At 40.3% G+C, this 60,948-nt stretch overlaps 2 protein-coding genes, 1 long non-coding RNA gene and 1 other non-coding gene across 4 annotated transcripts in view; 1 reads left to right on the top strand and 3 right to left on the bottom strand.

Moving 5' to 3' along the window:
• Window positions 1–2,952: 2,952 nt before the first annotated feature.
• On the top strand, window positions 2,953–29,179 carry LOC121570611. Its single transcript, XR_006001491.1, has 6 exons — window positions 2,953–3,142; window positions 3,903–3,989; window positions 8,297–8,370; window positions 20,749–20,870; window positions 23,159–23,340; window positions 28,452–29,179. It is a non-coding gene; the product is annotated as an uncharacterized LOC121570611 (long non-coding RNA).
• Window positions 18,574–18,733, bottom strand: LOC121570783. The gene has a single exon (XR_006001526.1). It is a non-coding gene; the product is annotated as a U1 spliceosomal RNA (small nuclear RNA).
• A 961-nt stretch (window positions 29,180–30,140) lies between the features above and the next one.
• On the bottom strand, window positions 30,141–34,988 carry en2a (engrailed homeobox 2a). Its single transcript, XM_041881097.1, has 2 exons — window positions 34,126–34,988; window positions 30,141–32,129 (listed from the first exon to the last, which is right to left on the bottom strand). The coding sequence occupies exons 1-2, from the start codon at window positions 34,607–34,609 to the stop codon at window positions 31,813–31,815; spliced, it is 801 nt and encodes a 266-aa protein (XP_041737031.1). The 5' UTR covers window positions 34,610–34,988; the 3' UTR covers window positions 30,141–31,812.
• A 23,984-nt stretch (window positions 34,989–58,972) lies between these two features.
• Window positions 58,973–60,948, bottom strand: part of insig1 (insulin induced gene 1) — a 7,821-nt gene continuing 5,845 nt past the window's right edge. Inside the window, exon 6 of the mRNA XM_041881099.2 lies at window positions 58,973–60,428. Within this exon, the coding sequence (XP_041737033.1) occupies window positions 60,399–60,428 (30 nt within the window). The 3' untranslated portion in view covers window positions 58,973–60,398. The remainder of the gene's footprint in view (window positions 60,429–60,948) is intronic.

The raw sequence follows: 60,948 nt of genomic DNA, 5'->3' as shown, positions 1-60,948 counted from the left end.
GGGGATCAGCCGTGAGATTTTTAATTTGAGAAGGCGTAAAGGGACTTTCCTGGTGAAAGACAGTCTGTGAATTATAATGGACTGTGGGGATTGGGAGGATAAGATGTTGAGCTGGTGAATGTTTTTCTGCTTTCGTGTGGAGTGGTGTATTGATAAAACATACAGCCTTTTCCCTATTTCTCCATAACTGTCTGTTGCTTTCCTTAGCATGGCATGCCATTTATTTTGGTGTTTGGCAGGTAGGCTTACCTCCTGACACACATTTTTTAACAAAATGTTGCCAATAGTGTCTGTAAATAAAGACTTTATGCATGCAAATACAAAAGGAAATCCTCAAGCAGTGAATAATTAAACCCTTGAGGGTTGTCAAGGATACTCCAAATGTCAGGGTGTCCAATGAACACAGAACAACATTAGCTATCAGTACTAACATGAAACCAATTATGGTAAAGTTACAACTGTAAAAACATGAATTGAAAAGATTATAGATGATCTATACGTTTCAGAAAATAAGACAATTATTTTGACTACATGCATTTTACACATACAAAACAACCATGTCATCATAACTAATAAGTACCTTCATCATGATCAACATTATTGCTATGCATATAATATATAATGGAGATACCATCTTATGAAATATTAACAACTGAACACAGCTGCTTTTAAGATGCTGTTGGATGTTTTTTCCACCAACTAAATGCTGAGAGGTTGTATAAACTCATCTCTCGATCCTGATTGTCTTTCCCAAGAATGTTGGGTTATGTCCAATAGCAAGTGCCGAAGGGAGCTGTCACATTCTATTACGGTGCCCTGAATGATTCTGTGCCCTTTTCCAAATCCAGCGGTTTTCCATAACAATGTGAGGGTGCAAAGCCAAAGGCGACAATAATTTATCATCTTCAGATAAAGGAGAAAAGTTATTCCCACAACAAATCTGTCCATTTGCCTTGTGTAGATTCACTTGACAAAGCCTCAACCTCATCTTGTTGTTTTTTTGTATGTAAGCCATTTGTATGTGCAAATAATTAATATTTATTACAACAATGCAAACTATCCTGAGAAAGCCCAATAGCATTGCAACAAAAGATGTACATGAAATGATCTATGTAACAGAACATTCTACTTGTGCAGGTTGTGATATTATCAGAAACACTTTGGAGTGGGGGGAGAAAATGTCTAAGTGCAGGTCTGCCTGACACTCTCCCATAGGCACCAATGTAATAACAGCTGGATCTGGTCTGCTTAGTTCATTTTTTATTTGTATTGTTCCAGAAAAAATGAATGAGTGGGATATCTCGCTTCCTCTTCTGTCTCTGTCACCCCCTTCTGTCTCTGGCACCCTTTAAAGTTTTGGCACTGCAATAATCTATTTTGTTTTCAGTTGGTTTCATGTGTTTGGAGTGTCAGATGGGGGTACAATGAATCTGACCTACCTTGTCATTGTTTTTGGTCAATTGTGAACTCGGTAAGCAGCTTCTAAAGTCTGTGAAAACACTGCTGTATTGTAGGAAGTGATTGAGCCATCCAGTGAAAGTAACAGAGATCTAAGAAGCCATTTGTCTTTTGCTATGAACCTGTTTCAAACAAGCAAACCTAAGCATTTATACTTAATACATAAACGTTGGTTGTTTCCCTTACAGAAAAACCACATCAACTTCACGTGATCACATGTGATCTTATGTGAAGAGAATGTGATAACGTGACAACATGTAAAAGCAACATGTGATAACGTGAAACTACACAGGGGAAAACATCATCTCGTGAAATAAATGTGACGACATGGAAATGCAAAATCTCTGTGATACCATTAAACTACAAATTTGAACACGTGAAAACATGATCTCATGTGAAATAAATGTGACAGCATGGGGATGCAGAATTTCTGAAAAAGCAATTCCACATGTGAGTTAGATTTTCATGTGAAGGTCTTTCAGCAAAAACATGTGATTCTCATTATCTCATTTCTTTATCTACCCTATGTATCTATCCAGTCATAACTTTCTTTTAACAGCTTTATCATTTGATTAAGAAATGAATGTATGGTTGAAGTAAGGGATAAACACTTGGGATAAAATAAAGTTGTTTAATTTATTTAAAACTTCAACAATGCCTCCTTGTCTTTTGTACTCTATTATTACAGTTGGCACATACTGTGGTATTCTAGTAGGAGAGTGGATAAAAGTGTAGTAGGCTAGTCTGAGTGTAGTTAGATCGCATATTTCATCACAAATATCTGCCCCACAATCCAAAGTAATAAGGTTGCTAAACTACACTAAGTAATCAGACCAATTATTTTACTAAATTTAACTTTGACTATATTTAACTGCTTGGCTTAAGTAAAACATATTAAACGTATTCCACTACCACAAATATACTTGTAAAGAGTTAAAGCAAGTCCCATCAATTTTTCTTCATGGAAAATTATCATCTAGGGTCAGGATATCCTGGGACACACTCTATTGGGATTGTCAAGAATAAAAATGTTACCTTTCATGATAAACGGTAGCCTCTGTGAAAATATGTTACAGAACTGATAACTGTCTGTCTGCTGGCATATTGCTGAATTATTGCATATAAAATGTGCACTACATACATTAAAATAATCAGTTCAATTGTGCATTAATTCAGTGGATTCAACCAAAATAGGTGCACTACACTGACATATCCACAATAGATGGGCTAGTCATGTGACACTTTTCCCATGCTATTTTTATGTTCAAACTTGACACAGTTAACTGTAGCCCAGACTATTGATTCATTTCAACCCCCAGCATGCGAGCACGAGGGTTATCATTATGGCCTTTGTCATTGGATGCCAGGTTCAGATTCACAATGTCATTGGCTCTTTGGCTGTCAGTCTGAAGTGTTGCTGATTTTCGCGCGGGTCGTGCACGCGCAACACCGACAGGCACGTAACTGCTCTGAGACTGTCTGGAGTCTGTCTGAAACTGAACAAATTGGAGATGGGAGTTTTAAGTCTCCATCTAAATTGATAAGAAATCATGAATTCAATATGGGAATTTACAATCACTCAACAGCGCTAGCGATTGAATTACCACGCAATATAAATCAATATTTAGGCTCACGCTTTGAAAGTTGTTTCAATGTTTATCATCAGACAATTCATTATTTACAGGTAAGACAACCAACCGTCTGTAGAGCGCAATAGACTACTATTTTATACAAGCTTACTAAATAAATGCTATCATTCATTGCTGTTAAAATTAATATGTTATGATAAAGAATCGGAAATGTGTTTTTATAACAAAAAAAGAATCAACAGACATCACATGATGTTAAATTTACTTCATTGCTGTATATAACGAATGCCTTATGTGAAATGAATTATGCTCTGCCAAACAGACAACAGCATTGTTGCTTTTGAGGAAATATGCAGCCCTCATTCTTCGTCCTGTAGCCTACTTTGTGAAGATGCGCAGGTGACGCACCTTTGCTCACGTGAATACGTGAATACCGATGAACACTTTGAGCACCTCACAAGAGAAGGGCGCTTACCTGTTGAGCATCTTCAGAGCCAGAGGATGATGGCCTTTTTGAAATATGATCAGTGTGTTATGCCGCGTTCATGTGCTAGTCGGAACCAAGAAACTCGGAAATGTCCGACTTGCTAACTGGGTGAACGTGGCACGTGTATAACTACAACCAGTTAGCAAGTCGGAAATGTCCAAGTTCCGACAAGCACTTGAACGCAGCATACATGTTACCCCCAAATATTAGTCCGTTGTTGATGGATGACGAAACATTTTTACAACAACATTGTAGGCTAAAGGGGCAATCTGAACTGATGTAGTGTAGCTGTACTGCGCGTGTGTTAAAGACCACACCATTGTTGGCATGTGGAACAATTCGTTTTCTAGTGTGCCCTTAACCCGCAGGTATTCATCTTCTTCGGTCCTGAAAAAAAGCCTATGTGCCGAAGTTTAAGCCTAATGGAGCGTTTCAATGGAGCAGTTATTTGAAAGGTTGGTTCTGTTTTAAAAAGTAAATTACAAGTAAGTGATGATAAGTAAATGACTGAGGTATTGTAAAAATGTCGTCTACCTGTTAAAACCTCTACGGGATCGGTGTCCCATATACGGGAGGGTTGAGCTAAAGTGCTCAAAAGTGATTAGCATGACTGTTGTAAGCAGTGGCGGCTCCTGAAAAAATTCTCAGGGGGGGCAATTTTTCTGATGATTTAGGTGACCTACACACATTTAAAAAAAGATATGTCCAGCAACAACATGAAGACAGGGGCAGCATATAAGTCAATACCAGAAGCATTTATTGACTGATCTCAAAAGTGTTGGCTTACCAGGGTTGGTGGAGCCCTCAGTTTCATCTTTGCCTCGCAAAGCTAACTCAAACACTCCGCAAAACTTCACACACTGGATTAGCCGGCTGAGGATGTGGCGGTTCTTGCTAATGTCGTAGTAAATATATTTGTTATAGTGAATATGGAATATGATATGTTGAGTAAAATGTTGTGCTAAGATCTATTTAGGTCAGGAGCTGGTTATAAGTTCTGTTCCTATCCAATAACAATGGACAAAAGGGTCCTATCTTGTCAGCCTTGTCAGTTTCAGTTCTCCAGTAAACTTCTGATTATCAACACTAACCTCATCGTTGTGGCGGCGGACAGCTAGCCTGTATCCCTCATCCAGTTGAGTGGGAATGTTCACTCTCCCCAAAGCAGACAATCTCAAACAGCTATCCATGTGGGTCTTTGACAGCTCATGTTTCTTAATCTTTCCTGAAAGATGGTGCATGTCCGTTACACACCAGTCGCTGTCCAAGCGGTGCTGTCTGCCGTGCCGCCTTCAGGGTGAAAGAGTAAGCAGGGGGTAGCAGAAGACTGCATTAGCTACATCGCAGCCTGCTAGCCAGGTTTTTCGTTCGTACCAATTTTTGGAAAATCCTCGGGTGTAGGACTTTCCCCCTTTAGTAGAAACCTGTTGAATTATTAAATTTGGTCTGGGAGGTCCTAATTGTTTCGTTGCCAATTTATCTTCATTTGTTCGCCGACAAAAAGGAACTTCTTTCAAAGACACAATCGAGTTGCACTGAAGCCTAGCCATTTTGATAGAAGTAGTGAATTGATTGACGCTGCTACCCGCTCTTTTCTTAGTTACGTTCATGGTTATATGTTACGTATGACGAAAGCGCGTAAGTGCAAGCCCTCAGAAACCCATAGAGATTGTATTGAAAGCTCTGATATTTGAAAAAAATAGATTTTACATGGGAGTCTATGACAGACTTCTGGGCGATTTTCAACCTGACTGAAATCGCCCCCAAAGAGGGGGGCATTTGAAGCACGACTTTAGCCTGATTGGACATTTAGTGGCACTGTGGCAGATCAGACGTCTAGATTACAACACTGATAACTACTGTTGCCGTGATATAATTGATTAGAAAAAAAATCCCTTCCTTTTCCCGTTTGGCAGTGCGTCGCCCATATCGCCCTATTGAACACACCGCCCCTGGTTGTAAGTAACAGCAAACCTTCCAGGACATAGACATGTCTTGTATGGGCAGAAAGCTTAAATTCTTGTTAGTCTAACTGCACTGTCCAATTTACAGTAACTATTACAGTGAAAAAATACCATGCTATTGTTTGAGGAGAGTGCACAACAACAACAAAAACATATCACATCAACTGGTTTGATACGTTCACCTCTGAAGGTAAATAATGTACTTACATTCAGTAATCTTGCTCTGATTTGTCATCCTAAGGGTCCCAGAGATAAAATGTAGCATAGTTTTGTTTGATAAAATCAATTCTTATATTCAAATGTATGAACTGGGTTCTACAGTTTGAACCCCTGCTGTCTCTGGCTCCACACCCACCCCGCCCAGCAATCTAGATGTGTGAAAGTTAGTGTATAAGCTAATGATCCATCATGTATGACATTCCTGGGAGTGTGTAAACTTACATTTTGTATTACCATATTATTTTTGTATGTTCTCTATTGTTATGTACTTGAAAATGTATCAGTTGACCAATTCGGCACATTTGGGCAGACTTGATACAAAATAGTCCAGTATTGCAATGCCTCACTGGATCAATCTGAAACTTCGCAAACACACTGCTGCCATCTAGTGGCCAGAATCGAAATTGCACATAAACTGCAATATTATATTGTGACCTTTCTCTTATGTTTCAAATATAATGGATAAAAGAACAACAAAAAAAACAAACATGTTTTTTTGGTTGTATTATCTTTTACCAGATCTAATGTGTTATTCTTCTACATTAATTTCACATTTCCACAAACTTCAAAGTGTTTCCTTTCAAATGGTATCAATAATATGAATATCCTTGCTTCAGGTCCTGAGCTACAGGCAGTTAGATATGGGTATGTCATTTTAGGCGAAAATTGAAAAAAAGGGTCCGATCCTTAAGAGGATTTAAGGCAGGATAGCACATGAGATGGCCCATAACCCCAAAAGTCAATTATAAGCTGCCCATTGCCAAAATATGTCTTTGTCATGAATTGGAGGTTGGAACCATGTCAAAACATGAGTAACAGGTAACAGTTTTCTTTATTCACAAAGTCAAAGTAATAGCCTATAGCCCACAAATTGTTACTTCAGGTAGGGCAATATAGCCCTGAAGATTAACCAAAACGTGATTTGTGTCAGCCAGTAGGTTTATTAGCCGTTTAGTCGACTGCACATGTCTAAGGTGTCATCACTTGTCATTCACTGAATTTGGTATAGGACACTAGAATTACCAGGAGTTTTTGTTGAAGAAGCCATTCGAATTGACTGTAAAAAAAATTATAATTGTGTAGCCTGAAACATTTACATGGTTCATCGATTTTTCCATTGCACGTACAATAAGCTTCTACGAATTTGACTTTTTAGATTAAAAGGTACTCTTCAGCGGGTATATCCTCATTTTTGTTGCCTCGGTCAGAGATTCTACTTTGCATGTGAAATAGACACCTTTGCTTTGTCATTGTAGCTGTCTAAAGAAACAGTAGTCACATGACTTGGAAGCTACCCTCCCACCCGCCTCTGGTTTGACAGGACAAGATGGCGGCTGCTGAAATCTCAAAGCATTGTTATTTTCCATCGCCTATTGATTCTTTGGCTATTTGATGAATGTAATGAGACAAACCTTGGACAGAATACTAGAACACAGTGTGGTTATCCGTGATAAATCAGAGAAAGCATAGATTTATTTGTTACTGCTGAATGTAAAGTGAGCATTCATTGCACCAAAAGCCCTTTTTGTTTCTTTGATAATACAAAACAAATCTGGGCACTGTTAGTCTCTTTTTCCCACATCACCCCTGCTGTTCATATGCACACATGATATGGACTATCCCAGTGTCTGGTTTTTGTCTGGTCACTGAGTCTTAAAGTAACTGTCTCGAGTTTCCAGATTTCTATGAAATATGACCTATAATTAATTACAGTATGAGTGAAAAAGTTTTCCAAGAAATGGTCATTAAAAAGCAGCTTTTCTGTGATTGAATGGTGTGGGCGTGCCCCAACGACAGAATAGTGTGGGTGTATACCGGTCATAAAAAATATTAACGCTAGTAGACCGCTGATTGGCCATCTCTCCTATGTGAGGAAATAGCAAGCATTTTTGAAACTGTCTGTTTTAGATACAAGTTTGAGGTGGGGTTTTTTAAGTGTTTTTTCACCCTCCAATTTATGCTTTGGCCATATATGAGTATAAGATGAGTCAATAACATTATTTGGGTATGAGTTAACAGAATATGAACGTTTAAAAGTGAGATTTTCACAGGACAGTTACTTAAATGGTTTTTGAGTGGTTTCAGATTATGTTTTCAATGTAGCCTAACTTGGGCAGTTTTATCTTTGCAGTTTTGTCCCCCAACCTGACCTGAAATGGTTGACATGTACAATATTCCAATTGCAATTAGAGAGGGAGGAAAACATTGCAAGCCATGCTCATGGTGATGGTCTGTCTGTAAGCATGTTAATGGCAGTCCAATGGACCTGGTTTAAATTCAAAACCACACAATTTGTGTACGATGACAATGTAACAAAATATGCTTCCTTTGGGAAATCTCTGCTCGTCAAAATATATTTCACATTATTACTCAGTTTATTTATTTTTTGCTAACACTTCACTGAAAGCAGACAGTTACAATGGATTATTATGCTATTATAATGCTTAAGAACATTTCAGTGACACTTAAAATGGTCTCTGTCCTTAATTTCATGTTTTTAATCCTATATCAAGCATGGATTATTCTTTAGTTTTCCCATGTTAGCAGCATATTAAGATGTTTGTTGTCTTTGTTTACAGAAGGCCCTTATGACACCTTGAACCCTGTACATAAACCCCATGTCTGTGGTGATGACACAGTTCCATGGCTGATGGTAAGATTATTGTTGACCTGTTCGCTAAAGCACATTTGGGCATGTTGCAAGGAGAAAATAGCAATGCTAGGAATGCTATAAGGTTTTGGGTAAAGAGAGCAAGTGTTATCGCCTTGGGGGAACATGACTCTGCTGCACAGGCTAATATTAACAGAAAATGAGTAGCAGCTTGCATCGTCAAATCTGATATGTTGCTGAGAAATGGCACATTGCATTCAGCTCTGCAGTCCAATCATTTTCAGCAATCACTTCTAATAAACTCAGATTCTTGATATCTTCACAAGATAATTACTAAATGTGGATCTGAAATCGGATAACTTTTCACCAGAGGCTTTTAGCTGGAAAAAAATACTGACGTATATCTCAGAATCGTTTTACTACTCTGCTATTGGTTCCCTTTTGCTTGCCTCACTCTAGTGGCCGCAGTCACGATTTACATTCTAGCATCATGGAAATGCCCAGAGAGAATGTGGTTCATCTTAAAGCCCTTTGATATTTTATTTTAACACTTTTTGGAGTATCTCTGTGCTCATACAATATATTACTGTAGGTTAAGTTTGGTCATTTAATCTTTTATCAGTTCACCGCACAACAGCGACACCAGCCAATGCTGCTTTCTAAATGGCTGGTTGTTTTTCCTATCCTGACTACGTAATGACGCTGTACTCTGGAAACAGGGCGTTTCCTTTGATATTGGTGTGGCATATTTTTGAATCAAAGCCTTCACTGTATTTGAAGGGGTCTCCTGGCAGTCTGCCAGAATATGGGCCCACTTGCCTCTTCCCCCATGGCTGCACAAGATCATGACTATTTGCACAGCTGTACTCTTTGCTGGTCTTAGCTGTCGAAAACTCAAGGCCAGCAGCCTCCATTTTATGGTGCAGTCGAAGGGGAAAGAGTTTGCACTGTAATGTAGCTACAGGAACAGGGCATATGATTAGGAATCAGGACAATTTCTACAAAAAAACGATATGCAACTGAACAATGTTAAATCGTCAGTGAGTGAACTAATACGAGAGGGATCCCTGAACATGGATTGATGTTTTTATCTTTATTTATTCATTTTTTTTTTCGTACAAGGTTGTTTGATTTTAGATGATGCATTGAGACGGGTAACCATTTACTTTTTATTGGGTATCCCCAAAAGTTTATTGTCAAAATCTGCATCAAATGTTATCATATGAATTTGTCCGTTTGTAGTTGACTGTCCTCGACAGTTACATTATATAGTTTTACATTTGATCGCGATCCAACATATCCTATGATTCACAATTAAGTGAAACATATAAAATATAAAACAATTAAATTAAAAGATTTCACAATATTAAAAAAATAAAATGTTTTCAGTTTTCAGGTTATTTACAACAGGTTATCCGTTGTTTTGTAATGTCCTAAATTAAACATTTAACCGCAATAAATACAGATAGTGTGACATATGCAGGCCTATATATTCCCTAATTTCAAAAATTTACCAAATCGTGTTATCTTTAGTATGAAATATTATCAGATTTTGCTTCTATAATACATATTAAGAACAAATGTGTTTAGTAGATTTTCAAACCAAATGATTATATATCGTGAACTTGAAGAATTGCAATCAAATTAGATTTACACATACGTATACAGACCACAATGTATAATATTGACTGATTCAATTATTGTAAATTACGATAGAATGATTCTTTGATAGTGGAAGTGTACGTTACTTGGCATATAATTTAATATCTTTATTTTATTTTTTTGCAATTTCACATCGTTATTTGACTGCTTTTCAAACGAAGGTTACAAAACTATTTTTGTACTGTAATATTGTATCTTTTAGCAGTCATTTGGTGTAACACAGTTAAATATGTATTGCGACTCATCATTACTGCAAAACTCAAATGGTATATATGGGGATATTATAAATACACTTTTGCAATAAAGGTAACTTTAATGTTTCAATCAATTATAACACTATAACTGACTGGATGTTGCATGAGGAATGAATTAACAAATAAACTTAACCCCTGAAGTGGACATTTGCAACTAAACCTTTAACCCTATAATACTAAATGGTGTTTGTCTTTGAGTTCATACAGTTTTGGAATAATATTTGCAGTTTTATAGTTGCCCACATAATTTTTTTATGACTTCTAATTACCTTTCTATATATTATTTGCCAACATGCTTTTGAACAAGCAAATAATTATCAGATCTTTTAAAAGTAAAAAACTATAAGTGAGAAAAAATGCTGTAAATCTCCTTACATTTAAATGTCTCTCTCTGTCCATTGTATAGTCTGGTTGAAAGTATTTCAGAATGTAAACTAAACATGTTCCCATATAGTAAAAACTGTAGCTACAAACTATTTTCTAATTGTGGGACGTAGGTTTCTGGTACCTCTGACTTTCACTCTCTGAATGCTGGCCTTGGTCTACTGTAAAAAAGTTTTATGAAGGCCAACCTGTGTTTCTATACCACCTAATACAAGAATGGCTGTCAGTGACACGTTAAGCTGGCCTGCTACTCCCTCGCCACAAAGGTATAAAGAGGACTGTTGGTTTGTGTGTGTGTTGGGGTGTGGAGGGTGGTGGTGGGGGGGCTTTGAGGGTTAGTGGTGGTGTAGGATAATCAAGCTTCGGCTTAATCAGGTTGTCTGCACTATAGTCCTCGTTTTTCACTGTTCTCTCAAACTTCTTGACCTTTAGGGTGAGACAAGGCAATGCCCAATACAGTTGAGTTTTGTGCACTGAGTTTTGTGCACTGAGATTTCTGGGGTACATTGGGGTTTGGAAAACGGGCTGATATAACAGGCATTAGATATCATTTGACATTGGGGGTTGTGGCTGAAGTATTTCCTCAACAACCCAAATCCTAAAGTTTGAACCAAGGCACTGCATGACTGAGCTTTAGTAAAATATTGTACTGTACAAACAGTACAACAATAACGATAATTCTGCTGAAGAATAATATTACTTTATTTGGTGTTAAACTGTGTTATTATTATGAATACTCTGAGGTTTGAAGTAAGTTACGACAGGGTTGGCTGTGTTAAAAAATACATGAGTATTCATTTGTAGGCTGATGTGATAGTTGAAAGTGTGTGTTTCGATATACACTACCGGTCAAAAGTTTTAGAAAACCTACTCATTCAAGGGTTTTTCTTTATTTTTACTATTTTCTACATTGTAGAATAATAGTGAAGACATCAAAACTATGAAATAACACATATGGAATCATGTAGTAATCAAAAAAGTGTTAAACAAATCAAACTATATTTTATATTTGCAGCACTCCATCACTCTCCTTCTTGGTAAAATAGACCTTACACAGCCTGGAGATGTGTTGGGTCATAGTCCTGTTGAAAAACAAATGATAGTCCCACTAAGCCCAAACCAGATGGGATGGCGTATTGCTACAGAATGCTGTGGTAGCCATGCTGGTTAAGTGTGCCTTGAATTCTAAATAAATCACAGACAGTGTCACCAGCAAAGCACCCCAACATCATAACACCTCCTCCTCCATGCTTTACGGTGGGAAATAGACATGCGTAGATCATCCGTTCACCCACACCGCGTCTCACAAAGACACAGCGGTTGGAACCAAAAATCTCCAATTTGGACTTCAGACCAAAGGACACATTTCCACCGGTCTAATGTCCATTGCTCGTGTTTCTTGGCCTAAGCAAGTCTCTTCTTGTTATTGGTGTCCTTTAGTAGTGGTTTCTTTGCAGCAATTTGACCATGAAGGCCTGATTCACACAGTCTCCTCTGAACAGTTGATGTTGAGATGTGTCTGTTACTTGAACTCTGTAAAGCTATTTATTTGGGCTGCAATTTTTTGAGGCTGGTAACTCTAATGAACTTATCCTCTGCAGCAGAGGTAACTCTGGGTCTTCCATTCCTGTGGTGGTCCTCATGAGAGCCAGTTTCATCATAGCACTTGATGGTTTTTGCAAATTCACTTGAAGAAACTTTCAAAGTTCTTGAAGTTTTCCGTATTGACTGACCTTCATGTCTTAAAGTAATGATGGACTGTCGTTTCTCTTTGCTTATTTAAGCTGGTCTTGCCATAATATGGACTTGGTCTTAAACCAAATAGGGCTATCTTCTGTATACCCCCCCTACCTTGTCACAACACAACTGATTGGCTCAAATAAATTCCACAAATTAACTTTTAAGAAGGCACAATAATTTAGAAAAGACACGTCCCCTGACCTTATATTAGTATTTTCTGTGTTTCATGTCCAAGTCATCACAACGTCACTAAAATTGACTGTGTAGCTTAATAGATTTACTTTAAAGCTAGAATCCTTAGTTTCTACATCAATGTTTGCACTTATACATTAAGGATATATATATACCCATTGATTCTTAAAGAATATAATTTGTAAATGCCTCATGAGCTTAGTTCAGATGTCTTACCCCATCAGAACCCCAAATATAAGCTTGTTTTACTCCAATGTTTGTAAACAAAGTAAATGTAAACAAACTGTGTATATCCTCAAAACATGGTTTAAACTATAATGTTGCTATCATGGTTGGTCAGGCCTTGCATCCATAGCTCTGTCTATGAATTTGAGTGGTTACATTTCTCCAGGCCCATCCCCCAGTTTTTTACCAAAACAGAGGTGGGGTGTCCGCTTTGTTATTTTTTCAATTAAAGATTCTAGCTTTAAGATGACATGAAACGCCAAAAATACTCATATCAGGGATATTGTCAAAATTGCTAAAAAGTAAGCATTTGGAGACACTGGTCAGGTAAACAAAACCAAAGCAAGTATTGTGGTCTTGTCCATAGACTGCTTACATGGTAAGGAAACCAAAATGTATTTTTGTAATTTGAGTGAACTATCCCATTTTTAAGGTCTTGATATTTAGGACACTTTATCACACAATGTTTCTTCTGACATTACAAGGCCAGAGCCTTCAGGAAATGAAAAATAATTGAAGGAGACGTAATATAATGCTGTATCATGCTGATACAATACAGGACACATTTCATGCTACTCATGCGTTCAAGTCGGGTCTGTTTGTACCAGGATCCTGGGCGAACTTCTCAGACATAAAGCCTACCTGATGATGATCCGCTTTCTCCTCACTAATACATGATAGAATTGATCAAGCCGTCTTGAAAGTTGTCTGCATGAGCCCTCTGTATGTCTGGGACAGGCCGATCTTTGGTTACTAGGAGGTCATCTGCAATAGGATGGGGGGGGGGGGTCTCTTTAGACAGAAAAAGATGAGCGGGTCAAATAATAAATGCCAATGAAAACATGGAGTAAACATCAGATTAAAAGTACAGTTTTGAACACACAGTAGGTGAGTGGTTCTGTGAGCATGTCAAGTGGACTGTTTGGTTGTTGTTTGCGTGCTCTTTAGTTTGAATGGTAAATAAGTGAATGGTTTGTTTCAGATGTTAAATGCACTGCTCGGTGTGAATGCTAACTTCTTTCCCATGTTCCACTGTTCTAGATGCAGCTGCTGGTTTTAGGATGTGCACACACAGCATGTCCTTCCCACCCAGCTGAGTAACACAGACAGCTCCAGCAATTTTCCCTGTTTCATTTGACTGCAAATCCTTCAGCCACTGCCTTTTAAATGGAGTGTACTCATCTATAAAACTCTCCATAATAGTAAAGAAAAAGCAGTATGGGGTGGATGAGCAACGTCTGACCTTTGACTGCAACCCCTAGCCTTGAAGACTGTCCACATTGAATAGAGAGACCTTTTGGCTGGAAACTTTTGTCCTCGGATGGCATCTTATGTTAAACACGTTTCGTTTTCTTACTACGAAATGCATCACTTTCATCGTAAGATACAGTACTGCGCATTCATTCATGCCATGCCGCTGCCATGGTTACTTTTTTTCCCTTTAGTATTCTTGGGATGAATTGGCCAATGGTACAGATGGGCATGGGTTGCTTTCATGCTATTCTGTCGTAATTGCGTTGTTTATAGGAAAAATGGAAAGTGTTTAATAAAAGAGGGAAAGGAGAGAAATGGATTCATATCTGGAGGTGTCGGTTGGCAGATTAATGAAATGGACTGTTTCTCTCTCTCTCTCTCTCTCTCTCTCTCTCTCTCTCTCTCTCTCTCTCTCTCTCTCTCTCTCTCTCTCTCTCTCTCTCTCTCTCTCTCTCTCTCTCTCTCTCTCTCTCTCTCTCTCTCTCTCTCTCTCTCTCTCTCTCTCTCTCTCTCTCTCTCTCTCTCTCTCTCTCTCTCCAAATTAGGTAGAACTACTTGTACTTCTTGACTGACCATTAGTCAGCTGAGTTATTTGAGATTACATAAAAAATCTCTAAGGAAATTAAATACAGTACTTGGCCTATTACCTGCATAGTTAAGTTATCGACCATCCTGGAGTATTCCTTCCTACGCGCTTCCTCGTATGCGTGGCACTTTTCGTCCTGCCGGTGTGTTCGCATATTTTCTTAATTAGGGTCCCTCATTAGCTTCAGCTGGAATACCTGCTCTCTCTCTCCTAAAGCACTGTGACCTTTCGTGAATTAAGAGCAGAGTTAGAACTAGTCTACCCTGCGGTTCCTCATAACTAGAGGACGATACACCATGACTAATTAGTAAATCTCACCTCTCTCATACAGTGAGGGTGGGGGTTGGAGGGTAAATGCCCACCTGCTGCAAACCGTGGAAACCCACATCAGTCAGGAGACCTTTAGGGTGGATTTCATATCTCACTGAGCACGAGCTAGCATGCTTTTGGCTTGTTTTAAACATTTAACTCCACAGAAGTCAAAATGAGCAAGGGAAATGCAGACTGCACCATGTCCTTTCTCCTGTCACACAATGGTGTGGAAAGGTCAGGCCTAATGAAGTCGGAGGTGTGACCCCTAGTATTCAGTGACTGTGCGCGGGCCCCCGCACCACCTCACCTCACCAGCCATGTGGGTTAATCCCCTTTTGATCCTAATTGATAGGCAATAACACGATCCTTATCCAGGAGCTGTGTTTTGTCTTCCGCAGCCCAACTCTCAGAGTGTCGGTGACACAAGGTGGTAAAGCGCTAAACCAAATGTGAAATTGATATTTTTCATGTTTGTGTGCTTAAACCCGGGAGTTTTTTTTATAGACACTTACAAAGTGCTCAGTGTTCAGTTTGTGTCATCTGAGGCTCTTAGCAGGGCTTACTACCATGACCTCTAGGATCCCTCATTGTTCTCGATGGTAAAGTTTGTTTGACTTGACCTCTTTCATCTTCAACACCATCTTATGGATGGTTGCACAGCTTTAAACTGTTGGCTAATTACTCACAAAGTTTTAATGAGTTGGCTGGACTTGGAATAATCACTTGAAAATGGAGGAAGCATGAGTACCATATTATTCCATTTTCTGTACTATTGGTCACCTGTGGGGCCGTTACATAAGCCCTTATTTATCAAACAATCGGAACCTCAAAAATGAGTACCAAGTGAATATCATTTTCATGAACATTTCAAGCTTGATCAATATTAACGTGATCTTACGGCACAATTATATTTTGTGTCAACTCTCAGTTGCTGTATGCAAATGTCTAGTGGTGAAAATGCGGTGTTCCATGGCATTTGTGACTGAACAGTGTATTTGGGTGAGTAGGGCAAAATTAAAGATGGGTTTATTATCATGTCAAGTCTTGTGCATATTACAAAAAAGTCTGATAAAGTCCAGTTTATTAATAAGGAACCAGATATCAGTAGAATATTCAAGTTTATGAGTCAAATGTGGGGTTTATGTTTTTTCCTCTATTTCACCCATTTTCATAAAACATCACATTTGATCCTCTGATTTGCCATCTAGTAGCTTTACTCTCCCCTTTAAGCGTTTTGCATGTTTTTTCGTTACGCTCATTGTTAGACTTTGGGCACTTTCATTAACTTCAGGACTGTGGGCAAATAGTGGTGCCAAGGAAACCACAGGCAATGTCTTTTGGATAGCCGTTATGCATCGGCAGCTCACATCACACCAGGCTGCAATGAAGTTTAGCATTTTAGTTCAACTGGAAAGCTTTTATCGCTGTTTTTATGAGTTACTTTTATCAGAAATGGTGCATAGCGAGAAGGGAAGTAGTTTTCAGACGCGTTTCGTCTATAAAGCCCCAGGTTTTTTAGAATGTTGTTGGAGTAAACAAAAGGGAAGTAGATTAGACTGCCATTTCCACCAGTCTCTTCAACTAGCACAATTAAGCAGGCTGTTCCGGCAGTGTGCTCAGCAGTGTACAACAGCACACTTTGGCTGGGAAATGCCAGGTGTCGTGTCTGTTCTTGTTCATTTCACACAGTGACTCGAGTCCCTCCCTGGAACGCCATTCACAGGTCTCCGTAGGATTGGAAGTTGTTTTCAGTTTGTTTGTTAAAAGAAGTAATGGGGAACCATAAGACCCGATAACATCATTTGTTGCTCGGAAAAGATTCATATGGAACAAACGCTAATTACAATTGGGACTTTGCTCATATACTCCACTTGACTGCAGACACCTGCCCTTTTCATGCCAAGCTCACCCATGTCATCCCAAAACAGTCGAAGTGAACTGAGTCAGTCTCAGACATCCATCTGTAGACCCCACCCTTACCCTCCAGACAGACAGACACACACACACACACACACACACAATCGAGATGAAATCACAACAGCAATATCACAATGCCGTTTGGCCTTAAAGTATCATTTGCAGAGAAACAAGTCATTCAAAGTGATTACAGTCCAGGATGAACTGATTATCATGGATTCAAAGTCTTATTGTTCAGCACACATTCAACCTTAAGAATGTTTCATTGGTACCTGGAGGATTATTTGAACCATGTAAAAAAATATTTTGAATATTGCTACAGTATTACATTTACATTTTAGTCATTTAGCAGACGCTCTTATCCAGAGTGTAGGGGAGAACGGTTGGTCGTAACACTTTCATCTGTAGTTTTTACTTTCAGCACCAGTATATATTACAAGATTTTCAATATTAGGAGAAAGGCCAATGTCTTGGGTTGAAATGGGGACCCATTTGATCCTCATATCTTATTGCAACATGAAGTTATAAGCCATCAAACACACTCTGTCCACTTGTGACAACCTGCCCCTTCGTGGGGTTGGTTGTCACACAGTATGGAGTTGGTTGTCACAATGTTTTCTAGTAGTTTATTTCTTTAGTAACAGGAAGTGAAGCAATATAGCAAACAAAGTCTTAGAAATAGCCAACTTTCTTTGATTGAATGATATTCCTAACAAAATGCAGCATTTTATTCCTTTAGAATAACATCTGACATTTTGAGTATATTTGTGTATGTATGCGTGTGGGTGTGTGACAAAATAAATGTGTGTGAGAGAGAGAGAGGCAACGAAGGGAGCTCTTTACATCACAATCAACCAAACAAGTCCTACAGGCCCTAGTTTTATCACACCTGGACTACTGCCCAGTTATATGGTCAAGTGCCACAAAGAAGGACACACCGGTAGGCAAATTATAGTTGGCAAGAACAGATCAGCACAGCTGGCCCTTAAATGTACACGGAGGGCTGATATCATTAGCATGCATGTCAGTCTCTCCTGGCTCAAAGTAGAGGAGAGATTGACTGCACCACTACTTGTCTTTGTAAGAGGTATTGATGTGTTGAAAGCACCGATCTGTCTGTTCAAACAGCTAACACACAGCTCAGACACCCATACATACCCCACAAGACAAGCCACCAGGGGTCTCTTCACAGTCCCCCAAGTCCAGAACAGAGGCTAAGAAACACACAGTACTATATAGAGCCATGACTACATGGAACTCTCTTCCACATCAAGTAACTGAAGCGAGCAGTGAAATCAGATTAAAAAAACAGATAAAACAACACCTCACGGCACAACACGGACTGTGAAGAAAGACACACGCATACGCGAACACAATCTAACACACGCACTCTACATACATACATTTAAATATTGTATTATTGTAATATTGTACATTTTATATTGTACATTTGTAATAATAGAGTAATAATGTCTAGTATGATTTATTGTTTTATTTATGATGATGGCTGTTGTTGTGTTGTGATGTAATTGTTTTATTCCTGTTTGGACCCCGTGAAGAGTAGCTTGGCAGCAGCTCAAATCAAAATCAAATCAAAGTGTATTGGTCGAGTACACAGATTTGCAGATGTTATCGCAAGTGCAGCAAAATGATTGTGTTTCTAGCTCCAACAGTGCAGTAATACCTAGAAATACTTGCAGTAATACCTAGCTGTACAATCAGGGTAGAGCGTGGACGCAGTCCCCCACTACCACAAATTATGCAGTCGAGATTCCCACATTTGAGGAATTCGCAGGAGTCGGGATGGCTGTAGTGCAATGGCCGAGACTCGCCCTAGGTGAGCCTCCTTCATGATCAAGGTGTCTGCCAGGTACAGTAAGTATCTAATGGGGATCCTAATAAATACTAAATACTAAATGGCACAAGCACAAAAGAGCTTGGGATTTATTGTATACTGGCAGTGGCAATGTTGATAGTGACAATCAACCCCACATTCCATGTGCTCATTAAGATGCTAGTTACCACATGGCTTGATCTAATAACTCTGAAATAGGTTTTAAATATAGCTCTCCCTTTCCTCTTTTCAGCAAACATAATTGTTCATGGATACTCCCATAATTCAAACATTTACAAAGAAAATACCAATACTTTATATTTTTACTTTCACCTATGAAAAATATAAATTCCCCTTAACTCAATGTTTTGTCATGCTGACATGAATTGACCAGGTGGATGAGTTCTTTCAAAGAATTCACACATTTTAACCTTACAATTATTACACAGTGCCATTTAGATTGGGAGTAATTAGCACTGTGACAACCAACCCCGGTCTCCCCTAATCTTATCATGATGCCTGTAGATGCCTGATGATGATAGTTCTGTAATTGCAATGTTTTCTAAAATGTTCCCCAAAGGCTAGATTTTGTTTTCTATCTAGTGGTAGACAACATTTGATGAGTTCTCTGGAGATAATTGCAATCTGCAAGAATGTTCAGCTTCTGAAACGATACATAGAGACCAGTTTCTGTCCAGTGTCTTTTCAAAGATGGCTATCCATTCCTCCAATGGGAATACAATTGATAAAGTATTAAGGGGCCTCCTCTCTTTGAGGACGGTTGGATCCTCTTGTTCTCACACTGTACAATGTCCAGAGAGACACCATTCAAATCCCTTACATTGGCCAAGAAGAGACATCGGCCTGTCGTTGTTGAGAAAGGACAAGCTTTGGTAACTATCACCTTCAGATCAACCAGATATAATTTTGCAATCAAAATAATGAACCCATTCCTTTCTACACTACAGCAATGTATTGGTCAATTGAAAGACATTCTCAAATGTAGGATTAATTATTAATTCAAATGTGTGGTTATTAACAGATGGCTTGAGAGTGGTGCTCAACAGCCAAATTTAGATTTTTGTTGTTTTCTACAGTTATGCAGCAAAAATCCATATTTACATAAATCCTCTAAAATGGTTAGAGCCCATCTGACAGAGCTGTACACACTGGCTTTATTTGCAAATGCAGATTGGGTCCCAATCTCTGGGCTGAATGTGTGAGGCTTTACTGTATGTTTGCTTATCTGTCCAGCCATCCCATCTATTCAAATAACATCCCTTTAATTAAAGGGAGGCGTGGCTCACTGGGCTTATTCTCTTCCTGGGACCCTTTCTCTTATTTTGGGGACCAGATGGTGGAGGGGCACAGAAGCTCCCCTTTTGTGCAGACGGCCCCTGTGAAAAGAGCCTTCTCCCTAATGTAATCAGTGGCACCGGAAGGGTCCAGTCTGGGCTGTGAAAGGAGACAATTTGGTCTGGACACATCCAGATTACAGGAACACAGAGTTCATCTCCCGGCCCTGCCCCCTTTGACCAGGGCCCTGGCATGAAGTAGCATCAGCTTTGATCAGTGGAGGGAAGAGGGCGACGATCCGACCTGCCCGCTTTACCCTGTACTTGGCTGCTGCTGACACCTCCTTCCGGAAAGAGCCAGGGGGGGTTGGCCTGGGGTGGGGGGCACCATGACCTGTCTAGACAGTGTTGCATGTTGCTGTTGTGTTGCCAAGGGGAAATTATGAACTCTGACCTTAAATGCAGTTGGTTAAGAGTCACTCTGGTCATCCAAAGGGATGTTTTTCTATTTGGAGGGGTTGGGGGGTGGGGAAAAAGGGCGGGGGCGTGGATGTGACCCACATAATATACAATATTCTGGAAAGGATCACTAGCATGAATGCATTGACAAAAGTTTTTCTGAAGTTTCATTTTATTTGTATTTATTTAGTTTTCCGTGAACTCTGAACAAGAACTGCTGCAAAACATTGAAGGACATGATGGCGCATATGTGGCGCTAACTGTTCTGACAAGCAAACAAAGATTTTTATTTCATTGGTTTGTTAGCAGATTATACCTGCTCACTTGGGGATGTTTATGGAAGCATGATGGACTTCGTGTCATACGGGGACCAAGACATGCAGATGATCTACATGGGAGCATTTTTTCTGGATTTTCAGAGGTTTTCAGTAAGTCATCTTTTTTAAATATATATTTATGTGTGTGTGTGTGTGTATAAATAAATGCATTACTTTGGTTATGTGTAAAATAACCCAACATACTTGTATTCTATTGTTATAATATTTCAGTAATTTGTGAAGTTTTTCCTTAATTTTATGTACAAATACAGTGTAATAAGAATGTAAATGGGTTTTCTTTTTATTGGGAAAAAAGCTTCTTAATAGACTCAAAGGCATTGCATTGTTTTCTTGCAAGTTGACTCTGAAAAGCAGTATTACTGTACCTTGTATAGAATATTTCAATATTAGAAATCTTGAATGAGTCCACTTCTATCTTTGTATTGAGGGACATTAATTGCTGTATAATTTCATGAGATATCCATTTGGTTTGTTGACAGTTTTAACTGAGCTTAGCCACACACTTGACTATATGATAACAGAATTGATAACATTTTGTCAAATAATTCAGTTTTTTACAATATGTTTTATTGATTTAATATATAATATAACTGTTAATAAATGGTCACAAAACGTGTCTACGTAGTTTGTCGACTTTTGTTGCGCCTTGTCTAAAATAAAATAATCTGCAACAAATGCATATTTACAATGCACATTTTTAAAAAGGAAAACCCATTCATGTATCGTTAGTACCACATAGTACCGCTATTTTCTCATAGTCTGTGATGACTGGTGCCTATTCACCAGCACACAGCCAGCTGCAGGAAGCAGTGGTTGTTCCTGTGGAGCGCTGGGTGTAGTGATTCTTCCATCATGGCCGCCATTGCCACCCCGCCCTCTCGCCTGCCACTCAGGACTAGCAGTAAAATGGAGTGAGCAAGACTAGAGAGTGATGCGCCTACCACTGCTATGTGGCTGATGTGGCACACTCCATTGAACCATAACCCTTCCTGTTCACTATACCGAGCTTAGGGGCTCTCTATAGGTCTTACGGTGCTTTTAAACTGTGTTAAAGCACAATAGTGTACGAAGGTGAGAGTTATTATATGAGTGAGTGCTTAGGGAATGAATCGTTGCATAGGACAGCACAGGTAGAAGGTGCTACTGATACAGATGATGGGTAGCCTAACCCACCATCATTTTCTCAATGACTGTAGCCACAGGAAATGGTTGACAGTGCAGGCCGTTCAGAGGCTCAATTATAGAACTGGTGTTGCTTCGCCATGGTAATATGTGGCAGACCGCACAGAAGGATATTGATCTGGATTGGCGAGTAGTGTTATTTGCGAAAATTACTTTAAGGTGCGTTTGTCTAGGAAGTAACTAGGGATAGTCATTCCAGTGATAAAACTGGTTTAAATTTTGTATTTTCAACCAGTTTTGCAGTCAACAGGATGGAGTTTTAACTAGTTTTGCAGTTAAAAGGATCTATTTTCAACCAGTTTTGCAGTCAACAGGATGGAGTTTTAACCAGTTTTGCAGTTAAAAGGATGTATTTTCAACCAGTTTTGCTCACTGGGATACAGTAAACGGTACATCATGAAGTGAGACTTATCTTCATGCATTGGATATGTTTTTGTTATCAGCACATCAAATGAGAGATAGAGGCGAGGATGTCTTATGCACAATTTCACCAGCTCTTCTGTTTAGCATTGAGATGTCTTCCTGAAGATTTATGCGTTATCTACCAAATCAATGTGGGCAAAAAGTGATTTGGTTATATGATCATATCTTATCCCGCCTGCATAACACGGCTGTGCCATTTTTCTGCGTTATCAATTTCACCAATGATCCTTTGCGTCACCATAGAACACTGTGTCATTTGAATTCCAGAATTGTATTGTATCTCAGAAGTAGAATGTGTTTTTGCAATGTAGGGAGGCATTGAGTGGTCTGAAACATGGTAACTCTTACAATTGTGTCAAATGGGTGAATATATTTGACTTTTGGTTCATTGTGGTGAATATATACCATTGATGCCAAATTACTGTTTTACGGAATACGATAACAAACCCCATTTGCAGTACTCTTATCTAGTTGCTTCTAAGTCACTATACGTATTATACGTATGTTATTTTGTTGCTCATGTGCACCAGCAACTTTGGATGTAGCCTAATTCTGAGATTGTTCTTTACAATATATTGAGGAACCTTAATTTTGCCTGAGAAATGAATTGTGTGATGGAGTATACAGCATAGGAAAAAACAAGTTGGATCATACAATAGCGGTAAAATTAGGTTGGATCATATAAATCAAAGCTCTATTTTTAGGCACCCCTGGTAAATATGGCGTTCTCATTGGTTCACAATGTATATTTGTGTCTTTGTTTTTTTTCACAGTGTGTGAGGAGGATGGCTGTGCTCTGCACCACGAAGAAGATGTCATGCTGAGGATGGGTTTCTGCACTGATATTGTTGGTGTGATGTAGCGGCGGCTCTCTCACTGTGTCTCTGTTGGCCATGATGCGTAACCATAGAGAGTGAGTGACAGCCTGGTCCCCACACAGCATAGGGGGCCTGAGGTGAGTAGGATGTGCCCTTGGCCCTGCCTGTCTGGCTGCCTTTGTTTCTCGCAGCAACAGAAACACATACAGAGCCTTCAGAAATTCAAAATGGATTAAATTAATACACAATTCTCACCCATCTACACACAATACTCCATAATTACATTTTTGTGCAAATTTTTTGACAATTGTTTGCATTAAAAAAAAAGTATTCACACTCCTGAGTCAATACTTTGTAGAAGCACCTTTGGCAGCGATTACAGCTTTGAGTCGTCTTGGGTATGCACATCTGGATTTGGGGATTTTCTCCCATTCTTCCATGCAGATTTTCTCGCTCTGTTAAGTTAGATGGGGAGTGGCGGTGAACAGCAATCTTCAAGTCTTTCCACAGAATTTCAATGGGATTCAAGTCTGGGCTTTGGCTGGGGCACTCAAGGATTTTTACCTTTTTGTTCTGAAGTCATTCCAACGTTGCTTTGGCTGTATGCTTGGGGTCATTGTCCGCTTGGAATTTAAATCATCGCCCCATTCTAAGGTCATTTGCACTCTGAAGCAGGTTCTCATCAAGGATTTGCCTGTATTTGGCTCCATTCATTGTTCCCTCTGTCCTTACCAGTCTCCCAGTCCCTGCCGCTGGAAAGCATCCCCATAGCATGATGCTGCCACCACCATGCTTCACGGTAGGGATGTTGTTAGACGGGTGATGAGCTGTGTGTTTGGTTTACTCCAGACATAGCACTTTGCATTCAACCAAAGAGTTACATTTTTGTCTCATGAGAACACAAAATATTTTGCCTAATGCACTCAGAGTCTCACGTGCATTTTTGCAAACTCCAGGCATGCTGTCATGTGCCTTTTTCTCAGGAGTGGCTTCCATCTGACCACTCTCCCATAAAACCCAGATTGCTGAAGTGTTGTAGAGACTGTTGTCCTTCTGGCAGGTTCTCCCATCTCAGCCAAGGAACTCTGTAGTTCTGTCAGAGTGGTCATTGGGTTCTTGGTCATCCCCCCCTGACCAAGGTCCTACTTGCCTGATTGCCCAGTTTGGTCGGACGGCCAGCTCTAGGCAGAGTCTGGGTAGTTCTATATTTTTTCCATTTCTCAATGATGGAGACCACTGTGCTCTTGGAAACTTTCAACACTCTAGTAATTGTTTTATACCCTTCCCCATATAAATGCCTCCTCACAATTCTATCTTGGAGATCTACTTACTTACTTACTGACTTTATTGTCCCCATGGGGAAATTTTGTTGCAGTATCATGTACATGTTTAAAGTGGCGTTTAAAAAGAACGCCACACCAAACACAGCACACACTGTGGGATGCAACAGAGCCCCCCACGGACAGTTCCTTGGACTTCATGGTATAGTTTCTGCTCTGACATGCACTGTCAACTGTGGGACCTTATATAGACAGGTTTGTTTCTTTCTAAATCATGTCTAAACAATTTAATTGTCACTATAATCAAGTTGTAGTGACATCTCAAGGATGATCAAAGGAAATTGGATGCACCTATGCTCAATTTGGAGTGTTTTTGCAAAGGGGTGTGAATACTTACGTATAATTAGATATTCCTGTATTTTATTTTCAATACATTTTCAAAAGATTAGAAAAACATGTTTTCACGTTGTCATTATGGGGTATTGTGTGGTGAGTTTATTTTATTTTTTTTATCCATTTTGAATTCAGGCTGTAACACAACCAAATGTGGAATAAGTCAAGGGGTATGAATACTTTCTGAAGGCACTGTATTACAAAGGACTGATATTATGAATATGGATGTCTGCATCCAGCCAAAATTATGGAATAGATCTGTTTTGGGGATATAAAAAAAGAGGAAAAATGACAATGGTTGGTGTTAAAATGAAGGATTTGAATACGGTATGAAATATGGAGTATGAGAAACCTAAATCTCTCTTGGTGTGTATCCCACGGTTTGGAACCATGAGAGATTGATCGTGACAGTTCAGTATGGAACAAAAATTATGTGGTGACCGCATACTTCGGGCAATTTCTACTCGGGAACGTTGTTTGTGGGGTCTTAAAAAAATATTGAATGTCTAAAAATTACAGCAAAAAAGTTTGGGAACCACTGTTCTATTATTGCTGAGTTCAACATTTAGAGCATCAGTGGGTCTCAGATTGCTTCTGTGATGAAAACTGCATCATGGCTGCGTTTACACAGGCAGCCCAATTCTGATCTTTTTTCCACTAATTGTTCTTTTGGCCAATCACATCATTTCACATCAGATAGTTTTCAGAGCTGATCTTATTGGTCAAAAGACCAATTAGTGAAAGAAATATCTGAATTGGACTGCTGTCTAAACGCAGGGCGTCAGAGTCTGTGCTAAAAAGGTTTATTGGTCCACTCCAAATTATAGAGCGGATGTAGAAATGACTGAGGTATAATGAAAAATCATACAGTGCAATGAACATCCTTTCATACTGTTCCGTCCATACTCCACCTTTCATAATCTGTTATGTAAGTGAAATGTGAGTAGAAACCAGAAACCATGACATTAAATAAATGAAAAAGCACCTACACTGCTATTGTATTTCACTGCAGCATTTATAAACATTGAACAGAAAGTTTTTATGTGGGTTTTTATGTCATATGTGTACTCAGAATATACTTTTAGCATTGGAGGAAAAAGCTGTTTGGGCATGAAAATTAAGGAATTGAGGGGAATTGGAGCTAATGCTTTATTGACATTATGCCTTGTAGTTGATCAAGTTGGTAATTGAGGGAATCTGAATAGATGTCATATGTAAAGAAGTTTAGTTACTCTACTGCAACCCTGTCAATCCATAAACATACCCATCAGAACAAATTGTTGATTGATTATTTACTTGCAATGGTACACCATTAGTCAAACTTCAAATACTTCAAATACTCTGAACTAAAGTGATGCTCTTACGATGAATTAATGTCTTCTTCGCTTGCATATTGTTGCATGTACTTTTGACAGAGCTTAAGTCAACTTCACTTCAATTCTTGTCAGTTCATGGAATTCAGTTTAAGAATAGAAATTTGCATTGATAATTGTTGACTATTTTCTCTGAGCCCTACTGTTTTCATGAATGCCAGTCCCTCAACAATATCGTTGCATGGTTTTACTTTTGCAAGTGAATCATATCATCCAGCAATTGAAATGAATTATATCTGGTATGCATCCATCAATCAATCAGCAACCGTATTTCATTGATTAGTTTAGTCCAGGAAGGGGTTTCAACAGGTTTATAGATTTCTAAATTCCATGGGATATCTTTTTTTTCTATTTTTCTTGTTTTACTTTTTTTTGAGGAAAATGCCTCCTAAGTGAGAGAATGGGTAGGGTGGCCTACACCAGGAAGGGTCATTCGATATCCTACATGAGAAAAACAGCTAAATGGAAAACTTCTAGCATTGCGATGAAAACTATCCCGTGTCTCTTTTACCAAGGGGTCACTCAAACACAGTGTGTGAAATGAGAGTTGCCTTCTGTGTGACTTCTTAGAATGCATCCGCTTCTCATTGTCTGCCCAGTCAACTTCTACAGGCCCCAGTGCCCTGAGTCCCATACATAAGAGATCAAGGGTTACCAAGGTGCTATTGAGAGAGAAGGGCCCAATGCGAGAGGGGACAAACTGGACCACAAAATAATCATTTCCTTTGCATGTTAGGTGCCCTGGTGGGGATTCAGACAGGGTCACTGACACAACTGCTGGAGTTGCTGTTTGTCTTATCATTGTTCTTAATGAAAACGGACCCAGCTCTGTGCAGTGTGTGTGTCTGTGTGTGTGTCTGTGTGTGTGTGTGTGTGTGTGTGTGTGTAGCTTGATAATGCATTGAGGTGGTTACGCAAGGAAAGTTGGACCTGACTATGGTCAAGCAGTGCCAGACAGAAGTACCTCATTTAGAAAGGTAAAAGGTGCATCTTCCACTCGGGTTCTCTCCACAATGTCCAGTCACTGGACTCTGGCATTAACTTGTATTTTAACAAGATTAAAATATATTTGTCCTGGGGATTAGCATAGTTAGGTGCCCTTTTGCCTTCTTTTTGCTGTGGTGCGATGACAGTGGGCTTTGATCTGTGTTGCATGGCAAGGGTCCTGGCTTGGGCCTGGCCATTCGAGTGCCAAGTGTGAAATTGGCCTGATGTCATTCCCATTCTCCACCTTTTACATCTTTTACCACTTGAATTATGTTTCCGCTACAAAGCCTGGGCACTTCGATGCAGATTCCACTCAGGGTATAGGAAGCATTTAGAAACTATGGTAAAATGACACGGTAGGTGAGGGGGAGGGCATAGCAGGATGGGTTCTTTTGTAGGAAAGCTAGACAAGGGACATTAATACTTTTCTGTAATTTTTTCATATTCTCTTCCTCTTTCTTGGTCTTTCTCTCGCTCTCTCTCTGCCACCTAACTGCCTGTTGGCAGAGAACTTTTGAAAAGTTCTGTGAACTCTCAAAGCAATTACTTTTATTCTCCTTTAAAATAGTTGTTTTTGAAGTACGCATTTTAATGCACACATGCATGTTCATACAGTTGTTTCTTAAGGTAATGTGCTCACTCAGTTAACTAACCATTCATCTCAATGGGAAACCAATAATGTTTTCTTTGGATAGCTAGCTCTCAAACGCAGTAAAGTTATGGTTTCTAAACTATATTTTATGGTTACATTTAACCTTCACACAACAACCAATGGTTTTAGGGCTTAGCAGTTAGTTTGTTTTTTGAAGTGTGATGGGGTTTTGATGTTGGGTTTGAAACTTGGGAAATTGAAATTGACGGAGGTTCCCATTGAAAGGCTGCATAAAAAGCTGCAGAAGTGTGTGTGTGTGGACGAGAGAGAGAGAGAGAGAGAGAGAGAGAGAGAGAGAGAGAGAGAGAGAGAATGAACACAGAGAGAGAGAGGGAGGGGAAGAACAGAGAGAGGGAGAAAGAAAGGGGGGAGTGAGTTTGAGTTTGTGGGTGAGAAAGTACTGTGTATAGAGAATGGGTTACTGTGGGGTGGGGGGGAATGAGCCACCTGCAGCCATGACAGGAAGATTTGACCTTCATTGGTTTTTCTCTCTCTCCTTCTCCCTCCTCTCTCTGTCTCACTCTCTTTTCTTCTTTCTCCTTTCTTTTCCCGCCTGGCCACAGAACCACAGACTCCTTTCAGAAGCAGTGAGGACTGACCAGTCTGCAAGCGAGACACTGGCCTTTCTCCCATCATGCCAGTCACTGACTGTTCTAGGCGTTGCGTTCAAAGACTAGTGGCAGAAGTATGGAAATGCAGATAAAGCATTGTAACAAATGAAAGAGAAAAAAAAGGTTAAATGCCTGGAAATGGTCACCATCCACCACTTGTACCACCGCCTCGTGCATTATCTTTTGTTTTGAACGTTTTGCCAACATTTTCAGTTGTTGACGGATCTGTAGAGTGGAAGTATCTATCTACACACGTTTTTGTTTCTTTGAATTTAAGACGTTATTAACAATGACCTGTCACAGTTTGCTGATGATAGGCCCAAATGTACTCTTTCAGATAAACATTCTACATAGTTTGTTAGATATGGAATCATACAACTGCCATGTAATGTTTACGAGAAAAGTCCACTGGCTGTTTTGGTTATATTCTGATGATTGATTGAGTTGAACCAGTCATAGGCTGGCTCATTTTCATTACAAATGGTTAATATCCATGGGATATAACGCCCACCTGAGTAGTATGTGAGCTAATATGGAAATGTAGCAACATTTATCTCAAATGATATCCAATACATTTGATCCATCTTTATTTTGTAATAAATGTTTTGTCAAAGTTATAAGAAAAAATATTATTCACCATTTTGTGTAATGTTGTGATTATCCTTATCATAATAAAAATAAAGAGGGACTAAAATGTGATGTCTGTGTTTTAAACGTGTATGTTTGTGTCACCTTTATGGACTAACCTGACCTGTGTGATAACAACACAAACCTGGGAATGTAAAGCTATTGGATGAAATTCACTTTACAATTTCTCATGAGCAAATATCATGGTTATAAGACCTACTTGGAACTTATACCAGCATTGTTGTGATATTGCTATTTTATTGTAGGCCATTGTAAATGAAAACAATTTTGGATCATTATTCATTTTTATTTATCTAGTAGTCTTATTGATAAGGTAACTGTAATGGCGATGGTCTTGAGAAGGGAGTGTCAGTTTAGGTGAGTACTAGACCTAATAATAGGCCACCGCTTCAACTAATGCAGCCTTCTGGGCTGGACCTAAACTCTCAGGGGTAGTAATCGTTGCAATAAATGGTGGTAGAATCCAAATCATGTAAATATACTAGATTTCTGCATTTTGGTGCATTTTGTTATTTACCTTTTTGGTCGAAAGGTTACTACGAATGACATTGGTGATTTGCCCAGTGGTGTTGCCAAAACAGTGACGCCATCCACAGGGCTTCACTCCTATTTGGCAATGGAAGAGTCTAAATGGACTCCTTGGGACAACTCTGACGTCACCCCATTGAAGTTGAAATGTAAAACTGTTAGGTAAGGGTTAAGGTTCGGGTTAGGGTTAGGTTCAGGTTATGGGTAATGGTTGATGTAACGGTAGGGGTTAGGGTTAGGGTTTAGGGTAGGGACGTCCCAAGGAATCTGGATAGCACTAACCATTTGGCAATGGAGGGTCACGTTTTCTTTCAGATTTTTCTGTGTTTGCATAGAGATGGCCATGTCTCACAGGCGTTCATAGAAATAGAATGAATTCATTTTATTTCTATAGTTAAGTTATCCTGGACTCTGGATTATAGAAAAATGATGATGCCAAATAAGTTTTAAGTGTATTATCTTCGAGGTTTATTTACTTTTCTTTTCCAGCTTTTCAGGAGGCAGTTAATTACACAATTAATACATACATGATACAAATGATGTACATTATACCAAAGAATACTTTGAACATAAAATTAAAATAACATTGTATAATAATACAACTATGTGTTGTAATTTCATTTAAACATATTAATCTAGGCCTATAGATAGATATTTGCTGATGAATATATTCTTTATGTCATACCAGCAGTTTTCATAAAGGCAATAATCTTGAATCAATAGTCTGCATTTTGAAGTAATAGGCTACTGCTTCTCTGATTCGGCACAGTTCTGTTTCATAAAAAGTTCTCACTTGAACTTTAAGGCAAAGTGTGTTCAGTTTGGTGGATTTTAATTCACACACACTTTTTCCAGATACACAACAAAACAATTAAAAGGCAAAAGTCCACAATTTGGTATGGATACAGTCTAAAACTTAGCTCGATCATACTCTCGTCGACAAAGACCAAAGTTTATAATAAACACAGTTATTTGCCCAAGTATAACAAATTGCAGCTTTCATGCAAAGGCCCCATAAACCATTTTCATTCACAAAAAGAAGTTATTGCAAGATAAACAAGCAGTGTAAAAACCTCAGAAGTCTACTCTAAAGCAACACCGGTCATTGGATAGATTTTTTTCTCTCAATATAATCTATATAAATACACATATGAAGTCCTTTCAACAACAATAAAAGAGATTTTCAACAATTGTTATACAGTCACTAATGGTTTCGCCTGTTTTTATGATATATATGGATATGCAATAAAATGTATATAGAGAAAGAGTTCCATGGGACGTATATAGATAGACCATATGTTCTGATACCTTGTGCCTACTTTTGATAAAGTAGACCTTTAATACTTTCAGCCAAGAGTGCGTTAAACGTTTTGTCATCATTGTCACTATGCTACAGAGTTGTCTCTCGCGTTATAGGCAGCATTATAATAATTCAAAACATTTTGCTACAAAAGATGATTTATATTGCTCTTCAAAAACTATTTATAGAGGCCTCGGTACATTGATATAACACAGAACACGCAAATTGTTTATGGAAATGAACTTGCTTTAGGCTATCCTACGTATTAGCAATTTAGGTATTCTGTCTGCTAACCAAAACATTGCTAACCAATCATTTATGTGATAATACGAATTTTCCCAAAATAGTATCAAAATCCATCTACTTTTCAATTAAGTCTGCACATCACTGACACTCAAAATCCTTGCTATGTCCTTTTTACACTAAACTCAACCCCAATACAACCATAGCAACCATGGAAATGAAATATATTGTCAGCAAATTTATTAAGATTCACAGTTGCCTGGATGCAGCAGAAAATATTCTTTGGACTTAAGCAGGTTGTTTTTCACTTCACTGACAGATCTCAACGTCAAGTGCCAGTTTAAAGCGCTATCATGTAAAAATGAAAATGAATAGCAATATAAAATGAAACGTATAATAAGCATTTATACTTTTCCTGGAAGAAAAACGACACACGTTACAGGAGATTGAAAACATACATTTTTACAACATCTTTTCATAAACATGATATTGCAGAAATATCTCTCTATATTTATCAATTTATGCTGGTATATTCTATACACTGGCCCTTTATTCGGTGAAATTATTGCATCGTGATCTGTATCTCTATCGAAATCAATCGCTGTCTGATTTGTCATCTTTTGACGTCGTAGCATGATTGTACAGTCCCTGTGCCATCAGGTGCAAGGCTAGGGTGTTTTTTGCGCCAGTGGCCTTCTTGATTTTTGCCCTTTTGTTCTGGAACCAGATTTTGATTTGAGATTCGTTAAGGCCGAGTTCTTGCGCCAAGGCCTGTCGCCTCTGTTCGGTCAGATACCGGTTCGTTTGAAACTCGGTTTTTAGTCTTTGTAGCTGTTCAGCTGTGAAGGCCGTCCTTGGTCGCTTGTCCTCTTTGCTGGCGGTTTTCTTCTTTGGTTTTCGAGATCTCGGTCCTGTGTTTAAAAAATATATATATCATTAGCCAAAACCAATCAAAATATGAAATGTGAAAGCTTAGTGTAGCATAGGCTGTAAGTGTCCCAGTTACTACGACTGTAGTAATGAATTCGTTCATTTTAGACCCTACTTATTTATTTATTATTGCACTGTAGGTAGGCCAATACATAACACATAGTCCCGTGTAGCTCAGTTGGTAGAGCATGGCGTTTGCAACGCCAGGGTTGTGGGTTCGTTTCCCACGGGGGGCCAGTATGAAAAATGTATGCACTCACTAACTGTAAGTCGCTCTGGATAAGAGCGTCTGCTAAAATGTAAAAATGTAATAGGCTACGTAATGCAAAATAAGAATTTGAGTGTCATTTGATCATTTCAACGCACACCAATCCATATTACACAAGAATTGTCAAAATAGTTAGAAATGAAGCCCTAGTTCGGCACTTCTATAGGCTACTTTGACCACAACCATGCATTGGAAGAGATATAGATGGTAGGTAGGCTAATAGGCTACTGATGGGGCATGTCGGAGTTTGTTATGGTCATTGGAGGAATTGCTGAGAAGGCCTGAAATATATGAACACAACTGGAATGCCCGTCTGAAATGGAAATGCTGAATAATATCAAATATATTTTTCGTAAATAATTGATTTCTAAGAACGCCTTTCTACTTTTATATACAATAGGGGTAATAGCCTATAGGCTTGTTGATGTTGTCTAGTGGAATACATCGTAGCAGGTTGCTGAATTCGGTCTTTGGCTGTTGCAAATTACTATTCCAAGTTTGCACTTTTGGTGGGTAAGTATGATTGGTTGTATTTGAATATTTGTTTAATGAAAATAAATATTGACCTCATCATTGATGGTTTTATTTAGGTTTAATTGTTTTGAGTATTAGGCCTACAAGATCGTCAGCCCAAACGATTTGATGAAAAAGTGGTGACATCTGTTTGGTTAAGTAGGCCTAGTCGACAATCAAATAAACATTATTTAATACATTTGGAGCTCGCTGGAGATGATAAAACGATGTAAAACTTTTTAAGATAGGCAGCCCATGGGGATACCATCGAATAATAGTGGACTCCACGCAACCAACGTTACGTAATGCATGAGAACATTTTGTACAATACGTTTCTACATAAGTAGCATATAGAATGGTGATGGAAACGTTCATGTTTTATGTACTAAATAGGCTAAATATTTAGAGACCAAGGCAGCTCCATTGCGAAAACTCATGCATAAACAAAAACAGTGGATTTGCACGACAGAATGATCGAGGAAAAGTACCCTATTATGTTGTTAAACATATATTTTTTTAGATTCAAGAATTCTCTGAAATACTATTATTGCTTTGGTAATGTGTGCGCAGATGTTTATAGTAACCTATAAACTAGTAGTAGTAACCTATACATTGACTATGATCTAGCCAAAAGCTATTATATTCTTATTATTGAGTTATAATCTAAATACTCATAAAAAAAGACAATTCGTGGGAGGTTATTCCAAAATTACTTCAACAATGTTGTTGGCTTATAGCCTATTTTGAAATATATATTTATTTACAATTCGATTCATTCATCCATTCATGTTACTAGGCTATTTATCCCGCACACTTAGACTACATTAATGTGTAGACTTCCAATACCCCTGCGTTTGCACATTTTAGCTTTAAACCAGTGCAAGATGCTATTTTGAGCGCCTTAATTAGTCTTGAAATGGTGCCCTTATTCAAACTCTTATAGCGATAGGCTATATAGCTTTCTTGGATAATGATATCGGATGTAATGTTTGTATTGTTATTTTTATGTTTGCATGGATACATTTAGAATATCTTGCAAGGCTAAATCTTCTATCTTCCATTTCCACGTCGTAAAACAGGCGAACACTGTTTGCCCTCCTTTCCTTATACAACTCGGTCGAGGCGTTTGAGGTCAGTGTTACAACGGGTTGGGGTATTTCAGGATACAAAGACGAGGGAAAAGAATCGTAGCCTACCTGATGAGGGCCTGTCTGAGTATCTGGTGCAGTACACCCAAGCTGGCCAGAGCATAGGCTGTTTGGATGGTACATTTGAGCTGGCTTGAGAACTATCCGAGTCCGAGCTTAGGCACTGATCTCCATTCTCTCCGCGGGGTTTCAGAGGCTCTTCAGTCGCTATTTCAGGCTTATTGGCCACACCGCCTGGATGAGGAGTGGAAGTTCCCTCGGTTGGCACAGTACTCTCCACTTGCTCCGTTCTTGGAACAGCCGGGCTATGGTTCTCTCTGGTAACGTGACTACCTTCTTCATGGTTTGTGTTGCCTTCTTTTTTCCGGCCAAAGTCCGGCCGTAAAATATTATCGATAAAGAAATTGGTGACTCGATGCGGGATCTGCTGAATGTTGCCCGGCGCTTGTAATAGGGGAAGTATCGCTCTGTTTGACTCATCCGCCGACACTTGACGTTCCTCATCTCTGTTGCTATGATCATTTTCTTCCATACTGATACACTTTCCAATTTTCTTTCTTTAACCCCTTTATTGCTCTCCCTCACCGAAATGAGCGCACTCCACTTCTATGGCACGCGGAGCTTTTCAAATGTTTGAATAAAGGTTTAAAAAAGAAAAAAAGAAACTCAAATATTGTTGAGTGTGCAGGACACCATGCAACCCTTTGCGATAGTGCCCACAGACAAAAACATAGTTTTGGTCATATATTCCCAAACTTGGCTATCCTATATTGTTGCACTGGATAGACACCATTTGTCATTTGGCCATCCAATTTGGTACTATCCGTTTTCAGTCTATCCAATAAAAGTGCTTCAATTACTAAACTAAGGGTAAATAAAGAGGCTTCTAACTGATCCTGAAACACATTCACTCTTGAGTTTTGTTCTTATTTTCAATACGAGCCCCCAAGTGACGTTGAAGCAGTTATCCTAGACACGTGCCTTGGACCAATAGACTGGGAGATATTTTACCACATGACAGTGACTCGCGAGCTAATCGACAAACGTTCAGCCTCGCCTTTTTTAAAGGAAAAGCGTTCTGGAATAAAACGAAATACCTCACCCTAAATTTCTCTTATGTTTGATTTGACTATTATATTGGTGACTTTGTGTTGTAGTTGGAGGTTAATGTTTTCATTTAATGCGTATTGCATGCGTAATGCATGCGTAATCTGGAAATGGTCAAACGCCATTCCATAAGAATAATAATATTGAAATAGACTTACATTCTAAAAATGTAATTGTAAGATTGGGAAAAATATGGCGAGTCGGTTAATAGCCAGCTGTGTGACGTTTGCATTATACAACTATTTTGTTTCAGACAGATAAATAGCCTAGTAGTTGTCGAAGCTGTATCCATCCAGCTAGTCTACTAACGATAGCCTCTGCAACCAAAATTGGGTGGGGGATAACGGAGTCCGTAGCTTATAGCTCGTATCGAAGCTGATTCGAATTAGTGGGCTACTGGGTTTGGGGGTTTTAAGTTATTTTTAACTCGCGCGTTTTCTATTTGGGACGTTGTGTACCTTTTTTTTACTTTACTGAGCTCTTAATTTTGAGGAATGATATTTAATGGGGCTATTGCTGATTCGTCTTGCATGCATCATGTCATTGACAGGGCATTGACCTTCCCAGTTTCTAAAGCCCCATCGTAAATGGCCAATTCATGCAATCATAGCCAGTCATGCAATCGCCAACTTCTTCTGATCTCCTCATGTTTTCTCCATAATTATTTAAAGTGTAGGTAGTGTTGAGTCCCTGGTTAGGTGCTCTAGATAGTCTGCGGTGTGGAAGCGAGTAGCTCGAAGCAAAAATGGGTCCGTAGCCCTTTAAAATAAATCAGTGATGAAAACAAACTGTTGTATTCACTGTGCACATGACATAGAGTTGCGCCAAAGACCAAATTTGGGAGTAACTTTACTGACCAACTCCTTGGCTGCTTTCTCTTAAATCAGGATTCAGGGCGTGCCTTGCAATAGTCGCCAGAGTTAAGTTGCTATTTGATCTGAAATGTAATGTAGGCTAAGCAGTGCGTAAAACGGCATCACTGAATGACTGAAGGAGCGCGTGAGTGAGGGAGGACATAGCGTTTGTCAAATTTAGGTTAAAAAAAAAACTGTGAATTATGGAATTGTTTTTTTCAACCTCTCCTGGGCCAGTGGGCAATATCCGATGTAAATTCTTATCAAGGTAATCGTGAAGTGTCTAATAACGAATTCTTTGTAGGCCTATAGGTGCTATAGAAATGTTAAAAGTTTGGCATTACAAAATTAAGAGGAAAAAGTTGGTCTATAATTTCAACTCAATCTCCCCAAAACGTCCAGGGTGCATTGCCTATATCAACGTTGCGTAGGTCATTATTATTGGTGAGTCCGAACGTTCATAGACTATTCATTCCTAAAAAGAGTGTTGGGGAACGGTGGAATAACTCTGCAAGAGTGCGTTTTTAGAATGACAGTCCCTCTGTGGTGTACTAAGACCCTATAATTAGACTGCATCTTTTTAGGTATTGTCCTGCGGTAAATAAACTTTCACTGTTTCAAAAACAAGTCATATGGCTGACTGTGCCCTATTTCGTGTGTGACCTATTGCATTACTATTTGTTTGCACTTTGTTAAAATGAAAGTTTGTCAGCTCAACAGAGAATAAACTTCGACCAGGCATAGAAATGTTTTCTTCCACATTGTGTAGGCCTATTGGCTCATGCAGAATGGCCAAATCATGTGAGCCCCGCTATATTAATGATAGGCTACATTTGTTACTTTTATGTCATTTTGACCAATAGCCTGAGTCTGGTGGTTTTGAAAGCGGTTCATCAATTCTTAAATTTCCACCTTAGAGCGATCTCCATACGTCATTCATTTTCTAGCAGTGCCCCATGGTTGAGAGCGGCAGCGTTCCCTGCACCATGCACAACCACCATGCACCATGCAGTGACCGTCTTATATCTCCAGCTGATAGTGAACGTTCTGAGTAAAGGATGTAATTAGATAGGCCACTCTCATGCTGCGATTGTTTCTCTCTTTTGAGGGATGTCCAGATTATCCAGAGCACTAATAAATGAGCAGGAGACAATGGCGGCCAGACAGGCCCGCTACCACGGAGGCTTGGCCTCTAACCCCCCTTCGCCTCTTGCCGCGCTCGCTGCCAGCCACAGCAAAACAGGGCAGGCGTGGAGGAAATCACACGATTTCAAGTCGAGTCATACAGATCAAACCACAGCCAATAATAAATAGGGTGCTTCAATGGTGTTCTTGTTGTAGAAGATTGAGGAAATCGAGTTTTATACGTTTTGTTTTGCAGGCTCCTATAGACCGCATTGGCATATACATGTCAATAAGCTATTGAAGGGCTACGTTGGTTTTTATTGATTATATTGGACAATATGGCATAGTATATCACTTAATTTGTAGGCCTCTTCTATTGTGGTGTCACATGCACCCGGTTAAGAGACATTTCTTAAAAAATTGACATAGAGGCCAGCATATCTTACGTTTTCTTCCACCGTGCACCTTGTAGGCTATGCGTGCACACTTTCATGTTTTAAGAAGACTGTGTTGTCTCGATATCCCCTCTGTAGCTCAGTTGGTAGAGCATGGCGTTTGCAACGCCAGGGTTGTGGGTTCGATTCCCACGGGGGGCCAGTATGAAAATGTATGCACTAACTGTAAGTCGCTCTGGATAAGAGCGTCTGCTTAATGACTAAAATGTAAATTTGGTTTATGTTACCCAAAGGTTAGGTTAAACGAACTCGGATTTGGATTCATTGAAAAGGAACAAATTAATGTTACATTTTATGCCTTATTATTATTATAATTTCCAACAGTTTTTCGTGACCCATAATCTGTTTTTCGCTTTCGGCCTATAATTCTTGCAATTGTAGCCTATAGTTTATTCTTGTAACGAATGTTACTAATTCGGTGTGGATCCATATCCTATATTCTCTTATTTCTGTATTAAATGCGTGGATAAATTATACATTTAGATACATTTATAGGCCTATGATTACAAGATAATAAACTTGCATTTAGCCACAACATTCTTAGGACAGTCTTTACCAATATCTCTGATTGCAATATGCCCTCGTTATGCATTTATGCATTGTGCATATCATTTAGTTTTACGATGGAGATGGTAACCCATCTCTCGTAGCCTATGGTAGACCTACATGAGATGCATGCTTTACCATTGCGTCAGTTTGGTAATAACGCCCCCTTTAAAACGTAGTGAGATACGTAAAGGGGTGTGCTACATTGACATTTTTATTCTGCCTGAATGTGACATCATTCTGTTTATCATGTGTTGTTGTTGTTGTTGTGCACATTGTGTATCAGTCAGCTGGTGGTCAATGCCTCAACGGTCGATAGACCTTTATATGATTTACTAAAGATGTATTGGGTATTCGCACTTCTGCACCAGTCTAATCCCCCAGACAAAACATCGCGCCCAGACAGCAACCCTATAGGTCTACTTTTCCCTGGACACTGGCGCGACGATGGAAATCAGATATTTACCCAAAGCAGTAGACCTACATTTTCAACGAATTCCTAGGGATTTACTCTTTAAAACACCTCATGCAATAGTTGGAAAAGAAAGAACGATGGTAATGGGCGGCGCACAATTGGCCCAGCGTCGTCCAGGGTAGGGGAGGGAATGGCCGGCAGGGATGTAGCTCAGTTGATAGAGCATGGCGTTTGCAACGCCAGGGTTGTGGGTTCGTTTCCCACGGGGGGGCCAGTATAGAAAAATATATATATATATGTATTCACTAACTGCAAGTCGCTCTGGATAAGAGCGTCTGCTAAATGACTAAAAAATGTAAAAAAAAATAATAATAATGTAATGGGAAAAGCGAATGACAGTCAATGTAAATTATGTTTCTTATGGGTATAGGCCTTTTATGCTTTCATGCGTACCGTAACCTGATAATTCTACGCCACTTTTTACTATGATTGAAGTATAGCCACGTTAAACACTTTCAATGAAAAGTCTGTCACTCATAACATCAATTGAGTCTGATTAATGTAGTTATTAACAGGATAAATAAAATAAAATCCGTAGGTTATTATGAACATTCACATTTAGTATCCTAACCAATTTCGTTAAAAGTGGACAGAAATGCTGCTTATATAAATGTTATTAACCAATAACTCAGTTGTGGTTATGTAAAATGTATGTTTTGCGTTTATAAATGATGTGCACCTTCAGAGGAGGTGGAAATATTGATCATCCTTAAGGCCATGCATGCATACAACCCAAACCTGTCAAATGTTTTTCGAAACCAGTCGATATACAGACCTGCAGTGTGCCTGCTAAATGACTAATAAAATGTTATGCAAATGTTTATTGTAGACTATGAACCGAGAAGTAAGAGTTAATTTAATTCAGTCCAAGACTGTCTACTTCGGAAGATGCTGTGACATACAGAATATCTAACAATACACAACAATACACACAAATCTAAAAGTAAAATAATGGAATTAAGGAATATATAAATATTTGGACGAGTCGGAGTCCGGACTATATATATATGTATATGTGATGGGATGTACAGACATTATGGACAGTATGTGGATAATAATAATAATAATAATAATAGAATATATAGTATGTATATAGTATGTAAACATTATTAAAGTGACCAGTGTTCCATTATTAAAGTGACCAGTGTTCCATAATTAAAGTGACTAGTGTTCCATGTCTATGTACATAGGGCAGCAGCCTCTAAGGGGCCTCTAAGGTGCAGGGATGAGTGACGGGGTGGTAGCCGTCTAGTGACAGTGACTAAGTTCAGGGCAGGGTACTCATCCCTGCACCATAACCCCCCTTTGTTCGTTCAATAGATTTTTCGTAGGCCTTTTTGATTCCAAATGATCAATATCAAAATTCAGTGTTGATACATTTCATATGAGCTATATGCCTACCAATTGTACATACAAGCGTACACGCGTTTCCCCCACTGATACCTTTGAAATAGACATTGGTTAGCCTAGGCCTACGTGTGCGAATGCATATAGGCCTACTGCTAACCGTCCTCGAGTCTCTAACCCTATTTTTCCTGTGTTTTTCTTTTGGCTTTTCTGAGACGTCACAAGAACTCACTGCCATGGATTGAGAACCCCCACTACAAAAGGTGACGCGCAGGGAAGGATTTGTGAATGGACACCGTGCACATTCTGCGCCAGCTCACAGATCATAGGGTTCTGAGACCGTTGCAGATGTGCCTAATTCGCACCCCTCCCTCTCCCTCTCCCACCCCCGCCACCGCCCCTCCCGATGAATGGGGTCGCTAAGATATCAGCTCTGTCACCAGGGGTCGGCCCAAATCCGCCAGCTTCCTGCATGTGCCCTTTCAAAACGTGAAAGCACGTCTCCCCCATTTGACGATTCTGTATAATTTCTGTGTTTTTGTCTCGGTGAGAGCTGCTTTTTTTTTCATCCTGGGTCACTCAAGAGCAGAACAGTCATATCAGGGTCAATGGACTGATCAAATCCACACACCATCAAACCTAGCCCAAAACCTTCTCGGTCTTTATTGTTGCCTATTCTTAAAGGCCCAGTGGAGTCAAAAACGTGATTTTCCTGTGTTTTATATTTCCACACTATGAGATTGGAATAATACTGTGAAATTGGGAAAATTATGATAATACCCTTTTAGTTTAAGAGCTGTTTGATAAGATCGCCTGAAATGTCAGCCTGTTTTGGTGGGATGGAGTTTTGGCCTGCCTCTACCAATAACAGCTAGTTTTCAGTTTTCCTCTCCCCACTCAGACCACTCACAGACAGTCCTAGCAACATTCTTGCTTGAGAAATTGCTCTTTGCTATAAGAAGCTATTTTAACTATTTTAATTGAAAACAATCACAGTAAGGTACTTTATTGTTACCCAGAAATGATTTGATATTGAGATAAAAACGTCTGCATTGGACCTTTAACTTAAAGTTAATCCAAGTTTGAGTGTATGGATGGGACACGAGGTTATAGCCTATTGAAGCTCACCAAAAAATCTACCTTCGATTCTCCACCCTATTTAATTACGATTTAAGGGTGTCCCATCCCCATCCTTTGTTTTAGGATAAATGTTTCTTCAAGCTCATCTGACCACGTCACCGTCGAGGTCTTGCCTAGCAAATGGCCACTTGAAACTTTTGGGTGGAGATCCTTTATAGCTTTAATAACTCTTAATCCACTTGATCGCCCTGGCGTAGATAAATCTCCTTTGAATTGGGATTGCTCTTTAGGGATCCGTTCGGATTTCGCCATAGAGGTCCTAATCGAGTTTACCGCAGCCCTGACGAACCACTGCTGCATCCCCGAACGCAATCAAGGTCTTGATCAGATAAAGCTAATTGAGCAACAGTCCGCTGTTTATTGCAACTATCTACATATTTTATTTGTGTCGCTTGAGTTCAAGATGCAGAAGATTTGCGAAGAAAACAATTTATAACTTTGGTTAAGTCAGTGTTGTCCATTTAAAGGTTTGTCTGTGGCTACATTTCTAGAAGTTTAGACCCACTATTAAACTCTCTAATCTAATCACAAGAAAAACAAACAGCATGGTGGTGATTTGGCCTATAGGGTGTAGGTAGGCCTAAAACCAATTCCAAACAATTTCTGACCATGAAATTATGTGCTCCAGTCTACGCCCTAATTACAATTGATAAAACTGAGATCAAACGCATTTTTCTTTAATTGATGGTGAATGTTTTCTGCTGTCAATCAGAAGGCATAGTCAACGAAAATAGCACATGCTTACATTTCTGATTGTTTGCAAAAGCATCCGGCTATGATTTCTGGTCTAATTTGATATTCTTCTAATGTGGTGGTCAGATATCTTGTGAAAAGTTGTGAAAATATATGATAGAAAATTTGTTCCAGAAGTTTAGAAGGCTGAGCTGTCTTTGTCATCCGTATTTTTATTTATGTCAACTGAACCAATAACTTTTGATAAATAGGCTATTTCTAAAATAAACGGAGCTTATCTTAACACAAATATGCCTATAATGTAAAAATATAGGATAACGTTTACTAATCAACGTTTTAATGTTGACACAGTGTCAGTGTCAACCGCAGGTAACATCAATTTTGACACTTTACATGCAATTAGCAAATTGTGTTTTTCGTCCTGATTCAGAATATAGTCTTTTTTTATTGCAGTGCAGTTTGGTAATCCAGTCTATGTAAAACTTATCAGTTAATAGTTTGAATTCCACTTATAAGGCATAGTCTTTATGGAAAACCTTGTATGGGCCATAAAAGTTATGTCGAAAAAAACGTGTCCTACAAGTCAACAGTGTAGCCTATTTGCATGTCGAAAACCTTGCAAAAAAAGTTAATAAAAAGGCTGGGTAAAAGACTGGTTTGGTCCAGAAGAGAATATATATATATATTTGTTGTGTTCTTTACAAATGTCCCTTGTATAGGCCAGCCCTAAACCTGCTTTCAAAACTCAACGAAAGTTCTAGGATTAGCTCGAGAGCTATTTAGGTTACTGTTTGCTATTTAAATGTGTCAAAATTGCTATACCTTTTTCACTTAAAAAATAAAGAAGAAATTATTGGACTTCATATTGTAGGCCCATTTCACCACCAGTCTAATGTTGGAGCCTTGCCGCGTTTACGTTTTTATTCACCAATGGTAACATATAGGCAACCTCGTCATGTTGATGAACACCAAAGCGGGCATGCACATGTACGTTTATACAGCTGGTCAGCCAGACGTTTCACGTGTCACGACGTCTTACTTGTGACAGTAAAGAATGAACGCCACGTGTAGGCTATTTCCGTGAGGTTCATGGGTTTAGATTCTCAGTCATACAGAACAAATACCATGCAGGGAGAGGGTGCACTTTTAGGCGATTGACACTGAAAATCTGTTCATTAATAAAACCTCGTCAGGCCAAACAATATACCCATGTAATGTAAACATGCTGAAAGGTCAACCACACAAAAGCCCAATAACAATAAAGTAGAGGTATGGTACCTGATCCAACTTCTATAACCTATATGGCAGGCCCCCACCCAAGCGTAAATGGGCCTTGAATACTTGCCTGTTTTACTGCAGTATCCCCGATGCCTCGCGCGTTTTAGATGATCGAAATGCCTCGTGCACCTGTCTGAGGGGGTCTGCAATCAATTACCAGGGACCTCGACAAGTGAACTGAGAAACAGGTGGGAAGCACTTGTTACTCAAAACCCAACCACTTCCACAAGACTATAAACTCAATGTAACCTATTGGTAACTACAACTTCTCAAGTTTCTAAAATGGTGTATCTAAAATGGTGTAAACGGTTGTAAAATCAACTTTGTAAAATGATTATGCGTTAAGGGTATCGTAGGTTATCGATCATGTTTATGCATAAAAGTTATTGTCGAGTAGCCTATCTATCGAATATGTCAAATGAGAGTTTGGCTATAGGCCTACTCACCCGTTTTTCACCTGACCTGGCCATTGGACAATAAATTAGAATGTTTTTTTTTATATTTCCACTAGATATAGGCCTATATTTTTGCTTTAATCTCAGATAGGCTATAGGCCAATACATTTCTTTAGGCCTAAACTCAAATTCATTAATTAGCCTAAATTATGTGTAAAGGTTACATAAAAGTAAAAATAGCATAAGTTGAAAATGTTACCTTAGTAATGCATCTGTTTTGGCCAAGGACCCTGTAAATCGAATGTTTCCTCCAGTCACAAATGTGAGTGGCCAGTTGCAATATACTTTTAGGCCCAGCTTACTTTTAATTTAGGAAAGAGGTCAATCGCTATGAGAGGTTATTCGACTCCTCTTCTTGTGTGGCATCATGCCCCTGCACTGTCCCCAGTTTTAACTTCCAAAAGTAGTGCTGCAGGATCTAATGAAAGCATGCATGTGTCGATGAAGCACCTTTCACCCCTCTCCACCCGAATTGTTTTTACCCCCAACTGTGAAAAATTGTGATAGTGACTTAAATCGACAGGTGGTATTAGTAAATGACCTCAATTCAAGGATGTTTCATTAGGCTATACACGGGTGTCAGAAGTGGGAGTATTATTGTCTGATGTAGGGCCTATAACTTTTGAGTAACTTTAAATATGTTTTTCGTGATAACAAAGTAGGCCTAATCCGTTTGATTTTGCACTAGGTAGCCTACACTTTAATTCTTGAACTTTTACATTTTGTGCATATATGGTAGCCTAATTCTCTTTAAAGTCGATCATGCTTTAAATGAACTATAACTCAAAAAGGCTTTACAAGGCATAACGTCTTAAGAACATAACATAATGTAAATGTTTTACAAATCATACACGTTGACCTTAATTGTTTATAAGATATGCAAGAAAAGGCAGAGAAATTATTGAACGTTAGTTGCCTATATGGTGCCTTTGAGGTCCAAAAATAAACCATTTTGAATAGAGGTTTCGTTACTAACACAATCGATGCTGAAGTGATTTTGAACTTGTTTATACATTTTTTATTTTTACTTATGGGGTGAGAACTCAAGTGAGTAAGATTTCTAATCCATTACACACACTTGGCAAAATAAAGTTGAAAAGTATTCGTATTAGGTCAAATATCGTCGGATAATTTAATGTATATATGCATTAATTTAATCTCTATGGTGGTCATATGAGCCGAACACCCATCTTTACATCCATTACCCTTATATCTCCGTCTCAACAGTTGTTTCTCAAGTTGTTCAGGGCAATGCGCCTGCAATTATTTTCTACTGGCGCTCTGTTCTTGCATCCTGTACCTCGAATATGTTAATATGTAATTAGTATTGAAAGAATTGACATTGAATAATTCTAATATAGGGTATAGGATGCATTTTGGCTTATTGCATATTTTGCTAACTTTCTGCACTGGTGCATGCTTGCTGGGCGATTGTTCGTTATATTGATGACCAATAACATTTCACTGCAGTGTGAATTTAGACAGATTTTCTTGTCTTTTTGTCTTGTAGTAAATCTCTTCTCTATATACACATTTTTTTTGATTGTGGAAGCCCTATCACATGATAACTGTGTTTGCACAATGTTGTTTTTGTGGATGATAGTTACATTAATTTTGTGGATGATATTTAGGGTAACATGGGGTAAAAAGCGACTCCTGAGAAAAATGGTGACCCAAAAAAACTGTTTGGTCAAAATGAGGTATGTGGATGATGGTCATGCTTAGCCAAACAAACTATGACGGGAAATAAGTGGCTACAGTTTACACTTTTTTACTTATTTAATGAAATGTTGTTTTTACAAAAGGGGTGTTTTTCCCAAGTACGGGGCTAACTGGACATAGTTTGGAAAATGCTAATTTAGGTACCATTGACTTGCATTGGATTGCCTGGGGGGCCAGTTGTCCTCTACACACTCACCTTAAATGTTACTGCTTTATTAAAAACAGATTACATTTTTTAAAATCTCTAAACAAGTGGATTATTTATCTTTAGGCTCCCCTAATGATATATGTATATATATCTATAAACGTTTTACATCTATATATATGTACAGTGTATAGATCTAACTTAATTATATTATTTATATAACTTTTTCTAAATGATGAATGATGAAATATTAGATCAACTTACCTCAGAATCGTTTTGTTAGTGACAAGAAACATTTTTTATGAGACAGATAACATTTTTAGTTGAGCAAGAGTAGTGGCAGCAAGGGAAAGTGTGACATAAAGTGGTTTCTGTGAGAATTACAGGGGGGATTGTTTATGTAGTTACCCTACATAAATGTCATCATCTGAACTTAGATTATTTAAAACCCTGTAACAAAAACGTGCACCTTAATGAATTCTATTTACCAATGCAGCGCGATGTCTCAACTTTATTAGGTTGTAATATGCTGGGCCGGTTTACCATACGCTAATCCACACCGTAATATGTGATGTGTGTGTGCTTTGTGTTTAATTTGCACTCTAAAGGATTTGTTTGGATGAGATGCATAATGTGGCATCACCTGAGGTTTATCGTGTCAACGCAATTTTGTCCTGTGGAGGGAAGAGAAAAGTGTCAGACGCAGCATTCAGCACTGCACACAGCACATGGGATAAAGGCAGAGAAGGCAAATCCCTTAATCTCCATGTGTGCATGATTTCTTTCCTATTCCAATTGTAAGGTATATGTTGAGTTAAAATACATGGTTGATATTTACATTTATATTCTATGCTATTCATACATTTTCATGTATATTCGTACTCACAGCACATGGTTGAGGTTTCCATTTCATTATAAAGTAGTTATATATTCATCATACTTTGAATGCTTGGATATCAATTGTCTGCTTTTACTGTGGTGTATTTTCAGATGTTTTACATTTTTTTGTTCTATCAGCTCTGCTGTTGGGATATTGCAATCAGACATTTATATATGCAGTATTCTGAATTGGCCTCTGCGCTGTTCAATTCAAGGTCCAGGGGGCATTGACCATCATAACTGCAACACTGTTACAGGACTAACTAATGGTATGGACAAAATTATTGGCACCCCAGAGCTAGTACTTGGTTGTACAGCTTTTGGCCAAGATGACTGCAGACAAATGCTTCTTTTAGCCATCAATGAGCTTGATGCAGCTCTTCTACTGGCAATTTGGCCCACCAAATTTGGTCCAGAATTGGTTTTACCAACGACCAAATTAAGCATTCAAAGAAAAGAACACCCTCCCTACAATCAAACATGGGGGAGGCTCGATAATGCTGTGATGCTTTGCTGCCTCTGGTACCGGGGTCCTTGAAAGTGTGCAAGACATCATGAAATCAGCAGATTATCAAGGGGTTTTGGAGTACAATGTTCAACTCGGTGTCCAAAAACTGTGTCTCTGTTGAAAGTTGTGGGTCTTCCAGAAGGACAACAACCCCAAACACACATCAAAGCACCCTCAAATGGTTCAAGCTACTGGACTGTTCTGTGGCCAGCAAAGAGTCCAGGTCTGAATCACATCCATAACTTATGGCGAGATCTGAAAACAGCAGTTGGTGGAGGGCACCCCTCAAACATGAAAGAATTAGAGCAGTTTGCTGCTGAAGAGTGGGCCAAATTGCCAGTAGAAAGGTGCAAGGGTGCCAATATATTTTTCCGCAACCGTATTACATTGACAAGGATATATGGAGAATAGGAGAGGGTACAACATTAACGACTACAATTTGAATGGGATCTGCCATAGGTAATTTGACCTAAAATGGAGTCCATTTGCAGCCATTTCAGTCAGCTCCTCTTTGGCATCTGCTGTAATTCATTATTCCATGCTGGCCTGGAGAGTGAAGGAGAGAGGTACTGAGAGAGAGAGAGGCAGGACAGAAGTGACTATGCTCTGGGTTCTGTCCCAAATGGCACCTTATTCCCTAAATAGTGCACTACTATTGACCAGAGCCCTATGGGTCCTGGTCAAAAGTAGCACACTATATAGAGAATAGGGTGCCATTTGGGAAATACAATACATTACCAAAAGTATGTGGACGCCTGCTCGAACATCTCATTCCAAAATCATGTGCATTAATATGGAGTTGGTCCCACCTTTGCTGCTATACCAGCCTCCACTCTTCTGAGAAGGCTTTCCACTAGATGTAGGAACATTGCTCCGGGGACTTTCTTCCATTCAGCCACAAGAGCATTAGTGAGGTCAGGCACTGATGTTGGGCGATTAGGCCTGGCTCGCAGTCGGCGTTCCAATTCATCCCAAAGGTGTTCAATGGGGTTGAGGTCAGGGCTCTGTGCAGGTCAGTCAAGTTCTTCCACACCAATCTCGACAAACCATTTCTGAATGAACCTTGCTTTGTGCATGGTGGCATTGTCATGCTGAAACAGGAAAGGGCCTTCCCCAAACTGTTGGCACAAAGTTGGAAGCACAGAATCATCTTTAATGTCATTATATGCTGTAACGTTAAGATTTCCCTTCACTGGAACTAAGGGGCCTAGCCCGAACCATGAAAAACAGCCCCAGACCATTATTCTTCCTCCACCAAACTTTACAGTTGGCACTATGCATTGGGGCAGGTACCGTTCTCCTGGCATCCGCCAAACCCAGATTTGTCCGTCGGACTGCCAGATGGTGAAGCGTGATTCATCACTCCAGAGAACGCGTTTCCACTGCTCCAGAGTCCAATGGCGAGTTTTACGCCGAAGCTTGGCATTGCGCATGGTGATCTTAGGCTTGTGTGCGGCTGCTCGGCCATGGAAACCCATTTCATAAAGCTCCCAACAAACATTTATTGTGCTGACGTTGCTTCCAGAGTCAGTTTGGAACGCGGTAGTGAGTGTTGCAACCGAGGACGAACTGACTTGTTGGAAAGGTGGCATCCTATGACGGTGCCACGTTGAAAGTCACTGAGCTCTTCGGTAAGGCCATTCTACTGCCAATGTTTGTCTATGGAGATTGCATGGCGGTGTGCTCAATTTTATACACCTGTCAGCAAAGGGTGTGGCTGAAATAGCCAAATCCACTAATTTGAAGGGGTGTCCACAACCCTTTGTATATATAGTGTAGATCTAGTGTAATGTAGACTCAGTAGACCTGAACGGCCCACCATGCTGTTTTATTAAAAGACAGAGAGGAGGACATTTAAAGCTCATTTAAAGTAAAAGCTGCATGTAATGCTTTGCTGTTCTTCAAATTCTTATACTTGATCTTTTTGAGATGTGTGTGACTCACTGACTTCGTCCCAAATGGCATCCTTTTCCCTATATCTCTAAGGGGCCTTGGTCAAAAGTAGTGCATTAAATAGGAATATGCTGCTGTTTGGGACGAAAGCACTGTTTGGGTGTTCCCTTGAATGAATTTTTATTCCTCTTGAATTGTGACAGTTAATTGTATAAACTGGAGTTCCCTGGGGCCATTAGTGGTGTTTTCTGTCAAGCTGTGCTTTTTAGTATGACATTGTATGCCACTGCAAGTGTACTCATTGACTGAAAATGGGCTGCTGGCAGTTCACGCACACACACACACACACACACACACACACACACACACACACACACACACACACACACACACACACACACACACACACACACACACACCTTATACACTACCGGTCAAAAGTTTTAAAACACCTACTCATTCAAGGGTATTTCTTTATTTTTACTATTTTGTACATTGTAGAATAATAGTGAAGACATCAAAACTACGAAATAACACATATGGAATCGTGTAGTAACCCAAATAAGTGTTAAACAAATCAAAATATATTTTATATTTGAGATTCTTCAAATAGCCACCCTTTGCCTTGATGACAGCTTTGCACACTCTTGGCATTCTCTCAACCAGCTTCACCTGGAATGTTTTTCCAACAGTCTTGAAGGAGTTCCCACATATGCTGAGCACTTGTTGGCTGCTTTTCCTTCACTCTGCAGTCCGACTCATCCCAAACCATCTCAATTTGGTTGAGGTTGGGGGATTGTGGAGGCCAGGTCATCTGATGCAGCACTCCATCACTCTCCTTCTTGGTAAAATAGCCCTTACACAGCCTGGAGGTGTGTTGGGTCATTGTCCTGTTGAAAAACAAACGATAGTCCCACTCATGCTGGTTAAGTGTGCCTTGAATTCTAAATAAATCACAGACAGTGTCACCAGCAAAGCACCCCCACACCATCACACCTCCTCCTCCATGCTTTCCGGTGGGAAATACACATGCAGAGATCATCCGTTCACCCACACGCGTCTCACAAAAACACAGCGGTTGGAACCAAAAATCTAAAATTTGGACTCATCAGACCAAAGGACAGGTTTTTGCGACTGCACTTGAAGAAACTTTAAAAGTTCTTGAAATTTTCCGTATTGACTGACCTTCATGTCTGAAAGTGATGATGGACTGTCGTTTCTCTTTGCTTATTTGAGCTGTTCTTGCCATAATATGGACTTGGTCTTTTACCAAATAAGGCTATCTTCTGTATACCGCCCTACCACAACTGATTGGCTCAAACGCATTAAGAAGGAAAGAAATTCCGCAAATTAACTTTTAAGAAGGCACACTTGTTAATTGAAACGCATTCCAGGTGACTACCTCATGAAGCTGGTTGAGAGAATGCCAAGAGTGTGCAAATCTGTCATCAAGGCAAAGGGTGGCTATTTGAAGAATCTCAAATATAAAATATATTTTGAATTGTTTAACACTTTATTGGTTACTACACTATTCCATATGTGTTATTTCATTTTCTACAATGTAGAAAATAGTAAAAATTAATAAAAACCCTTGAATGAGTAGGTGTTCTAAAACTTTTGACTGGTAGTGTATGTATAAGAGTAATCCCATTTAGAGACATTGAAATGTCAGGACACTGAGTGTCTGTCTTTTCATTCGTTCATCCAAATCAGGTTCCAATTCAATTCCCAAATACTTGTCAACCAATCAATATGTCTTTCAGATGGTAACGTATACACACAGATCACGGCTAGATATATACATTTCCTTAGTGTTTCAGGCTAGTTTCAGTAGCACACACTGCTAAATGACTAACCTTGGTAGTCAAGTATGCTGCTCTGGGATAGGATGGACTCCTGTTGCCCTTTCCTTTTGCAGTCCACTTCCTCCTCTTCATCGGTTCTTGTGATTCAATAGTATATGTATAAGTTCTCTTAATTTGAACAGTTGTCCAATTTCTTTGCTTTGTGTGTATGTGTGCATGCATTTGGTCAATGCCTCATCACAACACTAAGAAACAAGTCAGTCATTCTTGTCCAAGTTGTAATCATCCCACCAACTATTTGTTGACAGTTGACTCCTTGTTCGGTCTCCAGCCAAGACATTGGTTGATATTATCAGCCTTACCACTATGGGTCCACAACTGTCAAATCAATGATGTCCAGACAAACTGAAGATAAATACTGTCATCTGGTGGTAGCAAAAGCAATCACCACTGAATTGTTATTGCATCTTGCCTTGCAGTCCTGTTCTCAGGTTTTGTCCTTTTATATCATAATGTTTGGTCTTTGGTCTCATATAGTCGATATTCAGCAAATTCGGGGCACATAGGCCAATGCCTCTCTCTCTCTCTCTCTCTCTCTCTCTCTCTCTCTCTCTCTCTTCCATCTATCGCTCTCTCTCTATCTCTCTTCCATCTCTCTCTCTCTCTCTCTCTCTCTCTCTCTCTCTCTCTCTCTCTCTCTCTCTCTCTCTCTCTCTCTCTCTCTCTCTCTCTCTCTCTCTCTCTCTCTCTCTCTCTCTCTCTCTCTCTCTCTCTCTCTCTCTCTCTCTCTCTCGGTCTCTCACACACATGCTCCCATATGCTTTTAAGGTCTACTTTTCTCAGAGCAGAGGGAGAAATGTCTTAATCTCCATCTTTGAAATGTAGGCCACTAATACATGCCTTTAATTTGAAAACATCAAAACAATTATTTGGAGAAAAACTCCCATCTAGTGGGACAAGTGTCAGTTAGAAGCACTTAGTGCTTACAGAGAGAGATGGAGCACTGAGGAGAATATCAAAGCTGGTGCACATGTCAGTGTATATGACAGGGCCTGGGAGAGTTATATGTGTATCACCGGCTTAGCTGGCTGACAGCAGTCCCTGGGCCAGGCTCTGTTGTACAGAGGCCCCTGCAGAGAGACGGGACGGGGGAGACAGGACAGACCCCCCTGCCGGGCTCCACCCCCGCTGAGCCAACTCCAGGTGAGGGGGCACAGCCATTCCAGTGTGCCCTGGTTCACACACACACACACACACACACAAAGACACAAAGAGTATCAGCTACCCCACTGCACCACAAATTATACTGTACTAAATTATATATTATACTATATATTATACTATAGCCTAAATTCTAAACGGTCTCTTTTCAGAATAAGAATCTCCATAATAGAACGTATAGGATATTTCTGCTTTGCTGTTAAAACATCTTAAAATCATAAAATATTTATGCTTTGCATAACATATAACATCTACTGGCATGAAAAGTAACCCAATGTGTTTGTCCCATGTCAAAATAACATCCCAAAGGTCTTCACGGTGGTTTGACCTGCTAACAGCCATAAATGAAATATCCTTTAAGGTGCAGAAGTGTGTTGATATATCCAGTCACCCAGCTGAATTAGATATGGCTGTGGGGTGGGTACATGCCAGCTTCGTGTTGATAAGGGGTACATATAATGACTTCTCTAACCCCTCCTGGACTATCTGGGGATCCTGTCTGGATTTCAGATCAAATAGGCAGCGCTGGAGCTTCGCCACATCTCTCAGCAGACGACTACCCCGTGGAAAATCTGTCCTGTAGAGAAGACTGTTTCTGGGTCCCAAATGGCACCCAATTGCCTGCATAGTGCACTTCTTTTGACCAGAGGCCCTGGTCAAAAGTAGTGCACTATATCAGGAATAGGATGCCATTTGGGACAGGCACCTTGTATGTTTCAGTCAGATGGTTGACATTATATAGCCTATTATTCTCCCTTTGTTACCACCACCAGTTATTTTCTTTGTAAGGTCGGGTGTTCCTTATATGTTGGCTTGGGAGCGTCATGAATGCCTGCAGGGCCAGTGAAAATGTTTTTGAATTTGGACTGTGCATCTTGCCAATATGCAATCATCAGGAGTTGCTATAACTGAGAAATGATGAATCATGTGTAGTGTACATAATCAGGTACACAATCATATCACACTCACAATTATTCCAACTAGAACATTAAGGGTCCCCCAGAGAAGATTGAGATAACGTACGATAGGCTTTTGACTCCACCTGAGGTAGATGGAGAATAATATGGTACCATAATATGTAGAGGCCAACTGTCAAGTGCAGGGGCAATTTGGCCCTCAGGGCACTGTATCAGGACCGGTGTTGTTTTCTAACTCCTTATGTATGAGGCAGAGGAGAGATTATGATTTGATTTATTAGGATCCCCATTATCTGACGCCAATGGTGACAGCTAGTCTTACTGGGGTCCGACATATAACGAAAAATACATTACAGACAAAATACTTTACAATTTACATACATTTAAAAACATTAACATGTAGGTCTCAGCCCATCTCAGCCTATGCTACCCTCCAGTCCCTCGACTTCTTGGCGCTGACGGAAACATGGATTACCACTGAAAACACTGCTACTCCTACTGCTCTCTCCTCGTCTGACCATGTGTTCTCGCATACCCCGAGAGCATCTGGTCAGCGGGGTGGTGGCACAGGAATCCTCATCTCTCCCAAATGGACATTCTCTATTTTTCCCCTGACCCATCTGTCTATCTCCTCATTTGAATTCCATGCTGTCACAGTCACTAGCCCATTTAAGCTTAATATCCTTGTCATCTATCGCCCTCCAGGTTCCCTTGGAGAGTTCATCAATGAGCTTGACGCCTTGATAAGTTCCTTTCCTGAGGATGGCTCACCCCTCACAGTTCTGGGGGACTTCAACCTCCCTACGTCTACCTTTGACTCATTTCTCTCTGCCTCCTTCTTTCCACTCCTCTCCTCTTTTGACCTCACCCTCTCACCATCCCCCCCTACTCACAAGGCAGGCAAAACGCTTGACCTCATCTTTACTAGATGCTGTTCTTCTACTAATCTCACTGCAACTCCCCTCCATGTCTCCGACCACTACTTTGTATCCCTTTCTCTCTCGCTCTCCTCCAACACTACTCACTCTGCCCCTACTCAGATGGTAATGCGCCGTCGCAACCTTCGCTCTCTCTCTCCCGCTACTCTCTCCTCTTCCATCCTATCATCTCTTCCCTCTGCTCAATCCTTCTCCCTCCAATCTCCTGATTCTGCCTCCTCAACCCTCCTCTCCTCCCTTTCTGCATCCTTTGACTCTCTATGTCCCCTATCCTCCCGGCCGGCTCGGTCCTCCCCTCCAGCTCTGTGGCTTGATGACTCATTGCGAGCTCACAGAACAGGGCTTCGGGCAGCCGAGCGGAAATGGAGGAAAACTAGACTCCCTGCGGACCTGGCATCTTTTCACTCCCTCCTCTCTACATTTTCTTCATCTGTTTCTGCTGCTAAGGCCACTTTCTACCACTCTAAATTCCAAGCATCTGCCTCTAACCCTAGGAAGCTCTTTGCCACCTTCTCCTCCCTGCTGAATCCTCCTCCCCCCCTCCCTCTCTGTGGATGACTTCGTCAACCATTTTGAAAAGAAGGTTGACGACATCCGATCCTCGTTTGTTAAGTCAAATGACACTGCTGGTCCTGCTCACACTGCCCTACCCTATGCTTTGACTTCTTTCTCCCCTCTCTCTCCAGATAAAATCTTGCGACTTGTGACGGCCGGCCGCCCAACAACCTGCCCGCTTGACCCTATCCCCTCCTCTCTTCTCCAGACCATCTCCGGTGACCTTCTCCCTTACCTCACCTCGCTGATCAACTCATCCTTGACTGCTGGCTATGTCCCTTCCGTCTTCAAGAGAGCGAGAGTTGCACCCCTTCTCAAAAAACCAACACTCGATCCCTCTGATGTCAACAACTACAGACCAGTGTCCCTTCTTTCTTTTCTCTCCAAAACTATTGAGCGTGCCGTCTTTAGCCAACTCTCTTGCTATCTCTCTCAGAATGACCTTCTTGATCCAAACCAGTCAGGTTTCAAGACTGGTCATTCAACTGAGACTGCTCTTCTCTGTGTCACTGAGGCTCTCCGCACTGCTAAAGCTAACTCTCTCTCCTCTGCTCTTGTCCTTCTAGACCTGTCTGCTGCCTTTGATACTGTGAACCATCAGATCCTCCTCTCCACCCTCTCCGAGCTGGGCATCTCCGGCGCGGCTCACTCTTGGATTGCGTCCTACCTGACCGGTCGCTCCTACCAAGTGGCGTGGCGAGAAGCTGTCTCCGCACCACGTGCTCTCACCACTGGTGTCCCCCAGGGCTCAGTTCTAGGCCCTCTCCTATTCTCGCTATACACCAAGTCACTTGGCTCTGTCATATCCTCACATGGCCTCTCCTATCATTGCTACGCAGACGACACACAACTATTCTTCTCCTTTCCCCCTTCTGATAACCAGGTGGCGAATCGCATCTCTGCATGTCTGGCAGACATATCAGTATGGATGACGGATCACCACCTCAAGCTGAACCTTGGCAAGACGGAGCTGCTCTTCCTCCAGGGGAAGGACTGCCCGTTCCATGATCTCGCCATCACGGTTGACAACTCCGTTGTGTCCTCCTCCCAGAGTGCAAAGAGCCTTGGCGTGACCCTGGACAACACCCTGTCGTTCTCCGCTAACATCAAGGCGGTGACCCGATCCTGTAGGTTCATGCTCTACAACTTTCGGAGAGTACGACCCTGCCTTACACAGGAAGTGGCACAGGTCCTAATCCAGGCACTTGTCATCTCCCGTCTGGATTACTGCAACTCGCTGTTGGCTGGGCTCCCTGCCTGTGCCATTAAACCCCTACAACTCATCCAGAATGCCGCAGCCCGTCTGGTGTTCAACCTTCCCAAGTTCTCTCACGTCACCCCGCTCCTCCGCACACTACACTGGCTTCCAGTTGAAGCTCGCATCTACTACAAGACCATGGTGCTTGCCTAAGGAGCTGTGAGGGGAACGGCACCGCCGTACCTTCAGGCTCTGATTAGTCCCTACACCCAAACGAGGGCATTGCGTTCATCCACCTCTGGCCTGCTGGCTCCCCTTCCTCTGCTGAAGCACAGTTCCCGCTCAGCCCAGTCAAAACTGTTCGCTGCTCTGGCACCCCAATGGTGGAACAAGCTCCCTCACGACGCCAGGACAGCGGAGTCACTCACCACCTTCCGGAGACATTTGAAACCCCACCTCTTTAAGGAACACCTGGGATAGGATAAAGTAATCCTTCTAACCCCCCCCCCCCCTTACCCCCCCCCAAAAAAAAATTGTGTAAAATGGTTATCCCACTGGCTATAAGGTGAATGCACCAATTTGTAAGTCGCTCTGGATAAGAGCGTCTGCTAAATGACGTAAATGTAAATGTAGTGTGTGTGCGTGCGCATCTATCAGTTACACATACATGTCAGTACATACACACAACAAGTAGGTCACATGGGGGAGAGAGAGAGAGAGAGAGAGAGAAGAGAGGAAGAGGAAATAGATAGGCAGAGAGAGAGAGAGAGAGAGAGAAAAAGAGAGAGACAGAGAGACAGAGAGAGAGAGAGAGAGAGAGAGAGAGAGAGAGAGAGAGAGAGAGAGAGAGAGAGAGAGATTTGTGTTGGCAGAGAGCAGTTGTCTAATGGAGTCCTTCACTCAGCTCTGGGTGGAAATGAAAGGGGTTTAGGCCTCGCCAATTATTCTGCCTGAGTGGAGGAAGAGACGTCAAGAGGGCGAGCGTAGCCGTGGCACTGGATCGCTGCCCTGTCGGGAGAGACCCGACGCTCTCAGAACGAGGGCCGAATCCAGACTGAAAATTGGCCTCACTCCAGGAATGTCCCCAGTGCAAAAGGTTAACTGTCAGTCCCCTGCTAGGTATAAATAGAAGACTGCTCTCCAGAAAGGCGTGTCAGGAGGGGGGCGGCAGATTGGGGAGGGGAGAGGGTGTTCCCCCCTTATGATAGTGATCCTATTGATCCTAGTGACAGGCAAGGGTATATACTGTAGGTTCAGGGAGGGCGGTGGGTTTGGGAGGGTTGATAAGGGGTGAGAGTAAAGGGGAAAAAAGCTGAGTACATTATAATGAGAGTTGAGACTGACAGGGCCTCAGACAAAATACTGTCTTGCTCTATTCAGCTTCCCCTGCCGCAGACGCAACAATAACAAGCCAGGCTAACCAAGCTTCCAATAGAGCAGCACATATGAAAACCATTGCTGTAGAGGTCATCTTGACACGTAGTATTTTTGTTGTCATCCAGTCTTGTAAACATACGTGGAGTTCAACGCCAGGTTGAGTGAGAATTAGGGCAGTGATTATTAAAATGGAAGAGAAAACATCCATTCTCTGAATGAAAACGGACAATAAAGTATTCCTCTTCCACTATAATACTGCACTTTGTGATTATTATACTCTAACCATACAATAGTTTATCCCTATAACACTCCTTGTCCTTGTACAACCAGAGAGAGAGATGACTCACTATGTTACTCAGCAACTCTTACTACACTTAAGCATCAGCTTAAATCTTAACCCTTACCTTAACACCTACCCATACCCTAACCTTAACCATAACCCTTACCCTTACCATTTTACATTTCTACTTCAATGGGGTAGGGATGTCCCAAGGATCCCGGACTTATTAGTGGTCAAAATTCAGAATAAAATAGTATCTACACTGAGTGTACAAAACATTAGGAACATGCTCTTTCCATGACATAGACTGACCAGGTGAATCCAGGTGAAAGCTATGATCCCTTATTGATGTCACCTGTTAAATCCACTTAAATCAGTGTAGATGAAGGGGAGGAGACAGGTTAAAGAAGGATTTTCAAGCCTTGACAATTGAGACATGGATTGTGTATATGCGTCATTCAGAGGGTGAATGGGCAAGACAAAATATTTAAGTGCCTTTGAACGGGATATGGTAGTAGGTGCCAGGCGCACCGGTTTGAGTGTATCAAGAACTGCAATGCTGTTGGGTTTTTCACACAACAGTTTCCCGTGTGTATCAAGAATGGTCCACCACCCAAAGGACATCCAGCCAACTTGACACAACTGTGGGAAGCATTGGAGCCAACATGGGCCAGCATCCCTGTGGAACACTTTCGACACCTTGTAGGGGCCATGCCCCGACGAATTGAGGCTGTTATGAGGGCAAAGGGGGGTGCAACTCAATATTAGGAAGGTGTTTTTAGGAAGGTGTCATTTGCATACCTTGTCTGTTTGTATCAATTACATTTTCCAATGGTAACGTTACCAAAGGGGTAAACTCTCATACAAATACTGCATGCATTGGGCTCAAAAGATTAGTGCACAGAAATCATATTGTATCTGTCTGATTTCATTCTGCTAAGATATGTGGGCACAACAAAGTAGATATGCACATATCACTATGAGTTCTTTTATTTTCACTTGGATTCAAGGTAATAAAAATGATACACAGCTGAAATAAAAGAAACACACACTCACCCTCACTCTCTACACATTGAAATAATAGGTGCTTCAACCACCCCAATAATAAAGCTTCCTTTTCTCCTAGCAGCACACCAGGACTGCTTGCCAAATGGCACCCTATTCCCTATATAGTGCACTACTTTTGACCAGGTCCATATGGGCGCTGTTCAATTGTGCACTATATAGACGGGTTGGTTGTTAAGCAACAAAACCGACGCATGCGCAACTAGGGGGCAAAACAGACGGGGTTGGCTTAGATTGTTGACAACATGTAAGCTATATTTCATCTACAATGTTTATTGAAAACATAAATAAATTTGCACAATGAGCATTTGTTGTCTCTGAAATACACCGTTACAATTGTTGGTTAGCTAGCTAGCAAATTTTAGCCATATTAGCATTGACATGAAATCAATCAAAACACCTCAAGAACAAGATGAAACGAGCTGAAACGAGCCACTTACAATATTTTGTCTTGCCCATTCACCCAGTTTGTCATTCTTGCTAGCAATCTGGCCATTCAAAATCACAATAACACGCTGACTTCTGCCCCATGGAAGCACCCACATCATTTTCGTGACGGTTAGTTAACCCACCTATAGGGAATAGGGTGCCATTTGGCATGCACCCCTGAACTTGAGCAAAGATTCAAACCGAACCAGGCGTACCAACCAACCCCTCTGTCTTCCCATTTACTAATATTGAACTACTACGAGATTTTACAAACGGTTTGACACAATGTTTTTTTGTCTTCTCACGGTGAGAATAGTCATCGGTATACAGTCTAAGAAGGCAAGTAATTTCTGACACTTTATGTTTTTACAAAAACTGCTGTTATTGCTAATTTTATGCTCATTTTCTATATCCACACTGCATATAATTCCACAGAGTCTCACCTCTTAACCATTTTCAGAAATAATAAATACGGAAGAATAGTTGGCTCAGGTATATATGCAATTGCACTTTTATTCCTCTAGACCCCCAACTATCGAACTAAATAGGTCTAGTGTGGTAATACCTGTCTGATTATAAAGGGAAGCATTTATACATGTAAGCAATATATAATTATGTACAAGTAATACAACTGAACTGGTATGGTAGTGACAAAAGCACTCAATTGTATAATACAAAGGCAATCACAGATTGCAAATCCTCAAGGCCGTAGTAAAAATGTCCTGTGCTCTCTCCTTCTCTTAATGTATGTTCCCAAACTTTAATGCCTAGTCTGGAAAATGGAAAATCAACCATTCATATACTAATTTGAGGGGTCATAGGTCAACTCCATGTGGCACACCATGTCCAGGAAGTCAGCCAAGAGGTGAGCTTTCACACCCGATCACATTCAGGTGCCTTTTTTTATCATTACTTATTTTACTGCAACTATGAATAAGCTAACTTATTGTAGCGTCATGGTACAGTCGTTCAAAACATGGTCACATCATATGTGATCTCACATATATTTGGTTTGGGGGTTATAGGTGTTGGCATTCTTATTTCTCAGAGATAAATACTTATTTTGGTTAATTACATACAATATTGGGAACATACAATACATGTCATCGGTGACATACTGCTGGTCGCTGTCTCTGTGAGTGTCAGACATTTTTGCACAGCTCTGAAACGTTTCCCTTTTATGGTAATTGTGTACTCGGGCATAACAAAAAAGCAAACCTTTAGGACCACCTTTTTTCCTCGTCTTTCTGTTAAGACCTGTACACATCCACAAGCACGCGTGCACGCACACACCAGCAAAAAGCAAATAGTTCACTCTGAAACCAGTTAACTTTTCATTTCGAAGAACTGGAAGGTCAAATACTGTCCTGCCATAGTGAGTGAGGAGCTAGTGGCTAGAAGCTAGCCTAATGCTATATAGACCCAAACAGGGATAGCCTAGCGGCTAACTGCTAGCCTAAAGCTATATGGACCCAAACAGGGATAGCCTTGTGGCTAGCTGCTGGCCTTATGCTACATGGACCCTAATAGGGATAGCATAGCGTCTAACTGCTAGCCTAATGCAATTTGGACCCTAACAGGAATAGTCTAGCAGCTAACTGCTAGCCTAATGCTATCTGGACCCTAACAAGGATAGCATAGCGGCTAACTTCTAACCTAATGCTATCTGGAACCCGAACAGGAATGGGGGAAAGGTCTTTTGGCCACCAGGAGGTGCAGAAGTCATGGCACGTTAGGTAAAGGAGATTCTGGCTAGCTCTTTGTTATAATGCACAGAAAAGTAGTAAAAAAATAATGAGAGTCTCTTTTCTTTCAAACTGAAATGTCTCTCCCCATGATGTCAGACTTGGTTCCATTACGCTGGTTCTCCATATTGGTTGTCGTTCTTCTCGCTCCTCTTCAGCTGATCTCTGTTCAGTCGTTGTGCAGTTTCTCGACACCACCCTGAAGGGAGAGAGGGGAACCCCATGTTCAAATATAATGTACAACGTCTCTATCAATATCAGTAAACAGCATCTTCCTAAATGGCATGCTAAATGGCATATATTATTATATTATAAGCCGGGTGGTTCGAGCCCTGAATGCTGATTGGCTGAATGTCGTGGTATATCAGACCGTATACCATGGGTATGACAAACATTTATTTTTACTCTTCTAATTATGTTGGTAACGAGTTTATAAAAGCAATAAGGCACCTCTAGGGTTTGTGGTATATAACCAATATATCACGGCTAAGGGCTGTATCCAGGCTGTATCCAAAAGAACAGCCCTTAGCTATGGCATATTGGCCATATACCACACCCCCTTCGGGCCTTATTGCTTAATTGTACACTGAGTGTACAAAACATTAGGAACACCTTCCTAATATTGAGTTGCACCCCCTTTTGCCCTCAGAACAGCCACAATTCGTTGGGGCATGGCCCCTACAAGGTGTAGAAAGTGTTCCGCAGGGATGCTGGCCCAT

This window comes from Coregonus clupeaformis, chromosome 7 (genome assembly GCF_020615455.1).
Source record: "Coregonus clupeaformis isolate EN_2021a chromosome 7, ASM2061545v1, whole genome shotgun sequence".
In the NCBI taxonomy this organism is placed as follows: domain Eukaryota; kingdom Metazoa; phylum Chordata; class Actinopteri; order Salmoniformes; family Salmonidae; genus Coregonus; species Coregonus clupeaformis.
The sequence above is the reverse complement of the archived record's forward strand: the minus strand, read 5'-3'. Positions and strand labels throughout refer to the sequence as shown.

Excerpts from the sequence above, each read along its gene's own strand:
- en2a (XM_041881097.1), bottom strand. The coding sequence starts at position 34,609 with ATGGAAGAAAATGATCATAGCAACAGAGATGAGGAACGTCAAGTGTCG. Across the intron at positions 32,130-34,125 it reads CTCAGACAGGCCCTCATCAG|GACCGAGATCTCGAAAACCA; the intron begins GTAGGCTACGAT and ends TTTTAAACACAG.